General features: G+C 36.3%; 2 protein-coding genes, 4 long non-coding RNA genes, 1 other non-coding gene and 1 pseudogene across 14 annotated transcripts; 3 read left to right on the top strand and 5 right to left on the bottom strand.

Annotated features, from left to right (window-relative positions):
* Positions 1 to 3794: 3794 nt before the first annotated feature.
* On the bottom strand, positions 3795 to 8059 carry LOC125596193. The gene has a single exon (XM_048771408.1). The coding sequence runs from the start codon at positions 6701 to 6703 to the stop codon at positions 5768 to 5770; it is 936 nt and encodes a 311-aa protein (XP_048627365.1). The 5' UTR covers positions 6704 to 8059; the 3' UTR covers positions 3795 to 5767.
* Positions 8060 to 13969: 5910 nt separating this feature from the next.
* On the top strand, positions 13970 to 14538 carry LOC125596192. Its single transcript, XR_007330922.1, has 2 exons — positions 13970 to 14208; positions 14335 to 14538. It is a non-coding gene; the product is annotated as an uncharacterized LOC125596192 (long non-coding RNA).
* Positions 14539 to 18286: 3748 nt separating this feature from the next.
* Positions 18287 to 25219, bottom strand: LOC125596191. Of its 5 annotated transcripts, XR_007330917.1 has the most exons (9): positions 24082 to 25219; positions 23789 to 23884; positions 23607 to 23711; positions 23267 to 23490; positions 22998 to 23121; positions 22835 to 22881; positions 22503 to 22695; positions 19966 to 22151; positions 18287 to 19877 (listed from the first exon to the last, which is right to left on the bottom strand). It is a non-coding gene; the product is annotated as an uncharacterized LOC125596191 (long non-coding RNA). The 5 variants fall into 5 exon arrangements; XR_007330920.1 differs by having other exon boundaries at positions 22971 to 23121; positions 23267 to 23711; XR_007330919.1 differs by having other exon boundaries at positions 22835 to 22931; positions 23267 to 23711.
* Positions 25220 to 36318: 11099 nt separating this feature from the next.
* Positions 36319 to 38289, bottom strand: LOC106425392 (annotated as a pseudogene).
* A 1936-nt stretch (positions 38290 to 40225) lies between these two features.
* On the top strand, positions 40226 to 40816 carry LOC125596187. The gene is made up of 3 exons (XM_048771406.1): positions 40226 to 40357; positions 40454 to 40622; positions 40749 to 40816. Exons 1-3 carry the CDS (start codon positions 40226 to 40228, stop codon positions 40814 to 40816), a joined length of 369 nt encoding a protein of 122 aa, XP_048627363.1.
* A 4616-nt stretch (positions 40817 to 45432) lies between these two features.
* LOC125596194 lies at positions 45433 to 46998 on the bottom strand. Its single transcript, XR_007330923.1, has 4 exons — positions 46590 to 46998; positions 46439 to 46495; positions 46317 to 46379; positions 45433 to 46228 (listed from the first exon to the last, which is right to left on the bottom strand). It is a non-coding gene; the product is annotated as an uncharacterized LOC125596194 (long non-coding RNA).
* Positions 46999 to 57854: 10856 nt separating this feature from the next.
* Positions 57855 to 57961, top strand: LOC125596196. The gene has a single exon (XR_007330925.1). It is a non-coding gene; the product is annotated as a small nucleolar RNA R71 (small nucleolar RNA).
* Positions 57962 to 60505: 2544 nt separating this feature from the next.
* On the bottom strand, positions 60506 to 63760 carry LOC106446606. Of its 4 annotated transcripts, none has more exons than XR_007330915.1 (8): positions 63445 to 63760; positions 62543 to 62674; positions 62250 to 62345; positions 61728 to 62172; positions 61432 to 61582; positions 61296 to 61342; positions 60964 to 61156; positions 60506 to 60612 (listed from the first exon to the last, which is right to left on the bottom strand). It is a non-coding gene; the product is annotated as an uncharacterized LOC106446606 (long non-coding RNA). The 4 variants fall into 4 exon arrangements; XR_007330913.1 differs by having other exon boundaries at positions 61296 to 61392; positions 61459 to 61582; XR_007330916.1 differs by having other exon boundaries at positions 61459 to 61582; positions 61728 to 61951; positions 62068 to 62172; positions 62543 to 63755.
* Positions 63761 to 72089: the final 8329 nt, after the last annotated feature.

The following is a 72089-nucleotide window of genomic DNA, read 5'->3' as shown; positions in this document are numbered from 1 at the left end:
ATGAGACCGTTTATATGCATCAACCGCCAGGTATGGCCGACAAGTCGAAGCCAAATCATGTATGGAAGTTGGAGAAAGCCCTTTACGGTCTCAAGCAGGCTCCAAGGGCCTGGAATGGTCGTTTCTCTTCGTACGTAGAACAACTGGGTTTTACAAAAAGCTCTAGCGATAATTCTCTTTTCATCTACAGCAAAGGGAAAAACATTGCCTATCTCCTCCTTTATGTCGATGACATACTGTTAACGGCATCGTCTCCGGCTCTGCGTCAACATATAACAACCTTACTGAAGAAAGAATTTGAGATGTCCGACGACGGGAAACTCAAATACTTTCTTGGCATAAAGGTTGACTACAATGGCGATGGCATGCTCCTATCACAGACAGCTTACGCAAAAGACATTCTAATTCGTGCCTCAATGCAAGAATGCAACCCTGTAAGTACTCCAGTCGATCTCAAATCAAAGCTATCTCAAGACAGTGGCGACAAAGTTGATGATCCAACACTCTATCGGAGTCTCGCCGGCGCGCTCCAATACCTCACTCTAACACGTCCAGACATCCAGTACGCGGTGCAACAACTCTGTCTCTTCATGCATGACCCACGGGCCTCTCACCTCAATGCCTTGAAAAGGGTATTACGCTACCTAAAAGGCACCATTACAGACGGCTTACAGCTCTACAAATCCAGCACAACCACCCTCACTGCCTACACAGATGCAGATTGGGCTGGGTGTCCCGACACTCGACGTTCCACCTCCGGTTACTGCGTTTTCTTGGGCAGCAACCTAGTATCTTGGTCATCAAAACGACAAGACACAGTTTCACGATCTAGTGCCGAAGCTGAATACAAAGGAGTTGCAAATGTCGTAGCTGAAACCTGCTGGATAAGGAACCTTCTTCTCGAACTCAAATGTCCTATTTCCACAGCCACATTGGTGTATTGCGACAACATAAGCGCAGTTTATCTCTCCACCAACCCGGTAAAGCACCAACGAACAAAACATGTAGAAATAGATATACATTTTGTTCGTGAGAAGGTCGCAATGGGTCAGGTCCGAGTTCTACATGTTCCATCCTCTTCTCAGTTCGCGGATATCTTCACTAAAGGTCTTCCAACGTCTCTCTTCAACGAATTCAAAACCAGTCTTTCCGTTAGAAGGCCCAACGATAAGACTGAGGGAGGGTGAAAGAATATGCTCAACGATATGTTCCTATATTCTAGGATCTCGTTACTTGACCATATCCCTTGTATAGTGGAACCGTAGAACAACCTTGTGTATATATTGATTGTATCGTGTTTATGTTGGATCAAGGAAATACATACAATTTCATTGATCGCTTTCATCCTCTTTCTTAGATCTCGCAATTCCACAAAGAGAGCTTTATCTCTATTCAAAGGAGTCTTTTACTTGTATCCTTCCCTTCTGTTAAAAACAGCCATTTTTTATTCTGGATGTTATTTCCTCTGATCGATCTAAAAGAGAACAATATCCATTGCATCTTTCTCCAAAATACGAACCTTGAATTTATAGCATTAGCATGAAGCCCTAAGAGCCGTTGCAATCTCAAAAACTTGGATAAAGATTTGGTAAATAATTTGTTGGATTAAAAGTATTTCTGTGAAATATATACAATAATTAAAAACATAGATTAAAAATATTCCATTGGCAAAATCTTGTAAGTATTGTTGAAACAGAAGGGTACTTAAAAAAAACCCTTGTGTTTTAATAGTATTGATAAATGTTGCTAAAAAAAAGTAAGATATATAAATATTAACAGTAGTTATGAAATTTATGTAATTTAAATTTGATGTCTATTTAATTGATTTATTACTTTACAATGTTTATGTGGAAAAGTATAAGTTCATATATGAAATTTGAAATATATTTTATAAATTTTATATAAAAGAATCATATTTAGACAATTGATCTATTTCATTTGAGTCGCGTTAGATTTTAATTTTAAAACTAAAAACAATTTGGGTTTATAAAGCTGACAACGACATTGAAAACTACTCACCGGAGCACCACAAGACATGGAGGCAGCGATATGTAAGACAGTATTGCCATTAACATCTACTTGCTGCAGAAGTTTTTGGCTGTTAATGCCCAGCCTCTCTGCCATGAAAATGAAGCCATCTACGTTTTTGTTTCGTGCAGCGAGATGAAAGACTGTCTCCTTCGATCGTGTGAGGGATCTGAAGAACAATGGAGCCTTTTCCAGGAACTCTTCTAGAACTACAACCGAGCCTATGAGGACCACCAGATGCAAAGGCGATAAACCGTTGGTGTTATGAGCTTTTTCTAATCCAACACAGTAGTGAGCCACTGAGTTTATACAAATCACAAAAATGTTGGGCGTGCACAAATTTTTTTTATCAATGAAATGACTGCCTAAACCCTAAACCCTAAACCCCTTCCGTGTAAACACCACAACCCTATCTATTCTCACCTATTTTACTTAGCTCTTGACCAAACCATCCAAAGATATAATATCTCTTTACAACGCCCCCTTTTTTAATTCTGCCCTGATCCTCTTCTCTAATCCAATTATGAAAACGAAATTATAGATTTGTAAATCATGTTTTGTGAACAGTGATTCCCTATTAACTAAAATCTGACCGACCCATAAAAACCCGACCTGACTTAATCAAAAAAGAAATCAAAATATGGGGAAAATTAAAATTAGGTTGGGATCGTCTCTCTTTCTCATGACCCGACATGACCCGACCTTCTGTAAATCTTCATGAAGGGGAGTAGAGACTCTTGAAAAGGCAGGCCGTGCTTTATTTCCCTACACCGGCCACATCTTTGGAGGAGATATTGTCGATTCAACCAACCAAAAGGTAAAACACACATCCACATGAAGCTTCTTTCAGGGGTTTGAAGAACAAGAGAAAAAGCTACAAACGGACAAGGAGAGAAAGGAGGATATTGGAAGCTTACGTCACGTACGGCACAGGAAAGGGTCAGTCCTCGAAGTCCTTGGACACCAACATGGAAAAGAAGAAACTTCAGTGCAAGTAAATGTTGGGTAAGCCGAATATTAGATCCCCAAAACAAAGATCTTCGGATGTAACCCCCAACGCCGACTTGCTCTAAAAGAGAGGATAAGCTTTGACGAACCCTAGACAGAATCATATATAGGTCATCAAGAAGAAGGCGGACGACGAAAAGTAAAGAGGCAGCAACACTCCACTACTATCGCCAAGCCGAACCATATCTGGCACAATCCATCATCACTAACCCAAAGCATCATCTGTCGAGAGACCCTTCAACTCAGCAGACAAAACCAACTCCTCACCGCTGCATCAGAGGCGAGATGAACACCCGAGGGCCTTTTACGGTCCGTCGGAGAAGAGCCAGAGGAGATCCAGGAGGCATATCAGGGTGGTTATGCAAGGGAGAATAAGGGAAGGAGATGGTAATCAGAAAAAGAGGATCAGGAAAAGGGGGAGGGTGACCGGCCACCGAAGAAAAGATGACTTGAGAGATGTTTTTTATGAGAGAGTAGTTTGGAGAGAGAGAAAGGGAACCTACACTATAATAACAAAAACTAAGTGCACAAGAAACTTACAAGTGGATCCACTTGATATGGCAAATTTGAGTTCATCGAGGCTGACAAAATGTTTCTTGTCCACAAATAATATGGCCGCCTCCGTGGAATGCTGCGGCAAACTAAATGGAGGGGGAGTTTGGTTGTTGTTCCTCGCGGAACACGTTTCCGATCCAAACTCTAACAAAGTCCTAATTGTGTTTACGTCTCCAAGGAGAGCAGCGAGATGCAACGGTGTGTTTCTGATAAGAACTGTGATGTTTATTGATCAAGAACAGAGGATTACAATGGAATTACAGAGAAAGCTATCTTGCTCTCAAAGAGAAGCAAGCCCAAGCCACAAGTGGCACCAACCAGCTAACTGATTCTCAATAACAATCCTCAATCTTATTTATACTCTTCTCTTCAGTGTAACTGCCTTCTCTTCTTCTTATTGTGCAGGTGACAGGTCATCAGCTTCTCACGTGACATTTCCTTTGCTTCTATGATCATATCAATACCCCCCTTCTGAAGACTCAGCTTGCCCTCAAGCTGATATGAAACACTTGACAGATCAAAGTTGTCATCAAATTCCCATGTCCAACAAGAATTGAAGCCGTTCGCAAACACCATAGCTTCCTCGTGGAATATTGTAGAAAACCACAAAGATTGCAGAACTATGTGTTGCTGACAGGTTCTGAAACACAGGCGCCTTATACGCGATTCCTTGTGCCCCTTTGCTTTGAAGGTGATGTACTTTTCAGTCTTTTCTGGACAGAGAATTCACCAAAACCAGCATATCCTCAGTTGAAAAGCGTAACTCCAAAGAGCATATACGTCTGATATTATCCTCCCTGATAGGTCGAACAACCAATCTCCAAAAATCATTCTTTCTCCCCACCTTGGGACTCCTCCAAAACTGCAGTCCTTTACTCTTCCACCTATGCTTCAAGTGAAACTTCTCACATGTTGCAAGTCTCAACCACAAAGCAGCCTCTGCACCATATCTGTCTAATCTCATGGACTGTGATAATTGTGTTACGGAAACTGTTGTCGCTGCAATGCAACACCATGTCTCACACGCATAGACAACCGTAAGAAAAACATCAGCATGCTGCACTGGCTTGTTTTCCCAGCAATGCCACACAGCAAAATAAACTCGCTTGGCCAAAGATGCATAGTACAACACCAGAAATTTCCATTTGGAACGCCATTTAAGCTCCTTCCTATCAACTCGCAACCACTTCAATCTGACCCACAGTAGTAAGAGTCGACCATGTTTCTGCCTTGTCTGAACACTCATACTTCCAGCTAGAGAGAATGTTATGTGTTTCCATTGACTCCAGTAACAAATAACTTGTCCCGTAGCTGTTAAGAACCACCAATCTCTGCTGATAAAATGTGTATCCAAGCATCCTTTGACACATGATCGCCTCCACAAGTTGAACAGTAGCAGGACCATGTGATTTTCACTCCTCACCACAACAGTACTAACAGCACCATGAGTTTCAATCATAGTTCCAAAATTTCTGCTCCATAAATCTGTATCCCAAGATTCAGAACTCAACCCACTCCACTGCCTACATGCTGAAGCAGGCTGCAAAGAATCAGTCTTATGTCTCATCCACGTCTCTCTATTGCTCATAAAGCAGAGCTGAACCATGCCAAACCCAAACTGTGAAAGATTTCCCTCAAAGGTCAAGTCTGAAACTCGTTGAAAGTACTTCGGGCTCGACTTCTGCTGATCTGTTGTATTCCAAAGAATAAACAGTCTCCAGCACAAAAAGTTTGTCCTTGGACAGGTTGATCGTAATAAGCCTTCTTTGAACTTGAAGCGCCATGACTTTGGCATTTTGCTCAAGAAATTTTGCTGATTCCCTCCTCTTCCTCCAATAGGCATTTGATCAAACAACTTGTGTTCACTCTCACGAACAACTTCACAATCCAGATACTCAATCTCAGTTTCATTGGCCTGATTCGAAGCTTTTGCCTCTATAATTCTCTTCTCTCGTTCCTTATTAGTACCAATCTTTTGTATCCCATGATCATCAGCCGTTTCTAGCACTTGAGTTGATTCATTTGTATCATGTGTCACCGTTGCTTGATTTGCAACTACCATGTTCATTCTAAAATCTATAGACAACGTATCTTTAACGCTAGGTTCCGATACAGAGAGCAGTACCTGAGGTTGTGCAATCATTGTGTCAATCTCCTCTATAGCCTGGAGAGATTGCTATGCTCCCGTAGATTCACTGTTCAGAGCCGGCGCTATCAACTTCGGTTCACAAGCTACTTCAGCATCTGTATCAACCTTCTCATTTGTATCAGTTTCTGTGGCCTGAACCGAATCTCCTGCCACACTCATTCGTTTCTGTGGAGCATCATCGTCATCAATCTTCTGCGATAGTTCATCAACAACAGTTTGATGTTCTGGATTTGATGCACTGATATCAACAGCCTTTGTTTCACGATACCTGGATTCACATCTCTTCACCCAATCCCTGAAATCTCGTTCACGCTCGATCTGTAACCGAATTTTATCCGGATCATCGTCTCTTCCAAAGCGTACCACTAATTCATCCTTGAGCTGGTTCCAAGAGTGGAAAATCATGATCGATTGTTTCGAATGAACAAAATATTTTGCCTCTCCTTCCATAGATCTTAGAGCGAACTCCAATTTTTCCCTGTTCCAAAGAATATCCTGATGAAAACGACGTTCTATCATGGATATCCAAAGCTTCACATCATCACCATAGAAGATCGGATACGCCATCATGTCTGGCCACTGCAACTTCCACTTCCGGCGAAATGTAATGAGTTCTGGATCATCAACATCGCCAAACCGCAGCAACAACTCACTCTTCAGGTCTTCCCAGCTTTGAAACGGAACCTGTGAGATTTGCTCGTGATACCAAGACGCAGCTTTACCGTCGATGAAACCGCAAGCCATTGCCATCTTCTGATCATCGGTAAAAGCATCCAACGCAAACCGCTTCTCCATCCAATAGATCCATGGTCGCAGATCACCATCACCATAGAACACAGGAATCTCCACGACTCTCGTCACGACTGGCTCCTTGCTCTTCTCCATGTACCTATCCAAACGTTCGCATACTCTGTTATAGCCTCTTTCAAAGGCAGCATCAATCCTCGTCTCCCAAGACTCCATTGGTGTAATCGCCTGAGAACACAGCTCCAACGTCTCCTGTGAATCGCCGATCGTCTGCGTGTACGTCGTCTTCGTCTTCTTCGTTGATCCGTTCGCGATTGTTCGATCCAGATCGCTCACCAGCACCAATTTGATAAGAACTGTGATGTTTATTGATCAAGAACAGAGGATTACAATGGAATTACAGAGAAAGCTATCTTGCTCTCAAAGAGAAGCAAGCCCAAGCCACAAGTGGCACCAACCAGCTAACTGATTCTCAATAACAATCCTCAATCTTATTTATACTCTTCTCTTCAGTGTAACTGCCTTCTCTTCTTCTTATTGTGCAGGTGACAGGTCATCAGCTTCTCACGTGACATTTCCTTTGCTTCTATGATCATATCAGTTTCTTGCAGAAAAAGATGAGAGAAGGTTTGAGCTCAATAATCTTTGAGACAGTTATCCATGCCCATGCTTCGAAGCCATGCGCAACACCTTGCTGTTGTTTTGTTCCACGTTTATCTCCTCCAGCCACGATTATCTTTCTTCGACCAACCCCAGAAAAGCTGGAATGTCATTCTGAATGATCGCATTGAAGATGGGCTGCATCTTTCCTCAAGAACGCTTAGTAGCTAAAGCAAAAGTTTAATCAGCATAGACTATAAGAGTTGACGTCTTACAATGACAAAAATAGATAAATCCGAATTGACATTCAATCTGGCTTCTGGTGTGATGTTGAAACTTCATTTTTCTTGACGTTCTGACCAATATTTCCACAATAGCCATCTACTTTCAGACTAAAACGCGTTAATATTCAAACACGTTAATTTCACTTGCTTTTTTTTTCTTTCTTTGTCTTTTCCACGAAAAATAGTTCATCTTCATACATTTTTGACGTGACAGAAATAAAATTGAAATCTTAAGATAGCCAAATGATGTTTACAAGTGAAAAATATGCTACATTCGATCTGACTAAACAGACCTTACTGGCCAATACCCAAAAAAAACTAATTTTGTGTATCAGACTTGTTTAGTTAAACCGACCTTTGTTAAACAAAACCTTGAGTCAGCAATAACCCTCAAACTCGAATTAATCCTAGACGAGAAGAATTGCGTATAGGAATGCCCAACCACCCTTGTGTATGGAAACCGTCGGATGATGATTATTGGCTTATTGCATGGGCCATACAAAGAATCATATTGGCTTCTCTTTTGTGATATAGTCAAACTATCTGTTTTCCTGCACCATGTGCAATAAGAATTTTTTTTAAATCTAATTTATATTTAAAAATAAATTTTATTAAATATTAAATATTTTACTATTTTTTACTAATATTTAATATTTTCTTACTAATATTTAATATATATTTGATATATATTAAATCAATTTGCATAAAACTAATAAAAATTGTATAATTATAAAAAAATTAGCCTAAACAATATTTATAAAATTTGTAGATATATAAGAAACTAATGATTTTACGATTAGATATTTAATTTTTTTTTAAATTATAGAAACTTTTGAAAGCTTTATTAATACAAATTGTATAATTATACAAAAATAATAACATTTCGAAATTTGAAATGTTATATATGAATATATTTGTTTTATAGATGATTTATGAGTTATTAATATATTTAAAAAAAGTTTACCAAAAAGAAATATCAATATTAAATGTAATATATGAATTATTATCATATTCTAATAAGTTTGCCAAATATATAAATCAACATTAAATGAAATTATCCATGTCATATTTTTCCGGAAGCCATGTCATCAATTTCAGTAGACATGTCATATTTTTTTTTGTGAAATTGATTGTAGAGAGTACATGTGGCAAAATCACTTCGCAAATATAGTCTAGGGGATATATATATATTTACATATAAATATAAATTCTAATAAATTTGAGACTTTGTTTGTTTTAGTTAAACTAAAAAATCTTTTTGTTAATTTAAATGATGAAGATGAACAGATAAATTTAAATAATGTTTAAATATTTAACTATCAATTTTTTTTTGGATTAATGTTACTTTATTTAGTTTATTTTTATTAATGTGAGATAAATATATACGTAATATTATTATTTTAATTGTGATATATAATTATTAATATATTTAATAGTTTACCATAAATAAATATTTATATGGAACATTGACATTAATGATGATATATGAGTTATTTTTCTTACCATATTTAAAATCCATGCAAAAAAATTTAAATTTTTATAAGGAAATTTTACAACTCACAATTAATATGATGTCATGTCACTATTTTCTAAAACCATGTCATCTATTTTAAGTGTCATATCATCTTTTTCAGCGATAATGATTGTAGTGACGACATGTGTATAAATAACTTCGCAAATATAGTCTAGGGGATAGTCAATAGTCGTTGACTAGGAATTTTTCATGCGCATAAATAGTAATTTTTAACATAACATTTTTTTATTTCAAAAGAAAATTTTGATTTATATTTCAACATTATTAATTTATATTTTAACTTCAATAGTTATAAAAAATCAGAAACGTATTTTTGTAATCTTATTTCTTTTGATTTGGTATAACTATTTAAATTTGATTTTATTTAAATTTTAATAAAGATAAAATTAGCTTTTATAAAAATAGTTTTAATTATATTATTGTGTTTAATGATTATTTATTTTAAATATATATATATATATATATCTTCCCATCTATTATTATTGGGATGTAAATTTTCTTTGTTTTTATTCATAGTACTCAACTTTGAAAATATCATCTATACCCATAACATTTTTGAAATCAATGTAATAAAATACACTCACGTACAAAAACTCAAATTGAAAAATGAAATAATATATAAATCACAACTTTAACATAATGCAATTCACAACTTAAAAAAAACAGAAAAAAAATATTAAAAATTTAAAATAAAAATTGTAAAAATAGTTTAAAAAAGCACTTTCGAATTTAAAAAAAAAACATTTCAAAAATAATAATTCAAAATTTTTTTACAAAAATTCAATTTTAAAACATATATTTAGAAATTATATAAAAAATTATTTTTTATTATTTATATATCTATAAAGTAAGAAGTAGAAATTAACTATATCTACATTTCAAAAATATTTTTTTATTATTTATATATTTATATATTTATATTATCTATAAATTATTTGGTCATTTTATTTCTTGAGATCTTTTTTGTGACAAAAACTTTTTTAAAAATTGTTTAAGAATTGTCTTAATTGAAATGATTTTCTTTCCGTTTTTTTCTACCACCGTTAATTTCTTACAATAAAAGTTAATAACAATCAATAGAATTCTATACACAAGTAATGAAAATCTATGTAAAAGTATTTGATAAAATTTGTTAAATCTAGTTAACTTGTAAAATCCTCTCAACTATTAAAATCATCAAATTCCACAGAAATTCACGTTCTAATAACTCCCCCTAAATACCTCTATCTTCTAAAGGACAATAATACCACCACGTAGAAAATGCATATGAGTCCACATATAGGACCCAAAAAACTAGGGCTGTTCAATATGGTAAAACCGAACCGTACCGAACCGAACCGAAATAGACAATATGGTTTGGTTTTGGTATATACCATATAAACCGAATGGATATAATTTTATAAAAACCGTAGGATTTGGATATGGTTTGGTATATAACTGATTAAACCGAATAAACCGAACAAAACCGATTAAAAGTAGAAACATGTAATTAAATATGTATCTATTGTATAACAATACATGAAAATCTATTTGTTACATAAGTTAAATTTGTGTTAATAACTATTACCATAATTTTATAGTAATAAAGATCCTTAATTTGTACAACACTTGAACTATAATTAAATAACAATTAATCGCAATTCAAACATCTTATTTTCTAAGTCTTCTTTTGATCTATTTGCTTTATTTTAGTCTTCACTAAATTAATATGAAGATTATAAATTTGATGGACAATAGTTAATGAAAAAATTTCACAACTTTTTTCTTATCTGTAAACATATAGAGTTTCGTGTTCAATTGAAAAAAACATGACTTTATTGAACACTAAATATGGAAGTGGAAAATTTTTTTTTTCGTGTTTCTGTTTTGTTTCATTTTTTTATTTTCAAAATTTCAAGCTTTGATTTTAGTTATAGATTTGATTATTTTATTTGATGGTAGAAGCATTTTTATTTTTTTGTTCATTTATTTGAACATGTAATATATTTTTAATAAATGACTGTGTTGACATTATGACTCTAAAATTCATATAATATGATCTCAAACTAAATAATTATGTTTTTTGGTATAAAACCGAATAAACCGAAAACTGACGGTATATAAACCGAACCGAACCGAAGTAAATATGGATTTAGAATGGTAGTTATATTTTACTAGCCGAAATACCGAAAAAAACCGAACCTAAACCGAACCGATATCCGGATTGAACACCCCTACAAAAAAACTCAAGAATCTTGGATTAAAAATTGGCCAAAGATTCAAAACGAAAATAATGGTGTATGTCTGCCATGAAAATTGGTGTAGTACATACATACGTTGAGCGAGTCATGAGACACAAGTCATATATTGAACCACAGTTTTTAGTCTTATACTTGTGCGTAATTAATCTTCCTTGAGAAGTAATATTGTTGCTTTGAGATTCAGATTCTGTCCACATTTTGCTCCAAGCTCGCTGCATTTATGACGTTAATTATGTGTTCCCTCTTATTTTCAAATAAGAGCTTATCACGCATCTTCCATATCTTCCAACCAAGAAACCTTGGCCAGTGATTAGAGATATTACTCTGGCTCTTGTGGATAAAATCAAGCATTGTTTGAAAAATATTATGCTCTGGCTCTTGATTTTCTCCTGTAATTATATTGAAGAAATAGATTAAACTACCGTAAACTTAAATCTAACGCCAACCTATATATACTAAATTCGATTACGAAATCCTAAACTCAAATGTAAAATATACTCCCTCCGTTCTTTAATATAAGTCGTTTTAGAATTATGCACGTAGATTAAGAAATCATTAATTTTTTATATTTTCTAAACAAAAACATCATTAATTATTTACCTAACCACAAATCAACCAATAATAAAATAGAAGGTATATTATCATTGGTCATACAACATTAAGTGTTAATAAATTTTACACAGAAAACCGAAAACGTCATATAATTTGGAACATAAAAATTCCTCTAAAACGACTTATATAAAAAAACGGAGGGAGTATTTATCTAAACTTTTTTACAAATAAAAATTGACCCTAACTTTTTATAAATATTTACAAAGGAATGCCAATGGGATAAAACACAGTAGTTTTATGTCCTTACTAAACCTTCTTAAACCTAACTGCATTCGTCCAGCTCTCCTCTGCTATAAGGCCGGCCTATGTAATCTCTCTCTCTCTCTCTCTCTCTCTCTCTCTCTCTCTCTCTCTCTCTCTCTCTCTCTCTCTCTCTCTCTCTCTCTCTCTCTCTCTCTCTGTTTTTGTCTCTAAAGTCCCAAAGTTGATTTCTTTGTATGTGATTTGGGGTTTTAAAGATGATCGCTCTGGTGCTCCCAAAGCAGCTGGAGATCCTTACTGTACTTTGTTCGTTTGTCGAATCTTTCATCTTACGTCGGGAGAGACTCTTCGTGAGGTAAGAGTCTGTGTTGTATACGTGGAGTTAAGAGCTTGCGGTTGGTCAGACACATTGGCAAAGGCTTTGCAATTGCTCTGCTTTATGATCTTACTTATGTTGTTTTGTACACATATTGACTTAGCATAACTGTGTTGATTATACGTTATGTTGTTACGTTTTGTTTAGTGACGGGTGCTTCACGAGGATATGCTTTTGTGGAGTATGAGACTGAGAAGGAGATGCTTCGTGCTTACGAGGTACTACGGTGATGCTAACCCTTTTTTGTTCTTTAAAACTGTTTGAAATGTATATTTTCTGTTTCAACAGTGGAGTTTAGTTGTCGGAAAGGAATGTTCTTTTGTGGTGGTTTTTTACAGGATGCTCTTCATTCATTTATTAATGGTCAAAATATTATCTAATCTATTAAAAGTGAAGTACAAATAGTACTTAGCCCTGACTTTTCCCAAACAATTACAATAGAATGCCACTGGGCTTATACACCGTCGTTTTGTAGCATTACTATACCATAGCATTACCATCTATTTTTTCTTCTTGATTTTGCTTCGTGTTCTTCGTTGTATCTCCGAATTGTTATTCTTGATTCTTCAGTAGGAGATGGAAACTCTCTGCGCCAAGTTTCAAGGTTTGATTTCTGATTTTAATTTCTAGGGATTTCGATTTTAGAAAACTTTCAAAACTTTCGTTTCGATTTGTGTCTCCAGAAATTTTCAAGTTTTCGGAATTGGACGAGGTTAATAGGAAACAAGAAGACGAGTTCATTACCTTTGTTTCAGGTACCATCTGAGAAAGTCTCTTCCTTTTTCATCCATACTTCAACTTTCACTCTCTTATTACTTGCTTCTATGTCGTTAGGTTTGATTACTAATTTGTTTGACAGTAGAGCATCAATACCACTCCGAATCCCTAAGCTTCCTTGTAAACATTTGGAATTATATAACAATTCAGTTTCTTTATTTTTTATGTTGTTAATTGTCTGCTGAACTCCAGTGTTTTGAAAGTATGTTCTTTGCCTGTCCTTCTCTCTTTTTCTTTTATAGCCTCAGACACAACATTTGAGAATTGAAAACCAGAATTTGAAGGAGAACATGGAGAGATTGAGGAATGATATAGCTGAAATCAGGCATGTAGTATTACTGTGTTAATCTTCTCTCCCCTTGGACTTCCTTCTGGATTCTTGTGAAATGTAAAACCATGGCTGTTTTGGTCCACAGATATACCAGGGACGAGGAGCGTTTGGAGTCTCAAAAGTGTCTTGTGGAAGAAGGACGAAAGAGTAAGAAAGTTGAATTTTTTTTTAATGAATCGAGCTTTTCTTTGATATCAAATGCTTTGTCCTTTTACTAACTGGGCATAAAAAAATTTACAGACAAGACACTTTCCGAGCAAGTTGAGAAAATAAAAGAGCTGATATCAGAGGGAGTTCCTCACTACAACAAAAATCAAAGTGGAAGAACACGAAAGACTCCTGAATCTCCTCAAGTTACAACGTGAAGCATGAGGAAGCGTAGCAGGCAGACTGAGGATATGGTTGAAATGGACATGGTATCACCTATGAGAAGCATGATGAAACGTAGAAGGCAGACAGAGGATATCATGGAAACGGACGTGGTATCACCTCATATTAGCGTACGTCACAAATCAACCGACTTAAGCTGCAGCATCTTCTTTAAGTGAGTCATCAAAATTTTGCTTACTAATACTATTTTCTTGCTTTTGTTTCAAGGAAACGCTCTTGGTTTCTCAACCACAATGCTGTAAAACAACTGACTGTGGATCAAGTAACTCTGCTGGTTGTCCATTTCAAGCTCTTGGCGAGCACTTGACCGGAGTGAAATTGTCAACAAATAATAAAGACAAACGAATCTGCATTGTTGCCTCCCATCCATCAAGTGGTACGTACTTTCTTTTGGCACATAGTTTATGCGCCAAAGTTCTCAAGTAAAACATACATTTTAGATCATCAGCCACCAGAAAAGCACCAATTTTTAATATTACTCCCTGGCTTTTGACCATGACAGGTTTATCATTCACCTTAACTTGGGTAAATAACTACGTTGATGAAGAAGTTGCTGCTGTACAAGGCTGAGTCGTTGGGAATATTTGAAAGAGTTGTGTCCAAATGGATGATACATATATATACATATATATATATATATATATATATATATATATATACGTTCGTATAAATTATTTTAAATTTATATTCCTTTTTTTACAAAGTACAAATACATTCATATAAACAAACAACTAAAGAAACTGAATAATCTAAACAATAAATTAGAACATATAAACAGTAAGAATGTTTATGTGTATACATAAGGTGTCCAATCCGGTAAAACTGAACCAATTAAACCAAACCGACGTACATAAAATATGGATTTGGTAATACCGAATATATCAAATGTATTTTTTTAGAAATCACAGTAAATAGATATGGTTTGATATATAAATTGATCAATTAATTATAGTAGTATTATCATATGTAAATTATATAAAATAACTAATAACATAATTTATTTTATTGATATGATTTCACACATAAAACGTTGATTTTAGTAATTTAATATTTTATATTAAGTTAAAGGTTTTTTTTATCAAATTAAAAAAACATAATTTTTACCTTTTTGTTGACAAATATATGTACTAATATTTAGTTATTTAATAGTATTATGGATTAGTATTTTTTATTTTTATTCTAAAAAACTACTACTATTATTAACTTATTATGTTTACTTATAATTTAAATAGTAAAAGAAAAAATAAAAAATAGTCTATTTAAAAATCAAAATATCTTCATGTTATATTAAAATTGATATCAAACCATATAAAGCAAAATTTACAAAAAAAATATTATAAAAGATAAATATATTTATGGTTTTTGGTATAAAATCGAATAAACAAAAAATTGATGGTATATGAGCCGAACCAAACTAAAGTATGCATGATTTTAATATGGTTTAAATTCTTTATAAACCGAAATACCGAAAACCAAAAAAAAAGAACCGAAATCGAACCGATATCCGGATTAGACATCCTTTAAATAAAAGTATCATAAATAAATCATTCACAGAAAATGACACCCGTGCGGGCGCACGGGTCGAAGCACTAGTTTTTGATTATAATAGGCAGCAATTGATGCATGGATGGATACCAAGAAGATTAGGTGAGTGCCATTCTCTTACTCTCTCCTATGAGTTTGATCTTCATCATCCCTTAGATTAATGCTTCTTCTTCTTCTCTGGAAAAAGGAGGTGGACTTGGTGGTAGGAAGAATCTGGATAACTTCGTTTTGGAGGACGAGAAAGACCTTTCCGTGCTCCCTTGTACGATTTTTCTTTGTTGTCCTCCTTTTAGCATGTTCCAAACAACTATAACCAGCAGACTATAGTTGTTATGAACCTTCAAAACCATGTTTAGTTCATTTTTTCTTTGAGAAAGAATTTAGTTCATGTTTCGTGTACTATATAACTTATGATTGACGTGTTGTTCAATGTGTGTAGATAAATAACTTATGAGTTCAATACCAAAGTCTTGACACATGAAAATATTTATTTTTAAACCAATATAAATTTGCATTAGGAAAAATTTAAATTGTGGTTATTTACACAAGTATAATAATTTATAAATTATTTTTTGGGAACTAAATTATCACTGCTTGGCTAGTCTGAGTTTGGCTTTCGGTCCAAATGGTTAATATGTTGGGCTCTAGCAGATGATCGGTTCACCTCTTGGCATTAGTCGGAAGATATTTTAAACTTGGATCAGGCAGTGTGATAGTCAGTCTACTCTGTAGCACTTAGATGACTGGATCAGCCAATAGGATATATCAAAAAAATAAAAATAAAAATAATTTAAAAAATCTATAAACAAATATAATATATTGATGATTCAAATACAATAAGAATGTTATGTGTAGACATATTATATATAATATATGGTACATTATATATCTATAGTATTAAATATATGTGCACTATTCATTTATACAAAAATATTACATCTGCACGGACGCGCGGATCAAAGGCTACTTATACAATATTTTAGTATATATATATATATATATATATATATATATATATATATATTTAAAATATTATATATTTAAGTAATCTTTAGTTGTAAGTAGGATATAATCGTTAGTTTTACTTTTACTTCTACATCTATCAATTTTTACTTCTAAAATTTTCTCTTGTTTTACTTTTACTTTTAACTAGGTTTTTCACCGCGCTACGCGCGGTTTGGACATTTTGAATTTGTTAATCTATTGTATTTTATTACTACCTATATAATTTATTTTGTTTAAGTTTGTATTTTTTATAACTCTTAATGAGCTATATATTTTCATTAGTTTTGCTTTGTTTTTCTAGTAGATTTGAACTATGTCTTTCTAAAAAATTATACTCTATACCACATATATTTTAATATTATCAAATAGAATTTCTATTCCTTACCAGATAATGGATGTCATGACTAACACATATGAATTAATTTGATACTACTTTTTTTCTTTTCAGTGTTATTCTCCTTTGACATATACATAATTTTATATTTTTGTATTTTTTCAATTCTCATTTAATATTTTGAATAGTGTTTATGAAATTATTGAAGTAAATTTTGTTTAATGGTGTTACGGTGAATACCGACTTCCGGCACTGCTTTTATTATTAATCTTAAAATAGGGAGCATATGGTTAATTAATATATATATTTTTTTAAAAAAAATTTTTATGTATTTTTGAATTAATGCTGTTAGGAATATGATTTTTATTTTTCCATTTTTGATGTTTTTAACTTTGTAAAAGTATCTATTTTTCATCATTATAACCTACATTTTTGTTGTTTATTTTTCTATTGTATATATAATAAGTATACATAAGTATACATCACCTTTATTTTTGCCTTTCAGCTTTAGAGGTTGATTCTTTGTATGGTGTATATTTTTCCATTTATATTTCTTAAGTCGGTCTTTACTATATGTTTAATTATATTCACGTTTTAGTTATTGTAATTTTTAATTTACGTGCTTCTCTAGGTTTGCAGTTTTGCATTTGTTTTTGTAACTTGCGTTCTTTTATAATTGTGATATAAGTTTTTAGGTTTTTTCTTCTTTTATATATTTATAAAAATTATTTATTTTTGCATTCTTTAAACCAAAGTTGTAGTTTAAAACAATAAGTAATATGATAACAGTTGTGATTTCTTAAATTGATTAACTCTGTTTTTTTTTGTGTTGTGTCTCATGTTACATTTTTATAATTTTCTCGCAATTCTTTTCACACTTGTTGTTAATTATACATTTGCACACTATTTTAATATATGATAAACAATATTGTAATAGCGTTTGAAATATTTTTATCCAAAACACTTATATATTCATCAAATATAAAATATTTAATCTTTTTAAACCCAGAAATTGAACTGTTTTTAAGTTAATAATTTTTAATTATCCATATCACATAAAAATTGAGAATAAATATATAATAGTAGTTGAGTAAAATATTTTTAGATAACATGTTACTGTTTACTTTATCACCATTTTCAAATGTTATTTGTTTCATCCACTTCTTTGGGGTATTTTTTTTTTGTCAACTCTTTGTCGTAAGTTAAATTAATGATTCCATTTAATTTTCTTTACTCGGATCTATATAACGGAAAGCATAGAGAGAGAGAGAGATATGTGCACAAGTGCATCACACTCTTTCCAAACCATGTAAATGATCACTTAGAAAACAACTTCTCAATAGAAAAATAGAAGATGAATATATCATTTGAGATAGATTGAATTTGTAAGATCCATCTCGCAACATTATGTAAATTAGACTCACTCAACAAAAAAATATTTTTCAAATGGTTTGATACTATATAATAATTGCATATATAAAAATTACAATTTCATATATTGAATGATGAAAAAGATAAAAAGTTTGGTCACTATAAATAACTTAAAGTGAAAACCACTACCCAAAACTTGATATATCATATAAAATAAACCATGACTCTCCAAATTAAGCAAAGCTTCTTGGCCTGAGAAAGATTCCACATATCTACACTCTTGTTTATTAAAAGATCTTGTTTACACAAAATTAACAAACTTAGAAGGGAAGAAGCGTCAATGTTTGGATATGAAAGGATGGTGCTCTTTTGATTGAGGATCTACCTTAGGCGTGAGATTGTTACCATGAAGTAGATCACAGATCTTTGAGTACATCACACATGTGACGGGTCTCCTCCACCACCACTACTTTGTGATGCGAGCTTGAATTTTCCGTCAGGTTAATCTTCTCAAACATATATTGCTTCTCTGCCTCAGCCTTGGCCAACCTCTGTTCAGAAGTTACTTGCGTATTCCTCCTCAAACTTTTCCGTTTTCGTAGTACAATCTTTACAACCTCTCAGACTCCCGTTATGCTTTGTTAGCTTTAAGCTATAACATGGCTGCCTCTGCTAGATTCAGCCTCGCGATACCCTCGACCTCGTCTATATTAAGTTTTTTCTTATGTCTCTCTGTTTTCAGCTCTGGTACTTCTTTGGCTTTGTCTTCAAGCTCTCTATTGTGAAGTCTCGAGAGCCAGGTGTAAACTCCTGAACATCATTGTCTTATCCTCACACTTTCCATTTTACTCACCCTCACATGCAACTATTTGCAGCGTCTAACTCGATCTCTTCAGAAACATGGTGATGAAAAAGGTTAGACTAAACAGACAGAGTAATATTCACATCCGATTCTCTCAAACCTGATAACCACGTAGACTGTGCCTTCTTCTCCCCCAAGATCGTGACACTGGCGGTCGAGAAAGACTTTGACGTTGTGTCGCAACTTCTCAATGGATTCATCCAGAGCCAACTATTTCCTAGATTCGAGTGTTTACCCGTCCGCGCCATCAATCTATATTTCCGTGCGAATATACTTGGCTGAATGGTTGCAGCTTGCAGGCATCCTGAGGTGCTATCAGACGCACACCTTCTCCATTTTCAAAACTCTTCGCAGCGTCTAAGTCGATCACTTTAGAAACATGGTAATGGAAAGGGTTAAACTAAACAGACAATAGTATTATTCACTCATAAATAAACAAAAGAACCGTACACTTTCAATCAGTATTTTACCTTGGAAAACATTACTATTAATTTGCCAGCTGTTGTTTCTGCTAACCCACCGCAAATCTTCTCAAGAATCCTCACAATTACATAACAGCTTCGTACCTCTCAAAACTACACTTCTATCGATGTTAGCAACAAAAAAAACTACACTTCCATGGAAAATCCTGCTAACAAAGTCGAGAACCTTAATCCACGATTCTCGATCACAGTTTGGTGCATATTGCTGAAAAACGTTTTAACCAAACTCTACAGCTCAGAAGTGCCATTTCCTGACCGACACTTAGCAACATTTCTTTGTTTTGTACGCCTGTTCATTAAAAAATAAAAAAGCTCAGATTAGTAATATACCTTGTATAATGAACTCGGAAGTGTTCATTCGATATGGCTTCTACGCCTACGCCTGACATAAGCTCAAGAAGGACTCCACAGTTTGACCCACGAAAAAGGACTCCAGAGTTATATACCTTTTACCATCAGAATAATAACAGTATTTTAATGACAAATTAAAGATATATGAAGTATTTTTTGGTGTTAGATATGCGTCTAGCTTACTTGGGCTCCAGATATCCAACTGTGCCATGGACAATATGCCGGAGACATGAAAGGCTCTGTCAACTGCCAATTTAGACAAACTGAAATCGCCCGCATGTGTTTATCAGGTAAGATCATCTTACTTGTCTTCAGGTCCATCTGTATGATCTCTTGAACACCATGTGCGAAGATGCTTGATCCTTACATAAAGACAATCAAAACCATTCAAAATCAGGTACAACAAAATTCTTGGAACAAAGATTAAGGACTCTTTTTGCTCTGTAATAATCTTACCGTTTTGCTTTGTAATAATTTTTTCATAGTGTTTTTTATTCCTGTTGTGGCTGCATCTTTTTACGATTTGTTCTCACCCAGAGCAAACCGAATAGAAATCTTGAAAATTCTCCATATACCATATCAAATAGCTGAATGACAAATATTTCGAATGGTTAACGCTTGGCCATGAAACCATTATATGAATAAAGGAATGAACCTGAAGAAGGGAAGACATGAACATATGAAATTCATGTGTGTTCGTTCGTTCCTAAAAATCAGAATCGCCACACGGCCAAAACAATTTAACAGCATACTGCACGGGAGACTTTCCGGTGGTGACGGGAGACTTTCTAGTGGATTACTATCCATTGGGTTTCATCGCCATAGCTTCAACTTCTTTAGTGGAGGTTTTCGTTTTTGACTGGATTAAATCTAGGCGAAGGGTTTATAAAGAAGGAAAAACAAAGGATAAGAAATGAATTCGTAAAGAGGAGCTTGAAGAACACAATTTATTGATAATATTGGTAGCTATAACGTAGATTTCATGAAGATGTAACCGAGAAGACGAAGTGAGAGAAGCAGAGGCGGTTGATCGAAGCTTCCTTTTATCTTTATTTTCGACAATAACTAATGACATGGCATAAAGGATTTCCCTGATTGGTTGATTTTTTAATCTGAGGTGGACACTCTCCCCGCTCTAGTTATCTCCCTTTTAGTATAGTATATATATTTTTACTTTTATTAGATTTTAATACTTATAAGCGCGGAAAGATCTCACTCCAATTACCTTAAGGAGTGAATTACTCTCTCAAATAAGATGTTCAATTGTAATACTCAAGGATTGAATCCACAAGGAGCTAGGGAACCAAATAAATCTAATCAGAATGATTAACCTAGGTTATTTATGTTTAAATGTAAATAACATGTTGTGAGCAAGGCAGTTGCTCGATTGGCTTGATTGAGTTTTTGGCACTTAAATGAAATAGTTAGACTTAGGATTTCTATTCAGGTAATCAGGATTATAATCCTACAGATGCCTAACAGTTTTATGCATGATATAATAGAGCTCAAACACTTATGAACAAACCGATCGGCGTTCGCTTTCTAGGTTTGTCTATTGACCAGATATAAGTGTCGATCGATGATTCTAGAGGAATATCAATCGATACACCTTTTGCACCGTCGATCGATTATTTTATAGGAATATCGATCGACATGTTCTTAGTCAAGCTTTACGCGCAGGTTGAATAATGCTCACTAGGCTTACTAGATCAGCCTTCGCCTTACTCTAACAATCCTAGCTCAATTAGGACGGATTCATGGTGAGATTCAAGTGTTAACTTGTGCCTAAACTCCTAGGTCAAGGTTCTAGCTAGCTAAACTAAAAACATGCATTAATGACAGTTCTAAGGATGAATATCCTAACTTAGCAATCTATAGTTGGGGCTAATCCCTCATAACCTATTTAAACCCTAAACCTAACAATATAACTACTCAGACATAGGTAAGCAATTCATAACAACAATAAAGTATAAAAACTGCATAGATAGATAGATAATAATGGAGTTTCTATCACAAATCTCTTTGGATCTTTTCTCCAACTCTGCTAAAATCCTAGAAAACCTTTTGCTGTGAAAATAAGAAAACAAGAAAGCACACTTTGCCTCTAACACTTTGGCAAGCTATAAATATTAGGTTAAAACTCGTCAGGGATAATCATGTAAATTGGTGAAGTCTTGGGCTATAAGTCGGCTGGAACCAAACGGGCTTCTGCGCGCTTCGCTGTCGATCAATGTCACAAGATGTGCATCGATCGATTATTGTCTCTGAATGTCGACCATTGGTCTTGCTTGATGGTCACCTCGGATGCTCTCTCCAATTATCTCCAAAATGCTCCAAAATCATCACTTTCTTCCAAATCACTCATGATCCTATAAATATACTAAATAGACTCTAAAACATAATAATTAGTTTTTAAAACACTTATAAACCATTGCTAAAAGTGGATAAAATCCATGGCCTATCAACTCCCCCGGATTTACCCTTTTGCTTGTCCTCAAACAAAATATACAGGCAGTCTCTCTGAAAGAGATTTGAAAATAGCAGGGACTCACAAATTTAAAAATCAGAATCATCATTTTAGAAAATTCTAATCTCAGAAGCACACTATACCATATCCTAGTCTAGCAACCAAATTCACCTAACCAACAACTTAGGAAATTCTGTCTGACAATCCCTTCTACCAACCTTAATTCTTGCATAAATAAAAGTGTAGGCTTTACCTTGGGCTAATAGCTCATAATATTAGCTCCAGCGTGGCCTTGCATGACTCTCCTCTAGTGATCACCCGAATCTAATCCATGGTCTTGAGGTCCAGAGCCAGTGGCAGTGGTATAAAACAGTTCAACACCTTGAAGAATCATACCTCGAGTTGCCTCGGTAACCATTGATCCCAACGTATAGCTGAATAAGACACTGCACCAATACTTCAGTTATGATTTCATCAACTTAAAAATCATTCTTTTCAAAAAAAAAATCATACAAAAAAGCTACACAAAAAATCTAGAATAACTTACCAACTTTAAATTTTGCAAACTTTATCTGGAAAACTTACCTCTTCAATTTTTGCAAACTTTAGTTTGGGGATCCTGCCGCTCAAGACTACATTAAAGCCAGTGTCACCAGGATTGAAATGAAATTTCTCTTGATAACTTGAAGTAAACAATAGGTATCAGCAAAAGAAGGTCAACCTCTTTCCAACTCCAAACTTGACTCACCTGCTGCTCCATCATGAATATGTGACTTCCTATAAGCCCTGAGGTCAATTGAGTTGTAATGTGCATTATTTGCCTCCTCAAGGAAGATAACCGGTATTACTACACTAAAATCCATTTTCAGCTTCTGCATCATGTGTTAGAAACCCATATCAAACCATTGAAGCACAACTATATAACAGCTACATGTCGAAATGACATCTCATCATGTTGACGAACGTACAAAAACAACTATTGAAGTACCAAAGAGAGATCAAGATGAAAAAGATCACCTTGCAATGGTAGGATGGTCCTTGTAAGGCTTGGCTCGATGAAAGTAGTCTTCTCTTTGTACTTGACAGAAGTAATATCCATCAAAAAGTTTGTGTATTCATGGATGCAAAAGACAAATGATTGGAGATACTTTCATTTTGTATGGTAATCATTTTGTAATACTCCAATAATCAGATGAGGACAACATAAGTCGCTATAGAACATGACTCTACTTGACTCCAGACTGTGGATAGAGCATCATGTCAATACTTAATTAAGGCAAGTGCTGACAATCTAAATCGAAACACTATACCAGATACAGAAACAAAATCTGAGAAACATTTAAAAGCAAGAAATGACCTGAATAAGAATGATCTTCGCTTCTCTGACCAGAAACCAAAACCAAGAAACAAAATCTCCTCCTAATTCTCTCCATCGCCCGCTCCAATTAAGTCCTGGAGTGAGCTGCCGTAAACATACACAAATAAATAGCTACGGAAATAAAGGAAGAACCAATGTTTTAGAAAAAGGGAAAAACTTACCTGAGAAACGTATAACACTAAGCATCTTTGTGCTGTAAACTGACACCGATTGATGTAGATGCTTGGTTTGCCATGGACTGCAGAGGATTACTTCGGCTACGTAATTTCATGTGAGTAACCATAGATTTGTAAATTAATTAGAAGCTCTGGCTTAATCAAGATACGTTAAAAGCAATGAATTAGTCTTATAGCTTCGACCATAATATAATTTGGTGAATGGTTACCCTTGATATGTTTTACTTGCTGGCAATTAACTATGAAATACCATACAATAATAATTTTATAATGTTTACCTTGTCCTGGTTTCTTATGGCGGTCCTAGTGATCTTCATAAGATATTGTTCTTCATTCTTTCATTATCAAAGACAACATCGAGTCAAATCTGCATGGACACTCACCTATCGGTCAAGCTTCCATCAAGAGACCTGCTTAAATTTCGTGAACACAGCAATGAGCTTTGATCGTTAAAATGGTTCTACAAATAACAACAAAATTATATGAGATCAGAGAGATTTGTGCTAGTGAATGGGGCGAAAGAGAGATATAGTGCAAGAGGGTCAAACCATGTGATCATAAAGTTACTGTTAAGCTATCCATTGGGATGCATATTAGTATTACACGCTGGCCAAACACCGGTACAAATGTAACTCTGGAACGTCACTTTTCTTGAAACAGCTGATTCATAACTTCACATTACCAAGAGACATGATGGTAAAACATTAAACTATCCCAAATCTAACAAATGATTAGTTGTTTAGCTTTTCTCTTCGCACTAACTAAAGCTGTTAACGATACCAGTGCTTCTCATGTCCTATATTCCCACTTTATCCTTTCGTTCTTGTCGTCATTCACTTATCTTCGTGGTGACAGGAGAGGGAGAAGCGGTTCAGCACGCAGGGGGCTTTTGCGGCGGAAACCATAGTGACATCAAAATTTAGAATCTTTGATGTGAGATTGAAAGCAACAATTAAAATCACCAACTTTTTTGACGGACAATTATTCAAACCCAAACATACGGATGTTGAATGTATACATCATCAATCTGACAGCTTATGGAATAAAAATTACCAATCTATGATATACGTTTCTTAGAAGATGAAATCGATTGTCCAAAAGATGAACCCAAAATTTTTTATTGTCACCGCAGATGAAACTCGAAGAAACATTACAAACTTTCAAGGGAAGATTGGCTTACATGAACGTAGCTACCGTGTGAGATATATAATGTTTTAGGGAGAAGCTATCATATACGTGGATACGGTGGATTGAGTTCTGTAAGGAAGGAAGACAACGATGAAGCCCTAATCGGATGTATGAAGCACAAAAGGCAAGCATTTATGAAACAAAACGCTGAAGACACAAATCAGACCAAACTACAATCATATTACCTACAAACTAAACCGGACCAAACTACAAACCATACGACCAAATAAAACCGGACAATAATTGGGACCCACAAACTTTAAGGATATGTCTACGAGCTATCGAAAACTCTCCTATTATAATATAGATTTTTACTTTTATTAGATTTTAATACTTATAAGCGCTGAATGATCTCATTCAAATTACTCTAAGGAGTGAATTACTCTCTCAAATAAGAGGTTCAATTGTAGTACTTAGGGATCGAATCCACAAGAAGCTAGGGAACCTAATAAATCTAATTAGAGTGATTAAGCTAGGTTGATTATGTTTAAATGTAAATAACGGGTTGTGAGCAAGGCAGTTGCTCGATTGGTTTGATTGGGTTTTTTGCACTTAAATGAAATAACTAGACTTAATGTTTCTATTCAGGTAATCATGATTATAATCCTACAGATGCCTAACAGTTGTAGCATGATATTATAGAGCTCAAACACTTATGAACAAACCGATCGGCTTTCATTTTCTAGGTTTGTCTATTGACCAGATATACGTGTCGATCGATGATTCTAGAGGAATGTCGATCGATACACCTTTTGCACCGTCGATCGATTATTCTATAGGAATATCGATCGACACGTTCTAAGTCAAGCTTTACGCGCGGGTTGAATAATGCACTATAAGAAAACAACGACATACTGACGGAAAAAATCGTCGGTTTGTCGTCGGAATAACGTTATTCCGACGACATACCGACGAAACAAGTCCTCGGAAATAACTCCTCGGAAATTCATTTTTCCTCGGAAATCCCTGGAAATTTTCCGACGGAATTCCGAGGAAACAAATTTCCGAGGAAACTCCGAGTACCACCAGTTCGTCGGAAAGCTCCTCGGAATATACCGAGGGAGAACTTCCTTGGAATTTACCTCGGAAGTTCCGACGAAATGTTCCTCGGAATTTTCATCGGGAATTTCCGAGGAAATGAACCCTCGGAAAATTCCGAGGAATGAGTCCCTCGGTATATTCCGAGGAACATGTCCCTCGGTATTTTCCGAGGGTTCATTTCCTCGGAATTTGAACCCTCGGAATATTCCGAGGAACAAGTCCCTCGATATATTCCGAGGAATGAGTCCCTCGGTATATTCCGAAGAACATGTCCCTCGGTATATTCCGAGGGTTCATTTCCTCGGAATTTAAAAAAATTAATTTTTTTAAAAAAATAATTTTTTGAAATTTAAATTCGAAAATATAAAATTAAAATTAAAATTGAAATCATATTAGTTAAATTCGAAAATATAAAATTAAAATTAAAATTGAAATAACAAAATTTCAAAACGAATTGTAAGTATTCCCTTTACCGTTCATTAAAGTGTATAAGTGTTTCTCTTATGTTGTGGGGATTTCGTTCATACAATCAGAAAAGTGTTTATTATAGGGTAAGAAACAAATTTTTGACTTCATAATCAGTCTAAGACACTTAATAAGGGTTATATAAGTGTTATTCAAACCGCAAAACGTTGTTTTCGGTTTAAAAATCCTACTTCCTCGGAATATTCCGAGGGAATTCCGAGGAAACCCTTATCTTCTTCGGAATTCCGTCGGAATATTCCGAGGAAATACCGAGGAACTAGTGTTTGGGGTTTCAAAACATCGATTTTTTTTGCCGTATTTCATTTCTTATACAATTGTAATGCATACCATTGAGGATTCTTTGTACAGATGATCATAAACCATAAAATAACAAAATTTCAAAACGAATTGTAAGTATTCCCTTTACCGTTCATTAAAGTGTATAAGTGTTTCTCTTATGTTGTGGGGATTTCGTTCATACAATCGGAAAAGTGTTTATTATAGGGTAAGAAACAAATTTTTGACTTCATAATCAGTCTAAGACACTTAATAAGGGTTATATAAGTGTTATTCAAACTGCAAAACGTTGTTTTCGGTTTAAAAACTCTACTTCCTCGGAATTTCCTCGGAATATTCCGAGGGAATTCCGAGGAAACCCTTATCTTCCTCGGAATTCCGTCGGAATATTCCGAGGAAATACCGAGGAACTAGTGTTTGGGGTTTCAAAACATCGATTTTTTTTTGCTGTATTTCATTTCTTATACAATTGTAATGCATACCATTGAGGATTCTTTGTATAGATGATCATAAACCATGAAATAACAAAATTTCAAAACGAATTGTAAATATTCCCTTTACCGTTCATTAAAGTGTATAAGTGTTTCTCTTATGTTGTGGGGATTTCTTTCATACAATCGGAAAAGTGTTTATTATAGGGTAAGGAACAAATTTTTGACTTCATAATCAGTCTAAGACACTTAATAAGGGTTATATAAGTGTTATTCAAACCGCAAAACGTTGTTTTCGGTTTAAAAACCCTACTTCCTCGGAATTTCCTCGGAATATTCCGAGGGAATTCCGAGGAAACCCTTATCTTCCTCGAAATTCCGTCGGTATTTCTATTAAAAAAAAAAAAAGTCGATGCTAGTCTGTTTCCGAGTCATCATCACCAGATGAATCTGAATCTGGATCTTGGTGAAACTCTCCAATCACTGGTTCATCCTCTACGTGAACGACGGCTTCCTCTCCGAAGTCGGTTAAATCGACTACAAGGCCAACTCCAGCTAAATCTTCTGCTGCACTTAAGTTGCCGGATGTGCTTGGTTGTAGTGGGTCTTCCAGCTCAGAACTTCCCTGAACTCGGCCTCTCGGGTTGAGTCTTGTAACAGTAACCCATGGATCATCTCTGTTCCTTACCCGGGGGTACTTGATATAACAAACCTGTAACATTTAAAAAATTATTAGTAAAATTATAAATTAATACACATGATGATGAATCATTCTAAATAATTAACATTTAATTACCTGATCGGTCTGAGAAGCAAGAATGAAAGGATCATAATATTGCAGCTTTCACCTCGAATTTACTGATGTAACACCAAATGCATCTATTCTCACACCTCGATCTAGAGTGTTGTCGTGCCAATCACAATAGAAAACAGTACAGCGCAATCCAACCATGCCCAAATACTTGATTTCCAAAATCTCATGTATGTGTCCGTAGTATACATCATCTCCTGATGCAGAACAAACGCCAGCATCATAAGTCGTACTCGAACGTCTCCTCTTCTGAGTTGTGAATGCATATCCTCGAGTACAAAATCTCGGATATGACTTCACAACAAATTTTGGTCCAACGACTATCTCGCGTATCCAATCGTCAAATGTTTCACCTCTGGCCAAACCAGCAGACACCTATATTAATAGCATATATATATATTATATCAATAAATGTGAATTAGTATAAATATGTGATAAATGATATTTTAATTTGTTTAAAGCACTCACATAAGTAAACATCCATCCAGAAAATTCTATCTGCTTCATTTCTTCTAGTTCGTCCTCTGTGGCGTATCTATATTCGAACCTCTTTTCTGCCATGAAAATCCTGTACATATGATGACAATAATGTAATTAATTAAGATTTAAATTTCAACTTGTTAAAATAAAAATTTGTAAGCTAATTTATTTACCTCTCATATTGAAGAACATCTTTGCAGTTGGTGAGCAAATATGTTTGCAAATTACTGCGCTCCTGCTCAGTAAGTCGACGGTCCTTTGGTTTTTCGCTAAGTCGTCCAACGTCTGTGAAAATGTCTGGAACCGTAACATGATATGTTGCATTCGCCTCTATCATCATGCCGAGCAGGTCTTCTGTTTTTGGTCTGAACTTCTGCTGGAAAGTAGCACTCGATAAAGTTTGAAGTTTCTTCATTGATCATCTGTGCGACTATAGAACCTTCCACCCTACTTAAATTTTTCACCATCTTCTTCAAATGGAACATATACCGCTCATACAGATACATCCATCTATACTGCACATGACCACCAAGTTCCAATTCTCTTGCCAGGTGAATAACAAGATGCTCCATAACATCAAAAAATGAGGGAGGAAATATCTTCTCAAGGTTGCACTGAATCACGGCTATGTTAGTCTTCAAATTTTCAATACCTTCAAGAGTCACTGATCTCGTGCATAAATCGCGGAAGAAACCACTTATCCCTGCAATTGCTTCATGAACATTTCGTGGTAATAGTTCCTTGAAGGCAAATGGAAGGAGGCGCTGCATCATTACATGACAATCGTGGCTTTTCAAGCCAGTAAACTTTCCTTCCTTTCTGTCGATACAGTTACGCAAATTAGATGCGTAACCGTCTGGAAATTCCACATCGTTTGAAATCCAATCAAAGAAGGCATCTTTTCCCTTTGCATCAAGTCGGTATATGGGAAAAGGAGCCCTACCATTCTCATCAACATGAAGTTCTGAACGAGCACATATATCGACTAAATCCAGTCTTGACTTCAAATTATCCTTTGTTTTACCTTGAACATTAAGGATCGTGTTCATGAGATTGTCAAAAAAGTTCTTCTCAATATGAATGACATCTAAATTATGCCTTAGCAGATGATCCTCCCAGTATGGCAGATCCCAGAAAATACTTTTTTTGTGCCAGTTATGTAGGTCTCCAACAGCATCTACCGGAAAACACTCATGTCCACCGACGTCTGGCGTCCTTTTGCACCAAAATCTCTTAGTTGTGTCTTCAAATCTTTCCCACAAATTTCCGGAGGTGGACTGTCAAATACCCTCTTGTTCTTCGTAAACAAATTCCTACTCCTACGATATGGATGATCAGGTGGTAGGAATCTCCTGTGACAGTCAAACCAACACGTTTTCCTTCCGTGTTTTAGTTGGAAAGCATCAGTGTTATCTTGACAATATGGACATGATAGCCTTCCATGCGTTGTCCATCCAGATAACATACCATATGCTGGAACATCACTTATTGTCCACATTAGTACTGCCCGCATTTGAAAGTTTTCTTTACACGAAACATCGTATGTTTCAGCACCCTGAGCCCATAGTTGTTGCAACTCATATATTAGTGGCTGAAGAAACACATCAAGTGATCTCTTAGGATGCTCTGGTCCGGGAACGAGAATCGAGAAAACAAAAACTCTCGTCGCAAGCACAAGTTTGGGGGTAGGTTGTATGGTGTAAGAATGACTGGCCATAGAGAATACTGTCTTCCACTCTTGCCAAACGGGCTGAAACCATCAGTACATAATCCAAGGTAGACATTTCTACTTTGATTGGAAATGCTTCCACGCTTTTGCATCTGAAGGATGTCTGATCTCACCATCTGTTGAGTGCTCCGCATGCCATCTCATTGGTTGCGCTGTGCGTTCAGACAGATACAACCTCTGAAACCTTTCCGTCAAAGGAAAATAATGGCACTGGAAATCTTTCACTCGTATCTTTATAACGAGGCTTTCCACAAAATTTGCATGTAACCCGCTGTTCATCCGCCCTCCAATAAATCATGCAGTTGTCGCTGCATACATCTATTACCTGATACGATAAACCAAGACCAGCTACGAGTTTCTGAACCTCGTAGTATGAACCAGGAGCTACATTATCCTCGGGTAGAATACCTTTTACAAAATCAGCAATCGCATCCACACAGTCTTCAGCCAAATTATAATCTGTTTAATTGCCCATCAATCTTGTAGCAGATGATAAAGCTGAATGACCATCTCTGCAACCTTCGTACAATGGTTGTTTTCCAGCATCCAACATATCCTAAAATCTCCTAGCTTGTGTATTGGGTAAATCTTCCCCTCTAAAATGATCATTTACCATCTGCTCAGTACCTACACCATAATCTACATCCGTTCCAATTGGTTCTTCTAATGTAACCGCTGGCTGAGGTTTTCTAGTACTACCATGTTCATAATCAGTTTCCCCATGATGATACCAAATTTTGTAACTTCGTGTAAACTCACTCAAATATAGATGAGTCCAAACATCTCACTCTTAATAACCTTTCTATTTTACAATTAGAGCAATGACATCTTAACATACCTGTTTTTGCTTCCGGTTGTCGGTGAACTAACCCCATGTATTCGGTTATACCTCGTTGGTATTCTTCTGTAAGCAATCTCGTGTTCGGATCCAAATGAGGTCGATCGATCCAAGAACGAAAATAATTTGAAGAAGACATGTTTTTTATGAATCAAATTCGTGTGTAAAGAGAGTAAGAGGGAGGATGAAGATATGGAGTGAATGAAGAGGAAGAGGGGTGCTTGTATTTATAGTTGAAATCCTGCCGACAGATCGAGGAAATTCCGACGGAATTCCGACAGAAACGGCTAGTTCGTCGGAATTTCCTCGGAATTTTTAAAATTCTCCAATGGCTCTCTAACGGCTATAATATATCCTCGGAATTCATCGGTTTTTTCCGAGGAATACATTTTTCCTCGGTATTCCATAAGAATATTCCGACGGATTAATATTTCCTCAGAATTCCGTCGGTATATTTCGAGGAAATTCCGAGGAAACCAAATTTTGTGTTTCCTCGGAAATTCCTCGGGATATTCCGAGGATTTCATTTTCCGTCGGAATGTCCGTCAGAATACCGCTGTTTTATTGTAGTGATGCTCACTAGGCTTACTAGATCAGCTTTCGCCTTACTCTAACAATCATAGTTCAATTAGGACGGATTCAAGGTGATATTCAAGTGTTAACTTGTGCCTACAACTCCTAGGTCAAGGTTCTAGCTAGCTAAACTAGAAACAAGCATTAATGACAATCCTAATATTGAATATCACAATTTAGCAATAATAGTTGGGGCTAATCCCTCATAACCTATTTAAACCCTAAATCTAACAATAAAACTACTCAGACATATGTAACCAATTCATAATAACAATAAGGTATAAAAACTGCATAGATAGATAGATAATAATGGAGTTCCAATTACAAATCTCTTTGGATCTTCTCTCCAACTCTACAAAAATCCTAGAAAACTTTTTCCTGTGAAAATAAGAAAACAAGAAAGCACACTTTGCCTCTAACACTTTGGCAAGCTATAAATATTAGGTTAAAACTCGTCAGGGGTAATCTTGTAAATTGATGAAGTCTTGGGCTCTAAGTCGGTTGGAACCAAACGGGCTTCTGCGCGCTTCGATGTCGATCGATGTCACAAGATGTGCATCGATCGATTATTGTCTCTGAATGTCGACCACTGGTCTTGCTTGATGGTCAGCTCGGTTGTTCTCTCTAATTATCTCCAAAATCATCACTTTCTTCCAAGTCACTTCTGATCTTATAAATATACTAAATAAACTCTAAAACATAATAACTAGTTATTAAAACACTTATAAACCATGACTAAAAGTGGGTAAAATCTATGGCCTATCACTGAAGCAATTTTTTTTTGTGATGTCAAATATATCAATTGTTGAATATACGAAGAGTAAATTCAATACAAACTGCAATAATTTATTATAGCACATGTTATGTTCTATAAACGCGAAATAATAATTTTAATAAGATGGGATAATATCCCTATATATTAATTGAGAAGCATTTGAAAAATTAGAACCTTAATTTTGTATTAATTAAAAAAACTCCAAATCCTAGGTGGCACTCTAAATGCCTTCTAAATTTCATTTCAAAGAATTCTAGAGTATCTAATATAAAGTATAGTTTAATCTAATGGTGTCACATTATTCCATAATTATATAACACTAAAGAACATTATATTAACCTAAAATATATAAAGTGTGTATTCTTTCCTTAAATAAAAGCTACGGAATTACCTAATATGATTTACATACATACGAGAATTAATGATTATGAATAATAAAGATTTGATAACAATTTTTCCATCCTTCTTCATTTTTGTTTAAATTTATATTATTAAAAAAACTTAAACAATCACATTAAACATATAATAAAAAAATTAGATTTTTTCTTATATGGTATATTTTGAATTTTTTAAAATGACTTTAAATTAAAAAAATGAGGAAACCTTTATATGTTATATATTTTTTTAAACGACTTTAAAATACAAAAATGAGGACACCTTATATGTTATATTTTTCTTATATGTTAGAATTTTCATATATGTCATATTTTGAATTTTTTTAAAACGACTTTAAATTACAAAAATGTAAGTTTTCCTTAAGTATACGACTAAAAACATTAAAATGACATGTATTAATTCGATGGTTGATTTGAAAGCTTTCAAAACCATATGGAAGATAAAAGTCAAAATAATTCAACTGTGAAAACAATATTGTTCATTTTTTTCAAGAATGTGTTCGCTGGAAGAAATAAAGTTTTTTATGTCATATTTTGTTTAATGTCCACTAGAGAACATTATATTAACCTAAAATATAAGAAGTGCGTATTCTTTCCTTAAATAAAAGCTACAGAATTACCTAATATGATTTACATATATATGACAATTAATGATTATGAATAATAAAGATTTGATAATTTTTGCATCATTCTTCATTTTTGTTTAATTTTATATTATTAAAAAATAAACAATCACATTAACCATATAATAAAAAATTAGATTTTTTCTTATATGTTATATTTTGAATTTTTTAAATGACTTTAAATTACAAAAATGAGGAAACCTTATATGTTATTTTTTTTTAAAATGACTTTAAAATACAAAAATGAGGACACCTTATATGTTAGATTTTTTTTATATGTTATATTTTGAATTTTTAAAACAACTTTAAATTACAAAAATGTAAGTTTTCCTTAAGTATACGACTAAAAACATTAAAATGACATGTATCAGTTCGATGGTTGATTTGAAAGCTTTCAAAACCATATGTAAGTTAAAAGTCAAAATAATTCAACTGTGAAAACAACACTATTCACTTTTTCAAAATTGTGTTCGAGGAAAAAAATAAGGTTTTTATGTCATAATTTGTTTAATGTCCACTAAAGAACATTATATTAACCTAAAATATAAGAAGTGCGTATTCGTTCCCTAAATAAAAGCTACGAAATTACCTAATATGATTTACATATATATGGCAATTAATGATTATGAATAATAAAGATTTGATAACAATTTTTGCATCCTCCTTCATTTTGTTTAATTTTATATTATTAAAAAAAATAAACAATCACATTAACCATATAATAAAAAATTAGATTTTTTCTTATATAGTTATATGTAATATTTTGAATTTTTTTAAATGACTTTAAATTACAAAAATGAGGAAACCTTATTGTTATTTTAAAAAAAAACGACTTTAAAATACAAAAATGAGGACACCTTATATGTTAAATTTTTCTTATATGTTAGATTTTTTCTTAGATGTTATATTTTGAATTTTTTAAAACGACTTTAAATTACAAAAATGCAAGTTTTCCTTAAGTATACGACTGAAAACATTAAAATGACATGTATCAATTCGATGGTTGATTTGAAAGCTTTCAAAACCATATGGAAGATAAAAGTCAAAATAATTCAACTGTGAAAACAATACTGTTCACTTTTTTCAAGAATGTGTTCGATGGAAAAAATAAGATTTTTATGTCATAGTTTGTTTAATGTCCAATCCGATCAACCCATGATGTATTAATTATAGTTTTGTTCCATTATTTTTAATAAAAATTGATCCGATCCATCGGAAAGAAATTATATAATAACAACAAAAAATATTTATATATATAAATAAAATGATCACATATATAAAAAAAACTATCGATAATATATACAAATAAACTCATCCTGCGCAAGGCGCAAATTTTATCCTAGCAGTTTTGTTATTTGGGATTCATCTTATGGGATTCATAAGACACGTTGTGATAAGATGATAGTTTAGTCTATTAAAATACTAGGGGTATTCCGGCGCTACGCGCCGGGTTTGTATATTTATTAATTTAATAAGTTGAACAGGGTTTGTTTGATTCATTTGATAGAAGTTAGTGGTAGTAATATAAAGAGGATACATTTGATCCATTTGATAGAAGTTAGTGGTACAAGTATAGATAGGATACATTTGATCCATTTTAATACGTGAGTATGAAGTTGTGAGAAAGAATAAATTTTAGAACTATGGAAAATAATTTGTTTTCAAAATTATTAGCAAAAGCCAAAAAGTTACAGCTGCCAGAATCTAACTGCCAGTCCAGTTCTGGAGCTATGCAATTTGGAGCAGGCTGATTTGGAGCAGCATCACTAACTCCTATTAATCAAGAGTTTAATCTCATAATCAAAAGAAGGAGAAATATTTGAAGGTGTACCAATTAATCAAACATCAGCATGTCAACCCAATGAGCTCCCCTTCTTTATTAATAAGTTGATATCATAAGTGATGATGATGATAGGTACCAATTTTCAATTAATTTCTACCTATTGCAGTTCATTTTTTGTGCTTTAAATTTGGCTAAAGATTCTTTGCTAGCGGTGTACTCAAGGCTTTTCATCAGAGCCATGGTTTTGGGAATATGCAATTGCTTCGGTGCTATCCTTTTCGAGAGTTTTTGATGACTTATGTCAACTGAGAGTCATAATTTCCTTCAAGTTATCTTACGACCTGGTTGTCTTTGTTAGTGATGTTGAAAGTGACGACGATGAGGATGACACTGAAGCTCTTAGGCTGAACTCGACCAGATAAAAAAAGAAAGAGTGGAGGAGAGGCTCAAGAAGGTATGTGTTCTTGTATGTGTTTTTGTGAGATGGCGTCATCTCATTGAAGCGTTTTTCTCTCATTCTACAATTATTCAGGCTTCACTTAGTGTGCATCGTCCCAATACGTTCAAAAACTTATTGAGTGAAGACTCGGTTTATGAGCTTAATACTTTTGATGTAACATAAAGCCCAACTTCCCCTTTACCGAGAGTCCTCATGTGCTATTCGTTTCATTGACCAAACTGTTTTCGTGGAGCTTGTGGAGCTTGCTGAAACGTTTGAACGGATCCCGAGGGAGAGCTTCAGGTTTCGGGATTACAAACAACTTATGGTATTATCCAACACGACTACTGATTTACCATGTTTGAATTCATTTCCCTCTTTTAAAACTTTTGCATATATTTATTTCACATATCACACTTGATAGCTTAGCACATATATTCATTTTGTAGATGTTGTTGGGCAAGTAAGGGGATTAGAACTACTTACAATGAAGAGACATAAAGTACACAACGCATGATGATCACCATAAGCATTGAAAGGTATATATATCTACTCAAAAAAATCATTTTCTTTTAAAGGTGAGCACACATAAGGTTTTACAGTCTGGACATGTCTAATCGTTAGACTCCCTGTCTTTGCAGTCACTCAAATGTTTGCCTAAGTGTTTTTGCCGATCTAGATAGGCTCCTTGATGCAAATTTGCTTTGGAGTTGTGATGAACCAAAGGTGGTGGTTGCCACAAACATCAATCCCAAGTTGCTGAGAGAACAAAACTGATTCCGTAAGTCAGAGGTGGGCGTTTGATTTTTGAAATTTTGTTGTTGAGTAAGTCAGCCGTGATTTCTCACAGAGTATATTTTTCTGTATTTATAAAATTTTAAAACTCCCATCTCAGTTAACCATACATAGTATGTGTAGAGATGATGACAGCTCCGCATTATTAAGATCTCTCAGATAATGGAAGTGTGCTTGAGATTAGTTCCACGATCCATTTGTTTAAGCTGCAAACACATATCGAGAGTGTTAGAAACAGGGGAACCATATAATTTATTGTGTAAGTTAGAAAGCAATATGAGTCGTACATTTAGGAGTAAAAATTCACTATATTAAATCTCGCCTAGGCTTCGCAAAGGTTCTTCAAAATCTCTTTGTAAACTATATTATCCTCTTTCGTTGGAACGTCAGCCTCCTCTAGCATCTTCAGAAAGAAATGTAATGCGTACGCTGCTCCAAGTGCTGTTGTCTCTATGTCCACTGGCCTCACCACCGGAGTTCCCATCAAATCAGCCCCATGTTTCAAAAGGACAAATGAGAGTAATGTTACAAAATAAACAACACATCATCAAGATTCATACGTGAGAAGAAGAGGATAAGTCATTACCTGAATATGCATAAGAAGGTTGTTGGCAGTGGCGCCACCATCAACTCTAAGCAAGAACTCCCCTTTCTCGTTATTTAGGGAGTCTAGCACATCTTTCACTTGGAAACACATGCTCTCCAGCACAGCCCTTGCAATGTGAGACTTGTTTGTGAATCTCGTGATTCCAATGCAGACACCACGAGCGTCTTCTCTCCACCAAGGCGCAAACAAACCGTTGAATGCTGGCACAAAGTACACTCCTCCGGTTGTTTCTACCATAGCCGCCAAATCTTCAATTTCACTGGCACTCTTAATAATCCCAAGACTATCTCTTAGCCACTGAACAGCAGCTCCAGCTATAACAATGGAACCCTCGAGAGCGTAATTTGTTTGTGCTTGAGGCCCAAGCTTGTAAGACAGTGTGGTTAGAAGTCCATGACCTGACTTGATGGGAACTTCTCCTGTGTTGAGAAGGATGAAAGGGCCAGTGTCGTAGGTACTCTTAGCCTCACCTTTTTTGCAAGCTTGTCCTAACATTGCAATGTGCTGGTCGCCAAGACATCCAGCGATCTTGATACTAGGAATGGGCCAGCCTTTGCAGATTTCTCCAATGACCTCCGTGTTGCTTACAATCTTGGTAAGATTTCAGCGGGAATGCCTAGAGTCTTGAGAGTGTCCTCGTCACAGCTCAGGGTTTTGAGGTTCATGAGCATTGTACGAGAAGCGTTGGTGACATCAGTGACGTGTAGACCTCCATTCACACCGCCGGTCATGTTCCAGATCAGCCATGTGTCGATTGTGCCAAAGATGGCATATCCTTTCTTGATAGCGTCTTTAACAGCATCTACGTTCTCCATTAGCCAGAGAAGCTTCATGGCAGAGAATTATGTGCTTATAGGCAATCCACAAGACTCAACGAAATGGGATCTTCCTCCTGATAGTTCCTTCTCTAGTCTCCTGTGAATATCATCCAAAAAAAAAATTTCATCAAAAACGAACTCCCTAAGAACAGAGGATTTTTATGACAAATGATTCAAGAAAACAAAAGAAGAAAGAGAGAGAGAGAGAGATTATGTATGTATGTACCTGCAGATGGAACTGGTGCGAGCATCCATACAGACGATAGCTTTGTGGAGAGGAAGTCCAGTGGATTTGCTCCAAACGATGGTGTCTCTCCTTGATCGGTAAGCCCAATGGCCTTCAAGCCACCGTCCACGTTGTGTCCATCGGCTGTGGCTTTGTCAAGAGGGTGGGGCATAACTACCAAGTTACAGAGTTAGAATCGACGCTTAAAGTCTGTGAATTACATTGTGGAGGTGGCAAGTGAAAGAGGAAGACTACGACGAACGGACGAACCCTAATACCTAATACCCGGATAGGTCTCTTAACGGGCTCAAGGTTTGGGCCAAACCTATCTATCGTACGGAAAACCCAGTTCGCATACGCTTTAATTAGAGAACCGCAAACGGAAAAAATCGCAAAAGCTTTGGTATTACGACACGTGTCGCGAAATGCCCCACCCTATAGGCTGAAGTGGCAGCAGGAGGTGAGAGAAAACTCCCCTTTATTGTTATAGATAGTAGGGTGAAGCCCAATGTTTATAATTATCTAATACATGTGTTGGCTAACTACATAATACAAAACCTACGAAACTGACTAATCTCGGGGTGGATAAAAAATCCAAATTCAAAAATCCGAACCGATGAATCCGTATCGAACCAAGCCCAACATAAATATCGAATATGATTTGTTTTATTGTATTTTGGGTTATGTGTGTTATATGAATCAAACTCGAACTCGAATGAATATCCAAAAACCTCATAAAATTCAAAAAAATACGTACAAAATCCGAACTTAATCCCAAATATATATATTTATCAAAATACTCTAAGATTTCATTAAATACCTAAATAAGTATCTTACATAAATAATTAACTCAGATACTTAGTTTAATATATTTTGGTATTATTTTTTCTTCTATATAGTCGAGTTTATCGGATTCAATATTAGATATGATAGGTTTATACATATTTTTGAGTTTTGTTCTCTAATTTCATTTTCTAATATTTTTTTATTTCATTTGTCAAAAATTAAACTAGAAACTACAAGAATCGTGACAATAAAATTTATCGTTTCAATTTTTTTTATTTTGATAGTTATTTCACTGGATGTTTTTTAGGTTTTGGGTTTAACTAAGTCCAAAAAGTATTTTGGAACCAAAAACCCGATTAAGATTTGTTCAATGAATCAGTTACGTGAATTCTGAATCCTAAAACAACCCAAAATTATATTAGATTTAACAGGTTTTTAAAAATGTTACTAATCTCAAACCAAACTCGCACCAAACTTTTATAATACCTGAATAGGACTGAAATTCATAAACCCGAAAATCGATTAAACCCGAACCAAAATCTGATTGAACCCATACCAAAACACGATAGGTTTCCCAAATACCCACCTTAGACAAATCTATAGAGTGACTTTTCTTTAAAAATCTGACGTGTGTCACCCGTTGAAGGAGTTGCTGAGATGGCTCATACAAAAATGACATCTTTCTACTATATATATATGGATATTTTATCTATATTATTAAATATAAGTACAAAACAGAACTTCTCTATTTTAAGTATTTTACTACAACTTCTCCATTCCTGTTTGAACCAATTCTAACAACTTCATTTATTATCTTCACCATAAGATTATACATATTTATGAACTCTCTTTTTCATATTTTTTATTAAACGTCTTTACATCATAATACAATTACATTAACCTACATCGTAAATTATGTGTTCATTTTCAATAAATTTTATAGATAAAAATTGAAAATTTTTTTTTATATAAAACGACATAAAATTTAAAGTTATAATATAATTTGTGAAAAATATATATAACTATAAGAAGGCTTTTTTGGGTTTATTCTATCAATTTACTAAATTAAAATTGGTTAAAACCTACTTTATTTTAAGAATATAAAGTTAAGTTGAATTTTTTTTTAATGAATCGAGCTTTTCTTTGATATCAAATGCTTTGTCCTTTTACTAACTGGGCATAAAAAATTTACAGACAAGACACTTTCCGAGCAAGTTGAGAAAATAAAAGAGCTGATATCAGAGGGAGTTCCTCACTACAACAAAAATCAAAGTGGAAGAACACGAAAGACTCCTGAATCTCCTCAAGTTACAACGTGAAGCATGAGGAAGCGTAGCAGGCAGACTGAGGATATGGTTGAAATGGACATGGTATCACCTATGAGAAGCATGATGAAACGTAGAAGGCAGACAGAGGATATCATGGAAACGGACGTGGTATCACCTCATATTAGCGTACGTCACAAATCAACCGACTTAAGCTGCAGCATCTTCTTTAAGTGAGTCATCAAAATTTTGCTTACTAATACTATTTTCTTGCTTTGTTTCAAGGAAACGCTCTTGGTTTCTCAACCACAATGCTGTAAACAAACTGACTGTGGATCAAGTAACTCTGCTGGTTGTCCATTTCAAGCTCTTGGCGAGCACTTGACCGGAGTGAAATTGTCAACAAATAATAAAGACAAACGAATCTGCATTGTTGCCTCCCATCCATCAAGTGGTACGTACTTTCTTTTGGCACATAGTTTATGCGCCAAAGTTCTCAAGTAAAACATACATTTTAGATCATCAGCCACCAGAAAAGCACCAATTTTTAATATTACTCCCTGGCTTTTGACCATGACAGGTTTATCATTCACCTTAACTTGGGTAAATAACTACGTTGATGAAGAAGTTGCTGCTGTACAAGGCTGAGTCGTTGGGAATATTTGAAAGAGTTGTGTCCAAATGGATGATACATATATATATATACGTTCGTATAAATTATTTTAAATTTATATTCCTTTTTTTACAAAGTACAAATACATTCATATAAACAAACAACTAAAGAAACTGAATAATCTAAACAATAAATTAGAACATATAAACAGTAAGAATGTTTATGTGTATACATAAGGTGTCCAATCCGGTAAAACTGAACCAATTAAACCAAACCGACGTACATAAAATATGGATTTGGTAATACCGAATATATCAAATGTATTTTTTTAGAAATCACAGTAAATAGATATGGTTGATATATAAATTGATCAATTAATTATAGTAGTATTATCATATGTAAATTATATAAAATAACTAATAACATAATTTATTTATTGATATGATTTCACACATAAAACGTTGATTTTAGTAATTTAATATTTTATATTAAGTTAAAGGTTTTTTTATCAAATTAAAAAACATAATTTTTACCTTTTGTTGACAATATATGTACTAATATTTAGTTATTTAATAGTATTATGGATTAGTATTTTTTATTTTTATTCTAAAAAACTACTACTATTATTAACTTATTATGTTTACTTATAATTTAAATAGTAAAAGAAAAAATAAAAAATAGTCTATTTAAAAATCAAAATATCTTCATGTTATATTAAAAATGATATCAAACCATATAAAGCAAAATTACAAAAAAATATTATAAAAGATAAATATATTTATGGTTTTGGTATAAATCGAATAAACAAAAAATTGATGGTATATGAGCCGAACCAAACTAAAGTATGCATGATTTTAATATGGTTTAAATTCTTTATAAACCGAAATACCGAAAACCAAAAAAAAAGAACCGAAATCGAACCGATATCCGGATTAGACATCCTTTAAATAAAAGTATCATAAATAAATCATTCACAGAAAATGACACCCGTGCGGGCGCACGGGTCGAAGCACTAGTTTTTGATTATAATAGGCAGCAATTGATGCATGGATGGATACCAAGAAGATTAGGTGAGTGCCATTCTCTTACTCTCTCCTATGAGTTTGATCTTCATCATCCCTTAGATTAATGCTTCTTCTTCTTCTCTGGAAAAAGGAGGTGGACTTGGTGGTAGGAAAGAATCTGGATAACTTCGTTTTGGAGGACGAGAAAGACCTTTCCGTGCTCCCTTGTACGATTTTTCTTTGTTGTCCTCCTTTTAGCATGTTCCAAACAACTATAACCAGCAGACTATAGTTGTTATGAACCTTCAAAACCATGTTTAGTTCATTTTTTCTTTGAGAAAGAATTTAGTTCATGTTTCGTGTACTATATAACTTATGATTGACGTGTTGTTCAATGTGTGTAGATAAATAACTTATGAGTTCAATACCAAAGTCTTGACACATGAAAATATTTATTTTTAAACCAATATAAATTTGCATTAGGAAAAATTTAAATTGTGGTTATTTACACAAGTATAATAATTTATAAATTTTTTTTGGGAACTAAATTATCACTGCTTGGCTAGTCTGAGTTTGGCTTTCGGTCCAAATGGTTAATATGTTGGGCTCTAGCAGATGATCGGTTCACCTCTTGGCATTAGTCGGAAGATATTTTAAACTTGGATCAGGCAGTGTGATAGTCAGTCTACTCTGTAGCACTTAGATGACTGGATCAGCCAATAGGATATATCAAAAAAATAAAAATAAAAATAATTTAAAAAATCTATAAACAAATATAATATATTGATGATTCAAATACAATAAGAATGTTATGTGTAGACATATTATATATAATATATGGTACATTATATATCTATAGTATTAAATATATGTGCACTATTCATTTATACAAAATATTACATCTGCACGGACGCGCGGATCAAAGGCTACTTATACAATATTTTAGTATATATATATATATATATATATATATATATATATATATTTAAAATATATATTTAAGTAATCTTTAGTTGTAAGTAGGATATAATCGTTAGTTTTACTTTTACTTCTACATCTATCAATTTTTACTTCTAAAATTTTCTCTTGTTTTACTTTTACTTTTAACTAGGTTTTTCACCGCGCTACGCGCGGTTTGGACATTTTGAATTTGTTAATCTATTGTATTTTATTACTACCTATATAATTTATTTGTTTAAGTTTGTATTTTTTATAACTCTTAATGAGCTATATTTTCATTAGTTTTGCTTTGTTTTTCTAGTAGATTTGAACTATGTCTTTCTAAAAAATTATACTCTATACCACATATATTTTAATATTATCAAATAGAATTTCTATTCCTTACCAGATAATGGATGTCATGACTAACACATATGAATTAATTTGATACTACTTTTTTCTTTCAGTGTTATTCTCCTTTGACATATACATAATTTTATATTTTTGTATTTTTTCAATTCTCATTTAATATTTTGAATAGTGTTTATGAAATTATTGAAGTAAATTTTTTTTAATGGTGTTACGGTGAATACCGACTTCCGGCACTGCTTTTATTATTAATCTTAAAATAGGGAGCATATGGTTAATTAATATATATTTTTTTAAAAAAATTTTTATGTATTTTTGAATTAATGCTGTTAGGAATATGATTTTTATTTTTCCATTTTTGATGTTTTTAACTTTGTAAAAGTATCTATTTTTCATCATTATAACCTACATTTTTGTTGTTTATTTTTCTATTGTATATATAATAAGTATACATAAGTATACATCACCTTTATTTTTGCCTTTCAGCTTTAGAGGTTGATTCTTTGTATGGTGTATATTTTTCCATTTATATTTCTTAAGTCGGTCTTTACTATATGTTTAATTATATTCACGTTTTAGTTATTGTAATTTTAATTTACGTGCTTCTCTAGGTTTGCAGTTTTGCATTTGTTTTTGTAACTTGCGTTCTTTTATAATTGTGATATAAGTTTTTAGGGTTTTTCTTCTTTCTTATATTTATAAAAATTATTATTTTTGCATTCTTTAAACCAAAGTTGTAGTTTAAAACAATAAGTAATATGATAACAGTTGTGATTTCTTAAATTGATTAACTCTGTTTTTTTTTGTGTGTGGTCTCATGTTACATTTTTATAATTTTCTCGCAATTCTTTTCACACTTGTTGTTAATTATACATTTGCACACTATTTTAATATATGATAAACAATATTGTAATAGCGTTTGAAATATTTTTATCCAAAACACTTATATATTCATCAAATATAAAATATTAATCTTTTTAAACCCAGAAATTGAACTGTTTTTAAGTTAATAATTTTTAATTATCCATATCACATAAAAATTGAGAATAAATATATAATAGTAGTTGAGTAAAATATTTTTAGATAACATGTTACTGTTTACTTTATCACCATTTTCAAATGTTATTTGTTTCATCCACTTCTTTGGGGTATTTTTTTTTGTCAACTCTTTGTCGTAAGTTAAATTAATGATTCCATTTAATTTTCTTTACTCGGATCTATATAACGGAAAGCATAGAGAGAGAGAGAGATATGTGCACAAGTGCATCACACTCTTTCCAAACCATGTAAATGATCACTTAGAAAACAACTTCTCAATAGAAAAATAGAAGATGAATATATCATTTGAGATAGATTGAATTTGTAAGATCCATCTCGCAACATTATGTAAATTAGACTCACTCAACAAAAAAATATTTTTCAAATGGTTTGATACTATATAATAATTGCATATATAAAAATTACAATTTCATATATTGAATGATGAAAAAGATAAAAAGTTTGGTCACTATAAATAACTTAAAGTGAAAACCACTACCCAAAACTTGATATATCATATAAAATAAACCATGACTCTCCAAATTAAGCAAAGCTTCTTGGCCTGAGAAAGATTCCACATATCTACACTCTTGTTTATTAAAAGATCTTGTTTACACAAAATTAACAAACTTAGAAGGGAAGAAGCGTCAATGTTTGGATATGAAAGGATGGTGCTCTTTTGATTGAGGATCTACCTTAGGCGTGAGATTGTTACCATGAAGTAGATCACAGATCTTTGAGTACATCACACATGTGACGGGTCTCCTCCACCACCACTACTTTGTGATGCGAGCTTGAATTTTCCGTCAGGTTAATCTTCTCAAACATATATTGCTTCTCTGCCTCAGCCTTGGCCAACCTCTGTTCAGAAGTTACTTGCGTATTCCTCCTCAAACTTTTCCGTTTTCGTAGTACAATCTTTACAACCTCTCAGACTCCCGTTATGCTTTGTTAGCTTTAAGCTATAACATGGCTGCCTCTGCTAGATTCAGCCTCGCGATACCCTCGACCTCGTCTATATTAAGTTTTTCTTATGTCTCTCTGTTTTCAGCTCTGGTACTTCTTTGGCTTTGTCTTCAAGCTCTCTATTGTGAAGTCTCGAGAGCCAGGTGTAAACTCCTGAACATCATTGTCTTATCCTCACACTTTCCATTTTACTCACCCTCACATGCAACTATTTGCAGCGTCTAACTCGATCTCTTCAGAAACATGGTGATGAAAAAGGTTAGACTAAACAGACAGAGTAATATTCACATCCGATTCTCTCAAACCTGATAACCACGTAGACTGTGCCTTCTCCCCCAAGATCGTGACACTGGCGGTCGAGAAAGACTTTGACGTTGTGTCGCAACTTCTCAATGGATTCATCCAGAGCCAACTATTTCCTAGATTCGAGTGTTTACCCGTCCGCGCCATCAATCTATATTTCCGTGCGAATATACTTGGCTGAATGGTTGCAGCTTGCAGGCATCCTGAGGTGCTATCAGACGCACACCTTCTCCATTTTCAAAACTCTTCGCAGCGTCTAAGTCGATCACTTTAGAAACATGGTAATGGAAAGGGTTAAACTAAACAGACAATAGTATTATTCACTCATAAATAAACAAAAGAACCGTACACTTTCAATCAGTATTTTACCTTGGAAAACATTACTATTAATTTGCCAGCTGTTGTTTCTGCTAACCCACCGCAAATCTTCTCAAGAATCCTCACAATTACATAACAGCTTCGTACCTCTCAAAACTACACTTCTATCGATGTTAGCAACAAAAAAAAACTACACTTCCATGGAAAATCCTGCTAACAAAGTCGAGAACCTTAATCCACGATTCTCGATCACAGTTTGGTGCATATTGCTGAAAAACGTTTTAACCAAACTCTACAGCTCAGAAGTGCCATTTCCTGACCGACACTTAGCAACATTTCTTTGTTTTGTACGCCTGTTCATTAAAAAATAAAAAAGCTCAGATTAGTAATATACCTTGTATAATGAACTCGGAAGTGTTCATTCGATATGGCTTCTACGCCTACGCCTGACATAAGCTCAAGAAGGACTCCACAGTTTGACCCACGAAAAAGGACTCCAGAGTTATATACCTTTTACCATCAGAATAATAACAGTATTTTAATGACAAATTAAAGATATATGAAGTATTTTTTGGTGTTAGATATGCGTCTAGCTTACTTGGGCTCCAGATATCCAACTGTGCCATGGACAATATGCCGGAGACATGAAAGGCTCTGTCAACTGCCAATTTAGACAAACTGAAATCGCCCGCATGTGTTTATCAGGTAAGATCATCTTACTTGTCTTCAGGTCCATCTGTATGATCTCTTGAACACCATGTGCGAAGATGCTTGATCCTTACATAAAGACAATCAAAACCATTCAAAATCAGGTACAACAAAATTCTTGGAACAAAGATTAAGGACTCTTTTTGCTCTGTAATAATCTTACCGTTTTGCTTTGTAATAATGTTTTCATAGTGTTTTTTATTCCTGTTGTGGCTGCATCTTTTTACGATTTGTTCTCACCCAGAGCAAACCGAATAGAAATCTTGAAAATTCTCCATATACCAGATCAAATAGCTGAATGACAAATATTTCGAATGGTTAACGCTTGGCCATGAAACCATTATATGAATAAAGGAATGAACCTGAAGAAGGGAAGACATGAACATATGAAATTCATGTGTGTTCGTTCGTTCCTAAAAATCAGAATCGCCACACGGCCAAAACAATTTAACAGCATACTGCACGGGAGACTTTCCGGTGGTGACGGGAGACTTTCTAGTGGATTACTATCCATTGGGTTTCATCGCCATAGCTTCAACTTCTTTAGTGGAGGTTTTCGTTTTTGACTGGATTAAATCTAGGCGAAGGGTTATAAAGAAGGAAAAACAAAGGATAAGAAATGAATTCGTAAAGAGGAGCTTGAAGAACACAATTTATTGATAATATTGGTAGCTATAACGTAGATTTCATGAAGATGTAACCGAGAAGACGAAGTGAGAGAAGCAGAGGCGGTTGATCGAAGCTTCCTTTTATCTTTATTTTCGACAATAACTAATGACATGGCATAAAGGATTTCCCTGATTGGTTGATTTTTAATCTGAGGTGGACACTCTCCCCGCTCTAGTTATCTCCCTTTTAGTATAGTATATATTTTTACTTTTATTAGATTTTAATACTTATAAGCGCGGAAAGATCTCACTCCAATTACCTTAAGGAGTGAATTACTCTCTCAAATAAGATGTTCAATTGTAATACTCAAGGATTGAATCCACAAGGAGCTAGGGAACCAAATAAATCTAATCAGAATGATTAACCTAGGTTATTTATGTTTAAATGTAAATAACATGTTGTGAGCAAGGCAGTTGCTCGATTGGCTTGATTGAGTTTTTGGCACTTAAATGAAATAGTTAGACTTAGGATTTCTATTCAGGTAATCAGGATTATAATCCTACAGATGCCTAACAGTTTTATGCATGATATAATAGAGCTCAAACACTTATGAACAAACCGATCGGCGTTCGCTTTCTAGGTTTCTTAGTCAAGCTTTACGCGCAGGTTGAATAATGCTCACTAGGCTTACTAGATCAGCCTTCGCCTTACTCTAACAATCCTAGCTCAATTAGGACGGATTCAGGGTGAGATTCAAGTGTTAACTTGTGCCTAAACTCCTAGGTCAATGATGTCTCGAGTTTTAACCCGATTATCTAACTGCAAGTGCACAGTAAAGTACGCAGTAGTAATACGGGATCGAATCCACAGGGACCGATGATCACACGTAGAGTTGCAGACAAGTTAATAGCTACAGCGAATCAAGATATATTTTTTGATGGTTTTTGTTTAATTTTCTCTAGTGTCACAAAGCATAAACAAGCATGTAAAAAGATGATTTAAACGAATTGAAAACTATTTTAAAACAAACGTTGGGCATTGGGAATTCTCAGGGATTTCTTTTTAATCAAGATACAATTAATGGCAGACACAGGGATATATTAAGAACCGTCTAGAACTCAAACACGATATTAGAATTAACCTACTTCCGTAGCGCTAATTCTCTATGTTATAGAAATCTCCACACTAACTTCCGCTGAGTTTCAATTTCTAAACAAGCATTAAGAACAGGTTCAATATGTTCACAAAGCGCAATAACATCAACTTCCGAGGGTTAAGGACACTTTGCTCATCTAAAGTATTTTCGGAAGTTCAAACAATCACTTTCGGTGCATCAAACAATCTGAAATCATGAACTAAGTGATCAATTCAGTTCAAGCAGTAAGAAATCCATTAGATGAAGAACCAAAACGTAATCCCTTAGTCTACACACGTTTTATGAATCAAAACATCAAGAAATCCCCTATGAGAACCCCTAAACCCAACTAGATGACTACTCACACATAACTAAGCAAGAACAAAACGATTTTGATGAAGAAAACATGATAAGATTGTATTAAAACAGAGTAAAGGTTCAGAAGATCTTCTCCAAATGGTTTTGAGATGAACTCCTTTACAAATCTTCACAAATCACACAAAACAAGTACAAAACTCTCAAATCTCTCTCTAGAACTTGTAAATCTCCTCCTTGGTCGCCCCTGGTCTTTTCTGAGTCTCAAAGGTCGAGTTCTTTTGAATTATTGAGGGGAGTGGGTAAAAAGGAGTGAAAAGCTCGTTTGTGCGTGTGGAGCCCGTAGCGCCTGAGATCGGTCGATCCACATGGACCGGATCGGTCGATCTAGTGTATGAAAGCCTAGGATCGGTCGATCCACATATCCCGGATCGGTCGATCTAGTGCTCTGTGCGATCAATACTTCATTCGGTCCATTGTTCGGTCCATCTTGCTTCTGAATAAATCCCGAATGCGTTCTTTTCTTTCAAGCTATCTAGTAACCTGCATATTACACTTAAGAACACCAAAACGCATCAAATAGACCAAAACATTAATTAAAACCGACCATTTAATTGCTCCAAAACGAGTTTAAAACCGTTAAAAACACGGAATATCAACTCCCCCAGACTTGAATCTTTGCTTGTCCTCAAGTAAAGAGGATTAAAATTTGGGAGCTCACTAACCCTCAGTAGACCTTACCTTGTGATTTCGCTAACCACTTAAATCAGAGACTGTCAAGGCATTCATTCCAAATCCCCACCAAGACCGCGCAAACCTTTCCATATTTCAGACCTGCAAGTCTCAGTTTCAAGTAATCAACTCTTTACATTCATTTTCTTACATTAAAAAGGGCGTGACCTTTCCACCAAAGATATCTCCATCAGGTATAACGGGCTTGGTGTTTGGGAGGCTGTTTTAGTGTTTAATTAGGTGAGGCTCAAGTGTTTGTGGGTATCAGCGATAACAAAAAAAATGCAAAACATTATGCAAAATCGCTGGAGAGACCGAGTATATTGATAACCATGTTTTCGAACTGCTCAAGTCTCAAATGATCAAAACCCAACAAATCTCAAACTCTAACCCCAAATTTAAACAAAGCATCATCTCTAGTACATAAAATAAAAATAAAATGTCTAAATCAAATATACTGAATGAGATATAAACATGAAATTTTTTTTTTTTTTTTTTTTTTTTTTTTTTTTTGAACCGATTACTTGCAAATGTTTTGTGGTAATCGATCGAATCATATCTTTTTTTTTTTTTTTAGGAAAACTTATACAAACCGGAATCGAATATATACACTGCGATGCAATCACACACTTACAACACCCAATTTTTCTATTTACACCTCTAGACACACAGGTCCGTGTCTAACCACCTAAATGTTCCGATCCTACCTAAGCAGTCGGATGAACCATGTCTACCCTAATCTCTCCATTGTTTTTGCACATGTATGCACATATGATCAGTGTGTAAGAATGCATGGAGATGAAATAAAAGGGTAAGGTGTAGGTGTGGTACCAAACTATTGATGAGTCTGGCCATTCAGGATTATTAAAGAGTGGTAAAATGTGGTAAAGAAAATCCTGAATGTGTATATGGTGTACCGTTTCCTGATGTTGATTCCTGGTCAAAAGAAATTAAATTCATTAATGGTCAAAAATATTTGAGTCGATTACAATTCACCGAGACTTGATAAAAGATTTAAGGAGAGGTTGCTTGGTCAAGTGGTTCCTCGGTTTGTCTGCGCTAACAGTCCTGAAAAATGGTCAATATGAAATGTAATGCACAACACACAAGGAAATAGTCTAATAATCATCACAGGGTCTGAGAAAAATACGTAGAGTTTTTTTTTTTTTTTTTTTTTTTTTTAAACACAATCAAATCCGATAAACTAAGAAAATAAAAGAAATAAAAGCAATATGGTACATAAGTAGCATCCTCCCCCAGACTTACTTCACACCGTCTCGGTGTGAAAATAATTCCAAGAGAGATTACCGATCAGGCGTTGCGGTCAGTACGCCTCTTGGAGCGCCTCTCCAAGGCTCCATCATCATCAGAGTCCTCCGCTGCCTCAGGTCCAGCAGCGGTGTCGTGAGCGCCTGAGTCGTCATCGCTATCTCCAGAAACAGCTGGCTGTGATGCGCATCCCTTCTTAATGTTGCAGATTCCCTTCCACATCTTCAGCAGTATGGAGTTGTTGGTTTGATGGCTCTTGATCGACCAAGCGTTGATCTCAGCAGCGGATGCAGTAGCGGGAGGTGCTGGTGGCAGCATATACGGAGTGAAATCCGTGGGGAAAAGACTTTCCTCATCTTCAGGTTCCTCCTCTATATCATCATGTGGTGTCTGCTGGTGTGTCGATGATGATGCGACTCCTTTCTTCTTCAGTGTCGCGGGTCTGGTGCAGAGAGATGCAGGCGGTGGTAGAAATATGATAGCACCTGGATCAGTCAGCTCGGTGATGGCGGTATCGGGTAGCTTGACAAATTGCTCTCTCCCTTGTTGGTTCTGGAACTGGTAGATATGAGGGGCGGACTTGTCGATGCTTCCTCGCCAAGGGCCGGTGAGGTAGTGGCTGCTAATGAGTGCTCTCATGTCGAAAAAGTTCTGATACATCCCCTTCTTATCCACCACTCTGTCAACAGGTGGAAGAAACACTCCACAATGCCTTAAGATCTGTGTGATAACCGCTCCAAACCCACATCTCTTCGTATCTGAAACTTTGAAGTACGCAAGCTTCTCCGCGATCACAGCTCCTATGTTTATGTCCTTCCCGCTAACATAGGTAATGTCTGCGCCTTGAGGCCATAGGTGTCCAGCCCCGATGAACAGAAGAGCTAGCTCATCTTTTGTCACTGCAGCGGGTTCTGTCTTCCCATAGACCACACTGCTGATCACTCTCACTGCATATCGCAGAACAGGGCTACGAATTCTAGCTTGCTTGGCCTCTCGAGAGATGAAGTTTCCTGAAGCGATGAATGTCCAGAAATCATTGTGTTCCGGGAAGTCAGGAACACAAGATTGACGTCCTTTCCCGAACCCAAAGACGTCGCACAGCTGAAAGATGGTCATGGAGTGGAACTGCCTGTTCACAATGAAGGAGAACATCGCCTTATCAGCAACTGGGTTGTCCTCGTCAGGATGGTAGAGGCGGGCTGAAGCGAGGAACTGCCTGGTCAAGTCAGCATAGCAATCACAGTGGAGATCGAAGATGTATCCCAGGCCAATCTTCTCGAACAAGGCTTCAATATCCTCGGTTATCCCCAATGCATCTGTAGTGTCTCTGTGAGCGAAGCGCGACGGACATATTTCCACTCCCCTCATCTGCTCATAGAAATCATCATCATGTATATCCCACTGCTGGGTTATCTCTCGATTCGCAGGATGAGACCTATCCGTCTTTCGGAACTTGCCCTTTGTGCTGAGCCTACCAGTCTGTACCGAGGAACCCCCACGCTCACCCTGCTTCTTCTGTCTCTTAGGCATTATCTGCAAAATTAATTCATCAAAACCCAAGTAAGAGACAAATTGAAAAACACTCTTATAAAATCAATTCTGATCAATCCCCTAAACATGTAAAAATTTAGCACACATTTCTTCTCTAAACTCAAAATAACACATCACACTCCATTCCAATTTTCGTTTTTCAATTAAACTCAAATTTTTTTTTTTTTTTTTTTTTTTTTTTTTTTAGAAAAATCGCAATTCATCCCACAAATTGGCAATCAAGGTAACCCATGAGTATAATCATCACAAATAAACCATCCTAGATGCTATTCCATTTAGAATTCGGAGATTCCCCTAAATCCAACCCTAGGGCGATTTTAGATTCCAAATTAGAGAGTCATACCTGTGTCTTGATGAAAACTGATGGTAGAAACGGATAGAGCTTGAAAAACTAATGAGTTTAGCACCAAGAATTACAAAAATCGGTTGAGAAATGATGAAAATCGATTTGCTTGTTCTTGAGAGGTTTGAGAGAGTTTGAGAGGAGAGGAAGATGAATTTGGTGTTTTGATCGATTTTCGCGATTTGGGTGTTTTGTGGGTGTTTTCCGGTTTAAATTAAGTGAAATCAAACCGGAAATACTTACCTGAGATCGACCGATCCCATGCGTAAGGATCGACCGATCCGTGACCTGGATCGACCGCTCCACGTATCATGGATCGACCGATCTTTACCTGGATCGCCCGTTCTGTTTCTTTGGATCGATCGATCTCTGCCTGATCGTGATACATGCCTGAAAATCATCTAAAAACACAACCAAAAATCAATTCACACAAGAAAACATAATCACAAAAGAGAAAGAAAATCAAACCATGTGGGTTGCCTCCCAGTCAGCGCTTGTTTAAAGTCGCGAGCCTGACTATTTTGTTGTCCTTAGGCGAGATCGGGTTCCGTTAAAGGAATGTTGGTTCCTTCTTCGGGTTTTGCATCTGTGAAGTAAGGTTTTAGCCTCTGCCCATTGACGGTGAATTTCCTCCCATTGTCTTCCAAGACAACAGCTCCATAAGGTCTAACCTCTGTGATGGTGAAAGGTCCGGACCAACGAGACTTAAGCTTTCCAGGAAATAGCTTGAGTCTAGAGTTGAACAGAAGGACTTTGTCTCCAGCAGCGAAGTCTCTCGGGATTATCTTTCTGTCATGCCACGCCTTAGTTCTTTCCTTGTAGATTTTGGTGTTCTCATAGGCGTTCAACCGAATCTCGTCCAGCTCGTTCAACTGAACCATCCTCCTTTCTGCAGCGGTTTTAATGTCGAAGTTCATCAACTTCGTTGCCCAAAAACCACTGTACTCCAATTCCACAGGTAGGTGACAAGACTTTCCATAGACCAGATTAAAAGGAGTGGTGCCCAAGGGAGTCTTGTAGGCGGTTCTATACGCCCATAAGGCGTCATCAAGCTTCACAGCCCAGTCTTTCCTTGTTTTGCCTACAGCCTTCTCCAAAATCCCCTTGATTTCTCGGTTCGATATTTCAACCTGCCCACTTGTCTGAGGATGATAAGGTGTAGCTACCTTATGCTTTACTCCATGTTTCTTCAGCAGTTTATCGAACGTCTTGTTGATGAAGTGAGAGCCTCCATCACTAATAACCACTCTCGGGATCCCGAATCTTGGAAAAATGACTGTCTTGAACATTTTCTTGACAACACTAGAGTCATTTGTCTTGCTGGCTACTGCTTCCACCCACTTGGAGACATAATCAACCGCAACCAGGATGTACTCATTTCCATAAGAAGATGGGAAAGGGCCCATAAAATCAATTCCCCATACATCAAAAACTTCAACTTCAAGGATGAAATTTTGGGGCATCTCATTTCTCTTACTGATGTTGCCCTTCCGCTGACATGCATCACACTTTGAGACAAACTCATGGGCGTCTCTGAAAAGTGTAGGCCACCAGTAACCAGCCTGCAGGACCTTAGAAACCGTCTTGAATGTTGCAAAATGGCCTGCGTATTCTGAACTGTGGCAGTGGAAAAGAATCCCTTGCATCTCATTCTCCAGAACGCATCTCCTGAATAAACCATCTGAGCATCTCTTGTAGAGGAAGGGATCATCCCAGTAATAGTGGTTCACATCTCTCATGAACTTCTTCCTCTCATATCCCTTCAGGTTCGGTGGTTCAATTCCAGCACATAGGTAGTTTGCAAAGTCTGCAAACCATGGGAGATCATCCTGAATTTGTCTCATGGCACAGCAATCAGCCTGATCCAAATACTCATCCTCCAGCAAGGTGATCACATAGACATTCTCCTCGGGTAATGTATCATCCAGTGGTGTTTCAGCTTCCACTCTCATTCGGGAAAGATGATCTGCCACTCCATTTTCTGCTCCTCTCTTGTCTCTGATCTCAATATCAAACTCCTGTAGGAGTAAGATCCACCTTAAGAGTCTCGGTTTAGCATCTTTTTTCGTCATCAGGTACTTCAAGGCTGCATGATCTGTGTGCACAATTACTTTCGAGCCCACCAAATAGGACCTGAACTTCTCGAAAGCATAAACTACTGCCAGCAACTCCTTCTCAGTGGTAGCATACTTGATTTGAGCATCATCAAGCGTTCGGCTGGCATAATAGATCACATGGAGTTTCTTGTCTTTTCTCTGCCCCAAAACAGCTCCAATCGCGTAATCACTTGCGTCACACATTATTTCAAATGGCAAGTCCCAATCTGGTGGCTGCACAATGGGAGCACTGACTAGAGACTTCTTGAGAATCTGAAACGCAGCGAGGCAGTCAGCATCAAAAACAAACTTCGCTTCTTTGCACAGCAGACGGGTGAGTGGCCTCGCTATCATAGAGAAGTCTTTGATAAACCTCCTGTAGAAACCGGCATGTCCCAGAAAACTCCGAATATCCCTCACTGTCCTGGGAGGCTGTAGGCTGGTCATAACTTCAATCTTTGCTTTGTCAACCTCGATACCCTGCTCTGATATCCTGTGACCCAAAACAATGCCATCTTTCACCATGAAATGACACTTCTCCCAATTTAACACCAAGTTCTTCTCCTCACATCTTTCCAGCACCTTGCACAGATTAGCAAGGCAGTCGCTAAATGAAGAACCGTAGACTGAGAAATCGTCCATAAAAACCTCCATAATGTCCTCAATAAGATCAGTAAAGATCGACATCATGCATCTCTGGAAAGTTGCAGGAGCATTGCACAATCCGAAGGGCATTCTCCTGTAGGCAAAAGTACCGTATGGGCAGGTGAATGTTGTCTTCTCTTGGTCGTCTGGATGAATGGGTATCTGAAAGAACCCGGAGTAGCCATCGAGAAAACAGTAGTAGGGGTGGTTGGCTAGTCTTTCCAGCATCTGGTCAATGAAAGGAAGTGGGAAGTGGTCCTTCCTTGTGGCTGAGTTTAGCTTCCTGTAGTCAATGCACATCCTATGCCCTGTGACTGTTCTGGTAGGAATCAGCTCAGCCTTCTCATTTGTGATGACAGTGATGCCACCCTTCTTAGGAACCACATGAACCGGGCTCACCCAAGTGCTGTCTGAAATTGGGTAGATCACCCCTGCACTCAACAGCTTTAGAATCTCCTTTTTCACAACTTCCATCAGTTTGGGATTCAGTCTTCGCTGGTGCTCTATGGACGTCTTTGACTCATCCTCCAAGTGAATCTTGTGCATGCAAAGATCTGGAGAAATACCTGTAATATCATCCAAAGAGTACCCCAATGCTTTTCTATACTTTCGCAATTTTGAAAGAAGCAAAGCGGTCTCCACATTATTCAGGTTAGCACAAATAATAACAGGATATGTGGAATTCGGTCCCAAGAATGCATACCTCAGCCCAGCTGGGAGGGCTTTAAGTTCCACCTTTGGAGCATTCTCCTCACTCCAATCTGGTTGGGAGGATGACGGTTTGACGGTTTTATCGGTGCCTGAGTCTTCAAGGCTGACATAGGCGACATGCTTCTCAATCGGTGAGGCTGAATCCAAAATCTCAGAAAATCCAACCACTTCTTGGTTCATGAACCCGAACTCACTCTCCCTTTGGGTCAATGCGACTTGTAGAGGATCATCAGTGTGCAACTCTTCATCCATTTCCTCCACCAGTTCAGTCAATGTATCAACCCAGAAAGTCTGTCCATCAATAGTCGGATTTTTCAGCACCTTCTCCACATTGTATCTCATCGCCATGTCTCCTAGACGTAAGTCTATATGCCCATTCTGTACATCAATCATGGCTCCAGCAGTAGCTAAAAACGGTCTGCCCAAAATGAGAGGATCTTTAGGTTCCTCTTCCAGCTCCAGAACTACAAAATCGGTAAGCACGTATCCCTTTCCAACACCAACAGGGATGTTCTCTAGTACACCGACTGGTCTTCGCACTGATCGGTCAGCAAGGACCAAGGAGATCCTTGTAGGTTTGTAGTTCGTCATGCCTAGCCTCTCAGAGACAGAGAAAGGCATTAGGCTCACTCCTGAACCCAGATCGCAGAGACTCTTCTCAAAAGTAAGTGATCCAATGCGGCATGGTAGAACAAATGCTCCGGGATCTTCACGCTTTTTAGGCATGACATTTTGTAGAACTGCGCTACACTCCTCATTGAGCATCAACACACCCCGCTCTAGGCTCATCTTATCGGTAAGAATCTCCTTCATGTACCTTTTAAGAGAAGGTACCATCTTCACCGCTTCAACAAATGGCAATCTCACATGTAACTCCCCAACAAGGTTCTTTAGCTTCTCGTACTCACGTTCTTTGATCTTCTGCCTTGGTCTGGATGGGTATGGAGCCTTAGGAACATAAGCAGGAGGCGCCACATACACCTCTTCAGGTTCAGAGGAATTTGGCTTCGTCGACACGGGATCGGTCGATCCAGATGGACCGGATCGGTCGATCTCCTTCCCCTTGGATCGGTCGATCTGTTCTTGAGATCGGTCGATCTCTTTCTCTTTCGATTCCTCAATCGTTTTTCCACTCCTAAGTGTTATAGCATTCACAAACTCCTTGGGATTCGTCTCTGACTTCCCTGGTAGAAATCCAGGTGCTGTTCTGCTGCTGGAGGCGGTTTGAGCAACTTGCTTTTCCAAAACTTTCAAATGGGTGTTCAAAGCTTCGAACTTCCCATTAAGCTCTCCATACATGTTATCCACCTTGGTGTTTATCTCTGCAGTGCTATTCTTCTGACCTTCTAGCACCATTTGCAGCATCTTCTTAATTTCGTTATCCTGAGAAGGCTGTGACGAAGAGGCATTTCCTTGATTCTGATAGTTGTTGTACTGCTGCCTTTGCTGAAATCCTGAGTTGCCCGAGTTGTTCCCCTGATATTGATTTCTGTTCTGAAATCCTTGGTTGAACACACTCTGGTTCTGATTCTGGTTCTGCCTGTTTCCTGCCTGAGGGTAGGACTGATGTTGTGGATTCTCCACATTGTTGCTCCGGTAAGACAGATTATTTTGCTGATTTTGATTCCATCCAAGGTTCTGATTGTAGCTCTGTTGTAGTTTCCTTGACCACCAATGTAGTTCACATCAGCTTGCATATCATCTGAATCATCACCAACAGTTTCTTGTGAGGAACGATAGCCTTGCTCCTCCACAAATTTCACAGATTTCTGATCTCTCTTGAGAAGCATCTCAATCTTGGCATTCAGCTCATCTATCTTCTTGGATTCATTACCAACACCCTTCTGGCTGGTGTCAAACCTTGACTTGCGGTTTGCTTTGCTGGATGACAGGTTGTTCAGCAAGGTGTAAGCTTCTTCAACAGTCTTGGTCATGAAATCACCATTACTTGCTGTGTCCATGGCATCTTGACTCTCTTCATGAACTCCATTATAGAAAATGTTCAGCAAACTCACATCAGTGTAGCCATGGTGAGGGCAGTCCTGTGTGTACTCCTTGAAACGCTCCCAAGCCTCATGAAAGCTTTCTGAATCAAGCTGCTGAAAGCTTCCAATTCTGCTTCTCAGATATGTGGACCTTGACTTGGTGAAGAAATGCTGTAGAAAAGCAGCTCTTGTCTCTTCCCATGTAGTAAGAGATCCTGGAGGGATGGACTTTAACCATCTGATAGCTTTATCAGCTAAGGAAAACGGGAACAACCTGCATTTCAAAGCGCCTTGAGGAACTCCATTATGTCTGCTGGTGTCACAGACTCGCTCAAAATGCTCCAAGTGATACATCGGGTCCTCAGACGGGTTTCCATGAAACGGATTTTTCTCCACCAAATTAATGAGACCAGTCTTGATCTCAAAGTCTCTTCTCTCAATGGGAGGTGGGCGAATCCCAGAACGATCGGCATAGAATGCATCTGGTGTATCATAATGTGCAAGCGTCATCCTAGGCATGCCATAGTCTCCAGCCTGTTGTCTTGCAGCTACACCAGCCTGCTGATTATCACCAGCATTGTTGCCTTCTCGTTCATTTACAGGAATTGGATTTTGCGGGTTGTCCTGAAATTGGTCTTCTTGGTGTTCAGCCATTTCAACCTCTTCAGCGGACTCAAGTCTTTTCTTTTTCACTTGTCTCTCTAGGCGGCCGAGCTCTAACTCCAAAGGTATTAAATTCGATGATCCTTTGCTTCTAGTATGAAATCCGCTCATTCACCTGAAAACACAAACAGAAAGAGAAAGACAGAAACATTAGACAAAATAAAGAAAATGCTATAGTCTTAAACTGATCATTAACTCTAGGGTGACCAAATGGTCCCCGGCAACGGCGCCAAAAACTTGATGTCTCGAGTTTTAACCCGATTATCTAACTGCAAGTGCACAGTAAAGTACGCAGTAGTAATACGGGATCGAATCCACAGGGACCGATGATCACACGTAGAGTTGCAGACAAGTTAATAGCTACAGCGAATCAAGATATATTTTTGATGGTTTTTATTTAATTTTCTCTAGTGTCACAAAGCATAAACAAGCATGTAAAAAGATGATTTAAACGATTTGAAAACTATTTTAAAACAAACGTTGGGCATTGGGAATTCTCAGGGATTTCTTTTTAATCAAGATACAATTAATGGCAGACACAGGGATATATTAAGAACCGTCTAGAACTCAAACACGATATTAGAATTAACCTACTTCCGTAGCGCTAATTCTCTATGTTATAGAAATCTCCACACTAACTTCCGCTGAGTTTCAATTTCTAAACAAGCATTAAGAACAGGTTCAATATGTTCACAAAGCGCAATAACATCAACTTCCGAGGGTTAAGGACACTTTGCTCATCTAAAGTATTTTCGGAAGTTCAAACAATCACTTTCGGTGCATCAAACAATCTGAAATCATGAACTAAGTGATCAATTCAGTTCAAGCAGTAAGAAATCCATTAGATGAAGAACCAAAACGTAATCCCTTAGTCTACACACGTTTTATGAATCAAAACATCAAGAAATCCCCTATGAGAACCCCTAAACCCAACTAGATGACTACTCACACATAACTAAGCAAGAACAAAACGATTTTGATGAAGAAAACATGATAAGATTGTATTAAAACAGAGTAAAGGTTCAGAAGATCTTCTCCAAATGGTTTTGAGATGAACTCCTTTACAAATCTTCACAAATCACACAAAACAAGTACAAAAACTCTCAAATCTCTCTCTAGAACTTGTAAATCTCCTCCTTGGTCGCCCCTGGTCTTTTCTGAGTCTCAAAGGTCGAGTTCTTTTGTGAATTATTGAGGGGAGTGGGTAAAAAGGAGTGAAAAGCTCGTTTGTGCGTGTGGAGCCCGTAGCGCCTGAGATCGGTCGATCCACATGGCCCGGATCGGTCGATCTCGTGTATGAAAGCCTAGGATCGGTCGATCCACATATCCCGGATCGGTCGATCTAGTGCTCTGTGCGATCAATACTTCATTCGGTCCATTGTTCGGTCCATCTTGCTTCTGAATAAATCCCGAATGCGTTCTTTTCTTTCAAGCTATCTAGTAACCTGCATATTACACTTAAGAACACCAAAACGCATCAAATAGACCAAAACATTAATTAAAACCGACCATTTAATTGCTCCAAAACGAGTTTAAAACCGTTAAAAACACGGAATATCAGTCAAGGTTCTAGCTAGCTAAACTAAAAACATGCATTAATGACAGTTCTAAGGATGAATATCCTAACTTAGCAATCTATAGTTGGGGCTAATCCCTCATAACCTATTTAAACCCTAAACCTAACAATATAACTACTCAGACATAGGTAAGCAATTCATAACAACAATAAAGTATAAAAACTGCATAGATAGATAGATAATAATGGAGTTTCTATCACAAATCTCTTTGGATCTTTTCTCCAACTCTGCTAAAATCCTAGAAAACCTTTTGCTGTGAAAATAAGAAAACAAGAAAGCACACTTTGCCTCTAACACTTTGGCAAGCTATAAATATTAGGTTAAAACTCGTCAGGGATAATCATGTAAATTGGTGAAGTCTTGGGCTATAAGTCGGCTGGAACCAAACGGGCTTCTGCGCGCTTCGCTGTCGATCAATGTCACAAGATGTGCATCGATCGACTATTGTCTCTGAATGTCGACCATTGGTCTTGCTTGATGGTCACCTCGGATGCTCTCTCCAATTATCTCCAAAATGCTCCAAAATCATCACTTTCTTCCAAATCACTCATGATCCTATAAATATACTAAATAGACTCTAAAACATAATAATTAGTTTTTAAAACACTTATAAACCATGGCTAAAAGTGGATAAAATCCATGGCCTATCAACTCCCCCGGATTTACCCTTTTGCTTGTCCTCAAACAAAATATACAGGCAGTCTCTCTGAAAGAGATTTGAAAATAGCAGGGACTCACAAATTTAAAAATCAGAATCATCATCTTAGAAAATTCTAATCTCAGAAGCACACTATACCATATCCTAGTTTAGCAACCAAATTCACCTAACCAACAACTTAGGAAATTCTGTCTGACAATCCCTTCTACCAACCTTAATTCTTGCATAAATAAAAGTTTAGGCTTTACCTTGGGCTAATAGCTCATAATATTAGCTCCAGCGTGGCCTTGCATGACTCTCCTCTAGTGATCACCCGAATCTAATCCATGGTCTTGAGGTCCAGAGCCAGTGGCAGTGGTATAAAACAGTTCAACACCTTGAAGAATCATACCTCGAGTTGCCTCGGTAACCATTGATCCCAACGTATAGCTGAATAAGACACTGCACCAATACTTCAGTTATGATTTCATCAACTTAAAAATCATTCTTTTCAAAAAAAAAATCATACAAAAAAGCTACACAAAAAATCTAGAATAACTTACCAACTTTAAATTTTGCAAACTTTATCTGGAAAACTTACCTCTTCAATTTTTGCAAACTTTAGTTTGGGGATCCTGCCGCTCAAGACTACATTAAAGCCAGTGTCACCAGGATTGAAATGAAATTTCTCTTGATAACTTGAAGTAAACAATAGGTATCAGCAAAAGAAGGTCAACCTCTTTCCAACTCCAAACTTGACTCACCTGCTGCTCCATCATGAATATGTGACTTCCTATAAGCCCTGAGGTCAATTGAGTTGTAATGTGCATTATTTGCCTCCTCAAGGAAGATAACCGGTATTACTACACTAAAATCCATTTTCAGCTTCTGCATCATGTGTTAGAAACCCATATCAAACCATTGAAGCACAACTATATAACAGCTACATGTCGAAATGACATCTCATCATGTTGACGAACGTACAAAAACAACTATTGAAGTACCAAAGAGAGATCAAGATGAAAAAGATCACCTTGCAATGGTAGGATGGTCCTTGTAAGGCTTGGCTCGATGAAAGTAGTCTTCTCTTTGTACTTGACAGAAGTAATATCCATCAAAAAGTTTGTGTATTCATGGATGCAAAAGACAAATGATTGGAGATACTTTCATTTTGTATGGTAATCATTTTGTAATACTCCAATAATCAGATGAGGACAACATAAGTCGCTATAGAACATGACTCTACTTGACTCCAGACTGTGGATAGAGCATCATGTCAATACTTAATTAAGGCAAGTGCTGACAATCTAAATCGAAACACTATACCAGATACAGAAACAAAATCTGAGAAACATTTAAAAGCAAGAAATGACCTGAATAAGAATGATCTTCGCTTCTCTGACCAGAAACCAAAACCAAGAAACAAAATCTCCTCCTAATTCTCTCCATCGCCCGCTCCAATTAAGTCCTGGAGTGAGCTGCCGTAAACATACACAAATAAATAGCTACGGAAATAAAGGAAGAACCAATGTTTTAGAAAAAGGGAAAAACTTACCTGAGAAACGTATAACACTAAGCATCTTTGTGCTGTAAACTGACACCGATTGATGTAGATGCTTGGTTTGCCATGGACTGCAGAGGATTACTTCGGCTACGTAATTTCATGTGAGTAACCATAGATTTGTAAATTAATTAGAAGCTCTGGCTTAATCAAGATACGTTAAAAGCAATGAATTAGTCTTATAGCTTCGACCATAATATAATTTGGTGAATGGTTACCCTTGATATGTTTTACTTGCTGGCAATTAACTATGAAATACCATACAATAATAATTTTATAATGTTTACCTTGTCCTGGTTTCTTATGGCGGTCCTAGTGATCTTCATAAGATATTGTTCTTCATTCTTTCATTATCAAAGACAACATCGAGTCAAATCTGCATGGACACTCACCTATCGGTCAAGCTTCCATCAAGAGACCTGCTTAAATTTCGTGAACACAGCAATGAGCTTTGATCGTTAAAATGGTTCTACAAATAACAACAAAATTATATGAGATCAGAGAGATTTGTGCTAGTGAATGGGGCGAAAGAGAGATATAGTGCAAGAGGGTCAAACCATGTGATCATAAAGTTACTGTTAAGCTATCCATTGGGATGCATATTAGTATTACACGCTGGCCAAACACCGGTACAAATGTAACTCTGGAACGTCACTTTTCTTGAAACAGCTGATTCATAACTTCACATTACCAAGAGACATGATGGTAAAACATTAAACTATCCCAAATCTAACAAATGATTAGTTGTTTAGCTTTTCTCTTCGCACTAACTAAAGCTGTTAACGATACCAGTGCTTCTCATGTCCTATATTCCCACTTTATCCTTTCGTTCTTGTCGTCATTCACTTATCTTCGTGGTGACAGGAGAGGGAGAAGCGGTTCAGCACGCAGGGGGCTTTTGCGGCGGAAACCATAGTGACATCAAAATTTAGAATCTTTGATGTGAGATTGAAAGCAACAATTAAAATCACCAACTTTTTTGACGGACAATTATTCAAACCCAAACATACGGATGTTGAATGTATACATCATCAATCTGACAGCTTATGGAATAAAAATTACCAATCTATGATATACGTTTCTTAGAAGATGAAATCGATTGTCCAAAAGATGAACCCAAAAATTTTTATTGTCACCGCATATGAAACTCCAAGAAACATTACAAACTTTCAGGGGAAGATTGGCTTACATGAACGTAGCTACCGTGTGAGATGGATAATGTTTTAGGGAGAAGCTATCATATACGGGGATACGGTGGATTGAGTTCTGTAAGGAAGGAAGACAACGATGAAGCCCTAATCGGATGTATGAAGCACAAAAAGCAAGCATTTATGAAACAAAACGCTGAAGACACAAATCAGACCAAACTACAATCATATTACCTACAAACTAAACCGGACCAAACTACAAACCATACGACCAAATAAAACCGGACAATAAATGGGACCCACAAACTTTAAGGATATGTCTACGTGGACAGGCTTACCAGCTATCGAAAACTCTCCTATTATAATATAGATTTTTACTTTTATTAGATTTTAATACTTATAAGCGCTGAATGATCTCACTCAAATTACCCTAAGGAGTGAATTACTCTCTCAAATAATAGGTTCAATTGTAGTACTTAGGGATCGAATCCACAAGAAGCTATGGAACCTAATAAATCTAATTAGAGTGATTAAGCTAGGTTGATTATGTTTAAATGTAAATAACGGTTGTGAGCAAGGCAGTTGCTCGATTGGTTTGATTGGGTTTTTTGCACTTAAATGAAATAACTAGACTTAATGTTTCTATTCAGGTAATCATGATTATAATCCTACAAATGCCTAACAGTTGTAGCATGATATTATAGAGCTCAAACACTTATGAACAAACCGATCGCCTTTCATTTTCCAGGTTTGTCTATTGACCAGATATACGTGTCGATCGATGATTCTAGAGGAATGTCGATCGATACACCTTTTGCACCGTCGATCGATTATTCTATAGGAATATCGATCGACACGTTCTAAGTCAAGCTTTACGCGCGGGTTGAATAATGCACTACAAGAAAACAACGACATACTGAGGGAAAAAATCGTCGGTTTGTCGTCGGAATAACGTTATTCCGACGACATACCGACGAAACAAGTCCTCGGAAATAACTCCTCGGAAATTCATTTTTCCTCGGAAATTCCTCGGAATTTTCCGACGGAATTCCGAAGAAACAAATTTCCGTGGAAACTCCGAGGACCACCAGTTCGTCGGAAAGCTCCTCGGAATATACCGAGGGAGAACTTTCTCGGAATTTACCTCGGAAGTTCCGACGAAATGTTCCTCGGAATTTTCATCGGGAATTTCCGAGGAAATGAACCCTCGGAAAATTCCGAGGAATGAGTCCCTCGGTATATTCCGAGGAACATGTCCCTCGGTATTTTCCGAGGGTTCATTTCCTCGGAATTTGAACCCTCGGAATATTCCGAGGAACAAGTCCCTCGATATATTCCGAGGAATGAGTCCCTCGGTATATTCCGAAGAACATGTCCCTCGGTCGGTATATTCCGAAGAACATGTCCCTCGGTATATTCCGAGGGTTCATTTCCTCGGAATTTAAAAAAATTAATTTTTTTTTAAAAAATAAAATTTTTGAAATTTAAATTCGAAAATATAAAATTAAAATTAAAATTGAAATCATATTAGTTAAATTCGAAAATATAAAATTAAAATTAAAATTGAAATAACAAAATTTCAAAACGAATTGTAAGTATTCCCTTTACCGTTCATTAAAGTGTATAAGTGTTTCTCTTATGTTGTGGGGATTTCGTTCATACAATCGGAAAAGTGTTTATTATAGGGTAAGGAACAAATTTTTGACTTCATAATCAGTCTAAGACACTTAATAAGGGTTATATAAGTGTTATTCAAACCGCAAAACGTTGTTTTCGGTTTAAAAATCCTACTTCCTCGGAATTTCCTCGGAATATTCCGAGGGAATTCCGAGGAAACCCTTATCTTCTTCGGAATTCCGTCGGAATATTCCGAGGAAATACCGAGGAACTAGTGTTTGGGGTTTCAAAACATCGATTTTTTTTGCCGTATTTCATTTCTTATACAATTGTAATGCATACCATTGAGGATTCTTTGTATAGATGATCATAAACCATGAAATAACAAAATTTCAAAACGAATTGTAAGTATTCCCTTTACTGTTCATTAAAGTGTATAAGTGTTTCTCTTATGTTGTGGGGATTTCGTTCATACAATCGGAAAAGTGTTTATTATAGGGTAAGAAACAAATTTTTGACTTCATAATCAGTCTAAGACACTTAATAAGGGTTATATAAGTGTTATTCAAACTGCAAAACGTTGTTTTCGGTTTAAAAACTCTACTTCCTCGGAATTTCCTCGGAATATTCCGAGGGAATTCCGAGGAAACCCTTATCTTCCTCGGAATTCCGTCGGAATATTCCGAGGAAATACCGAGGAACTAGTGTTTGGGGTTTCAAAACATCGATTTTTTTTTGCCGTATTTCATTTCTTATACAATTGTAATGCATACCATTGAGGATTCTTTGTATAGATGATCATAAACCATGAAATAACAAAATTTCAAAACGAATTGTAAATATTCCCTTTACCGTTCATTAAAGTGTATAAGTGTTTCTCTTATGCTGTGGGATTTCGTTCATACAATCGGAAAAGTGTTTATTATAGGGTAAGGAACAAATTTTTGACTTCATAATCAGTCTAAGACACTTAATAAGGGTTATATAAGTGTTATTCAAACCGCAAAACGTTGTTTTCGGTTTAAAAACCCTACTTCCTCGGAATTTCCTCGGAATATTCCGAGGGAATTCCGAGGAAACCCTTATCTTCCTCGAAATTCCGTCGGTATTTCTATTAAAAAAAAAAAGTCGATGCTAGTCTGTTTCCGAGTCATCATCACCAGATGAATCTGAATCTGGATCTTGGTGAAACTCTCCAATCACTGGTTCATCCTCTACGTGAACGACGGCTTCCTCTCCGAAGTCGGTTAAATCGACTACAAGGCCAACTCCAGCTAAATCTTCTGCTGCACTTAAGTTGCCGGATGTGCTTGGTTCTAGTGGGTCTTCCAGCTCAGAACTTCCCTGAACTCGGCCTCTCGGGTTGAGTCTTGTAACAGTAACCCATGGATCATCTCTGTTCCTTACCCGGGGGTACTTGATATAACAAACCTGTAACATTTAAAAAATTATTAGTAAAATTATAAATTAATACACATGATGATGAATCATTCTAAATAATTAACATTTAATTACCTGATCGGCCTGAGAAGCAAGAATGAAAGGATCATAATATTGCAGCTTTCACCTCGAATTTACTGATGTAACACCAAATGCATCTGTTCTCACACCTCGATCTAGAGTGTTGTCGTGCCAATCACAATAGAAAACAGTACAGCGCAATCCAACCATGCCCAAATACTTGATTTCCAAAATCTCATGTATGTGTCCGTAGTATACATCATCTCCTGATGCAGAACAAACGCCAGCATCATAAGTCGTACTCGAACGTCTCCTCTTCTGAGTTGTGAATGCATATCCTCGAGTACAAAATCTCGGATATGACTTCACAACAAATTTTGGTCCAACGACTATCTCGCGTATCCAATCGTCAAATGTTTCACCTCTGGCCAAACCAGCAGACACCTATATTAATAGCATATATATATTATATCAATTAATGTGAATTAGTATAAATATGTGATAAATGATATTTTAATTTGTTTAAAGCACTCACATAAGTAAACATCCATCCAGAAAATTCTCTCTTCTTCATTTCTTCTAGTTCGTCCTCTGTGGCGTATCTATATTCGAACATCTTTTCTGCCATGAAAATCCTGTACATATGATGACAATAATGTAATTAATTAAGATTTAAATTTTAACTTGTTAAAATAAAAATTTGTAAGCTAATTTATTTACCTCTCATATTGAAGAACATCTTTGCAGTTGGTGAGCAAATATGTTTGCAAATTACTGCGCTCCTGCTCAGTAAGTCGACGGTCCTTTGGTTTTCCGCTAAGTCGTCCAACGTCTGTGAAAATGTCTGGAACCGTAACATGATATGTTGCATTCGCCTCTATCATCATGCCGAGCAGGTCTTCTGTTTTTGGTCTGAACTTCTGCTGGAAAGTAGCACTCGGTAAAGTTTGAAGTTTCTTCATTGATCATCTGTGCGACTATACAACTTTCCACCCTACTTAAATTTTTCACCATCCTCTTCAAATGGAACATATACCGCTCATACAGATACATCCATCTATATTGCACATGACCACCAAGTTCCAATTTTCTTGCCAGGTGAATAACAAGATGCTCCATAACATCAAAAAATGAGGGAGGAAATATCTTCTCAAGGTTGCACTGAATCACGGCTATGTTAGTCTTCAAATTTTCAATACCTTCAAGAGTCACTGATCTCGTGCATAAATCGCGGAAGAAACCACTTATCCCTGCAATTGCTTCATGAACATTTCGTGGTAATAGTTCCTTGAAGGCAAACGGAAGGAGGCGCTGCATCATTACATGGCAATCGTGGCTTTTCAAGCCAGTAAACTTTCCTTCCTTTCTGTCGATACAGTTACGCAAATTAGATGCGTAACCGTCTGGAAATTCCACATCGTTTGAAATCCAATCAAAGAAGGCATCTTTTCCCTTTGCATCAAGTCGGTATATGGGAAAAGGAGCCCTACCATTCTCATCAACATGAAGTTCTGAACGAGCACATATATCAACTAAATCCAGTCTTGACTTCAAATTATCCTTTGTTTTACCTTGAACATTAAGGATCGTGTTCATGAGATTGTCAAAAAAGTTCTTCTCAATATGCATGACATCTAAATTATGCCTTAGCAGATGATCCTCCCAGTACACATAACTAAGCAAGAACAACACGATTTTGATGAAGAAAACATGATAAGATTGTATTAAAACAGAGTAAAGGTTCAGAAGATCTTCTCCAAATGGTTTTGAGATGAACTCCTTTACAAATCTTCACAAATCACACAAAACAAGTTACAAAACTCTCAAATCTCTCTCAAGAACTTGTAAATCTCCTTCTTGGTCGTCTCTGGTCTTTTCTGAGTCCCCGGCAACGGCGCCAAAAACTTGATGTGTCGAGTTTTAACCCGATTATCTAACTGCAAGTGCACAGTAAAGTACGCAGTAGTAATGCGGGATCGAATCCACAGGGACCGATGATCACACGTAGAGTTGCAGACAAGTTAATAGCTACAGCGAACGAAGATATATTTTTGATGTTTTTTTATTTAATTTTCTTTAGTGTCACAAAACATAAACAAGCTGTAAAAAGATGATTTAAACGATTTGAAAACTATTTTAAAACAAACGTTGGGCATTGGGAATTCTCAGGGATTTCTTTTTAATCAAGATACAATTAATGGCAGACACAGGGATATATTAAGAACTGTCTAGAACTCAAACACGATATTAGAATTAACCTACTTCCGTAGCGCTAATTCTCTATGTTATAGAAATCTCCACACTAACTTCCGCTGAGTTTCAATTTCTAAACAAGCATTAAGAACAGGTTCAATATGTTCACAAAGCGCAATAACATCAACTTCCGAGGGTTAAGGACACTTTGCTCATCTAAAGTATTTTCGGAAGTTCAAACAATCACTTTCGGTGCATCAAACAATCTGATATCATGAACTAAGTGATCAATTCAGTTCAAGCAGTAAGAAATCCATTAGATGAAGAACCAAAACGTAATCCCTTAGTCTACACACGTTTTATGAATCAAAACATCAAGAAATCCCCTATGAGAACCCCTAAACCCAACTAGATGACTACTCACACATAACTAAGCAAGAACAACACGATTTTGATGAAGAAAACATGATAAGATTGTATTAAAACAGAGTAAAGGTTCAGAAGATCTTCTCCAAATGGTTTTGAGATGAACTCCTTTACAAATCTTCACAAATCACACAAAACAAGTTACAAAACTCTCAAATCTCTCTCAAGAACTTGTAAATCTCCTTCTTGGTCGTCTCTGGTCTTTTCTGAGTCCCCAAAAGTCGAGAGTTTTTTTCCATTATTGAGGGGAGTGGGTAAAAAGGAGTGAAAAGCTCATTGGTGCGTGTGGAGCCCGTAGAGCGTGGGATCGGTCGATCCACATGGACCGGATCGGTCGATCTAGTGCATGAAACCGTAGCGACAAGTTCTGCTTTTCTTCTTAGCTCTGGATCGGTCGATCCACAGACAATGGATCGGTCGATCTATGTCCTGTGCGATCAATACTTCTCATTCGGTCCATTGTTCGGTCCATCTTGCTTCTGAATAAATCCCGAATGCGTTCTTTTCTTGCAAGCTATCTAGTAACCTGCATATTACACTTAAGAACACCAAAACGCATCAAATAGACCAAAACATTAATTAAAACCGACCATTTAATTGCTCCAAAACGAGTTTAAAACCGTTAAAAACACGGAATATCAACTCCCCCAGACTTGAATCTTTGCTTGTCCTCAAGTAAAGAGGATTAAAATTTGGGAGCTCACTAACCCTCAGTAGACCTTACCTTGTGATTTCGCTAACCACTTAAATCAGAGACTGTCAAGGCATTCATTCCAAATCCCCACCAAGACCGCGCAAACCTTTCCATATTTCAGACCTGCAAGTCTCAGTTTCAAGTAATCAACTCTTTACATTCATTAAAAAGGGCGTGACCTTTCCACCAAAGATATCTCCATCAGGTATAACGGGCTCGGTGTTTGGGAGGCTGTTTTAGTGTTTAATTAGGTGAGGCTCAAGTGTTTGTGGGTATCAGCGATAACAAAAAAAATGCAAAAAATTATGCAAAATCGCTGGAGAAACCGAGTATATTGATAACCACGTTTTCGAACTGCTCAAGTCTCAAATGATCAAAACCCAACAAATCTCAAACTCTAACCCCAAATTTAGACAACGCATCATCTCTGGTACACAAAATAAAAATAAAATGTCTAAATCAAATCTACCGAATGAGATATAAACATGAACTCTTTTTTTTTTTTTTTTTTTTTTATTTCAGAACGAAAACTTATACAAACCGAAATCGAATATATACACTGCGATGCAATCACACACTTACAACACCCAATTTTTCTATTTACACCTCTAGACACACAGGTCCGTGTCTAACCACCTAAATGTTCCGATCCTACCTAAGCAGTCGGATGAACCATGTCTACCCTAATCTCTCCATTGTTTTTGCACATGTATGCACATATGATCAGTGTGTAAGAATGCATGGAGATGAAATAAAAGGGTAAGGTGTAGGTGTGGTACCAAACTATTGATGAGTCTGGCCATTCAGGATTATTAAAGAGTGGTAAAATGTGGTAAAGAAAATCCTGAATGTGTATATGGTGTACCGTTTCCTGATGTTGATTCCTGGTCAAAAGAAATTAAATTCATTAATGGTCAAAAATAGTTGAGTCGATTACAATTCACCGAGACTTGATAAAAGATTTAAGGAGAGGTTGTTTGGTCAAGTGGTTCCTCGGTTTGTCTGCGCTAACAGTCCTGAAAAATGGCCAATATGAAATGTAATGCACAACACACAAGGAAATAGTCTAATAATCATCACAGGGTCTGATAAAAATACGTAGAGAGTTTTTTAAAACACAAGCAAATCCGATAAACTAAGAAAATAAAAGAAATAATAGCAATATGGTACATAAGTAGCATCCTCCCCCAGACTTACTTCACACCGTCTCGGTGTGAAAATAATTCCAAGAGAGATTACCGATCAGGCGTTGCGGTCAGTGCGCCTCTTCGAGCGCCTCTCCAATGCTCCATCATCATCAGAGTCCTCCGCTGCCTCAGGTCCAGCAGCGGTGTCGTGAGCGCCTGAATCGTCATCGCTATCTCCAGAAACAGCTGGCTGTGATGCGCATCCCTTCTTAATGTTGCAGATTCCCTTCCACATCTTCAGCAGTATGGAGTTGTTGGTTTGATGGCTCTTGATGGACCAAGCGTTGATCTCAGCAGCGGATGCAGTAGCGGGAGGTGCTGGTGGCAGCATATACGGAGTGAAATCCGTGGGGAAAAGACTTTCCTCATCTTCAGGCTCCTCCTCTATATCATCATGTGGTGCCTGCTGGTGTGTCGATGATGATGCGACTCCTTTCTTCTTCAGTGTCGCGGGTCTGGCGCAGAGAAATGCAGGCGGTGGTAGAAATATGAGAGCACCTGGATCAGTCAGCTCGGTGATGGCGGTATAGGGTAGTTTGACAAATTGCTCTCTCCCTTGTGGGTCATGGAACTGGTAGATATGAGGGGCTGACTTGTCGATGCTACCTCGCCAAGGGCCGGTGAGGTAGTGGCTGCTAATGAGTGCTCTCATGTCGAAAAAGTTCTGATGCATCCCCTTCTTATCCACCACTCTGTCCAAAGGTGGAAGAAACACTCCACATTGCCTTAAGATCCGTGTGATAACCGCTCCAAACCCACATCTCTTCGTGTCTGAAACTTTGAAGTACGCAAGCTTCTCCGCGATCACAGCTCCTATGTTTATGTCCTTCCCGCTAACATAGGTAATGTCTGCGCCCTGAGGCCATAGGTGTCCAGCCCCGATGAACAGAAGAGCTAGCTCATCTTTTGTCACTGCAGCGGGTTCTGTCTTTCCATAGATAACACTGCTGATCACTCTCACTGCATATCGCAGAACAGGGCTACGAATTCTAGCTTGCTTGGCCTCTCGAGAGATGAAGTTTCCTGAAGCGATGAATTTCCAGAAATCATTGTGTTCCGGGAAGTCAGGAACACAAGATTGACGTCCTTTCCCGAACCCAAAGACGTC

This window comes from Brassica napus, unplaced genomic scaffold, assembly GCF_020379485.1.
Source record: "Brassica napus cultivar Da-Ae unplaced genomic scaffold, Da-Ae ScsIHWf_1146;HRSCAF=1628, whole genome shotgun sequence".
NCBI lineage: Eukaryota > Viridiplantae > Streptophyta > Magnoliopsida > Brassicales > Brassicaceae > Brassica > Brassica napus.
This window is presented reverse-complemented; position numbering and strand designations above follow the sequence as displayed.

Bases quoted from the DNA above. Each gene is read 5' to 3' on its own strand.
- LOC125596193 (XM_048771408.1), bottom strand. From the start codon at position 6,703: ATGGAGTCTTGGGAGACGAGGATTGATGCTGCCTTTGAAAGAGGCTAT.
- LOC125596187 (XM_048771406.1), top strand. From the start codon at position 40,226: ATGAGGAAGCGTAGCAGGCAGACTGAGGATATGGTTGAAATGGACATG. The intron at 40,358-40,453 runs GTACGTCACAAA...CTTTGTTTCAAG, and splicing joins TGGTATCACCTCATATTAGC to GAAACGCTCTTGGTTTCTCA. The intron at 40,623-40,748 runs GTACGTACTTTC...TGACCATGACAG, and splicing joins TGCCTCCCATCCATCAAGTG to GTTTATCATTCACCTTAACT.